Raw genomic sequence first — 72,089 nt, 5'->3', positions numbered from 1 at the left:
AAGACAGGAGTGGATGATGGGGAGAAACAGTTCTGAGCTTCCATCCTTTCCCACTCTAACCTTCATTAGTTTCCCACACAGCCATATTGTTACAGTGTGGTAGCTTGGATGATGGTGGAAGAATTCATTTATTTACTCATTCACAGCATGACAAGATCACGCTCATGTGCTCAGGATATTGCTAATTGACATGATAAAGTACATTTTCAGGCCTTTCCCTGGGAAAAGCTGGCTGGAGCCCAGTTATGCAGGTGCAAAGGTGTCCTGAGAAACAGAACATGCAATGGGACTCCTTAACACAACGCCCAAGGTCAAAACCAGTTCAGTTGCACACACCACAGACCAAGTGAGATTCATCATGTGGTCTAGGAACTTGTGACTCAGTGATAATAGGAAATTGATTCACTTTAATGAGGTGGATGTAAATATCAACTCCTTTGCCCCACTGTGTATCTTACCACAAAAAGATTCCAACAGAGTTGAGTGGAATAATTCCTTTGACAAGCTGCAGGTGTTGGGCCTGGCTTATATTCTCTGACTGCTTGGGGTTGCTTTACTCTAGTTGTCTACAGTAGATCCTACAATATAAATGATTTAATTTTTCAGTGGGAAAAACCCCATCCCAACATGGGGCTGAAATGTCTTCTATCATCCAATGAAAGGAAAGGATAAAACATACAGTACACAGAGCCGCTTTGTATGATTATAGCAACTTGAATTCTGAAAGAAAGGAGGCTCAGAAGAGATTTCTTTTCCTTCCCAGATAGAGCTTTTGTGAAACATTGTCCTAAACAAATAAAAGATTTTTTGCTCAAATGATCTACCTTGCTGTTTTCCTTTCCTTTGAAGAATCCTGTGGTACAATAGACAACCCATCAGGAATAATTAGATTATACGGCAGCATCCATGGAAACAATGCAGCTTTTGAAAAGAACTCCTACGGAAGATCTTGGAAATCACATCTATTATGGATATCTTTTACTATTTCAAAGACATCAGAGCTCCAAATTATGGGAACTAACAGTGGGGCAAAATCTGACTGCTCCATGCTTTGTCCCTTTGTCAATAACTATTACTACAAGGAACAGTCAAGTAGTCATTATGCCAGAGAGAACAACTGGGTGTAAGGAAGAAATTGACCATGTTTTATTCCAAGTTTTGTGAATCACTAATGAAATTTGCATACCATGTGTAGCAAAATCACACCTTCCACATTCTTCAGTCTTTTCTAAAAGGATACTTATGGATGTCTCAAAAAATACGAAGGAAGAGGTATGTGACAAGGGTATCTGCATTTTGGGACCTCATTCATAAAAGCACAAGAAACTACAGACCTTGGCCTTATTGTGGACTAAGTGTACCTCATTTGCTTCAATGTGTTAATGATTTCAAAGCTGGAATTGTCCTAAAGGTGATTAAATTGGAAGGAAGAATATAACGGATTTGTACTATTGAAAACAAAGGAGAAAGATGCTGGTTCTGTTTTTCAGTAATAGATTTTGAAACTTTAGAGTTTTAACCTGATGTTCCTGTGTATCGTGCTACAGATGATCAGTATTTCCATATCTTTCTGCATTGTTACCAGTCTCATTGTCTCTCTGGATTCCCTGCTGTTCCTGGTTTCATTGTGGGGTGTGTTTGTGTGTGTGTCAGGAAAAGAACTTATGCAATGAATCAGGTTCTTTACAACAAACTAAAAAAGCAGCAATAAAAACACCCACACCAGTGATTGTGTCCTGTTGACTAATTACAGTTTGAACTTTCAAAAGGACTTCTGCACCTTAGGAAACAATGTTTTTCTGAACCTCCTTGAGATGTGTGCTCCAACATCACTGGCACACAGCCTCGCGCTTCCCTGCAGAACAGGTCCAGGAGCAGCAGTACAAGAGTCCCTCAAATGCCCTCACAATTGATTCCTGTACCTTAACTGGCCAATTAGAATTTCAAAGGTGAGACAATTAAAAAAGTCATGTACTAGTCTAACTAATTTTCTGTATACTCTGGGATAAGTAATATGTTAAGATTATTGGGAAAGGAAAGGCTTCTGGAGGCTTCTGTGGGATTTTAATGGCAGGTGAACTAAACCCAAAGTCATTCAGGAATTCATAGAACATATTACTGTGAGAAGGTAATAGCACAGAATTCTTAATCAAGGCTGAAGTTGAACTGAAAACCAGACACACAGCAGAGAAATGTGGTCAGATGAAAAAATAAAGGATAAATATTTGCTAGCAAAACTCCTTCCCATATAATTATTATATGCATGAACCTGTAAGAAAAAATATCTTTTCACATGTTGATTCCTTGCCCTACTTATTGTGAAAACTGGAAGGAAGAAATGACTCTCCATTCATACTGAAGACCATTATTATTCTCTTCATCATACTGTAATTATTATTATTTTTACAGGATCCGTCCTCACTACAGTGCAGATATGCACTGTAAGGTGATAAATCACAAACACAAGACTCCACGTGCCTTTCTAGCAGCAGCGGTTTTGGTCAGGAATGGGATTTTTTCCTAATTCAAGTGGTTATTTGGTTTGTGCCTTTCCATTCCATTTCATTAAAAAAAATCTTTGTTTGAACCAGCAGTGAAGAATATGGAGGTTGCAGCCTTGCAAAGCACAGCGTCTGTAGTAGCAGCATAAGCAGACTGTGAGGGCTCACTTCTATTTCCAATAAATTCAAGGCCTGAGACCCGGAAAGGGTATCCATCCACGGTTCCACTGAATTCCTCTGGAGTGTTGGGGACTGGACAGCTCTGAAAAATTAAATCTGTAACTACTATCAGCATTCCAAAGTTAGTGATTGCTTTTGAAAGATTACTGAGTAAAGTGCAGGCTGTGCGGAAAGCCCAGTGTTATTGCCTGAGATATCCTCCTAAAGAGACTCTTCCCAGCGTGTTAAAAAGAAGTCTGTTTACAAATTCCACTCATCATGAGAATGGAGCATTATGGAAACCCTGACAGATTAAAAACAACAACAACAAAACCAAAGCAGAACAAATAGATCAAAACCTTAGTAGCCAGGTAAAATGCACGACTGTGCTAAGGCAACACATTTATTTTGTTAAAAAACGCTGTTCATTGCAGTACATGCAGTTTCCACTGAGGTGTGCTAGCTCTCCAAAGATCACCACCCACACCCTTCTCTTGGGCAACTAAAGTGCTGTTATATCCCCAACAATGTCCACTACTGTGTCTCGGATTGCTAACCCTTTCATGCCACCATTTTAAACACAGCGTGTTTTCAGGCAAGAACAGCAAAACGCCGGGGAGAAAATATGCTGAAACAAAGGGTGATTTCTCTATTTTTAAACAAGACAGTGCAATTAGTTTCTGTCTGAAACTAGCTGTCTTTGTGAGGGACTGACATGGATATTAGCTTTGAATTCTTCAAAATGATTGTGTGTGTTATTCTGGGAGAATTCTGGGCAGTCTTAACAGTGTGCAAGAGGAGTTTTTCATGCTGTTTTGACATTTGTCTGCTTCCAGGAGCCATTGTGTGATGTTGTACCATCATTATTGCTACCACCATAAATGTAAGCTCCTTCTGCTTTTGCATCAGACTGATTTCTCCATTATTCAGACCTATTTAAACACCAAGCACACCTATTGATGTCTGAAAAAAACAGATAACACAGTAGGGCATTTTTAAATAAGCCACATAATCAGGAAAGTAGCTGAGATCCAAAGGTTTAACAAAGGTGAGTCTGGGGAAGAGGGGAGAGGATTTCACTTTGTCAGCTTCTTGTTATTTGCAGATGCTCAAAACCAGATTATCTATGATTTTAAGAACAGTTCATTCTAGTTGAAGAGAATAATGACACAATAATTTTCAACCTACAGGTAATCACTTTAAATGGCCATGAGGTGAATGCTGTGGTGGCTTTCCTTCTCAGCACAAAGCTTATGAGCTCCTAGTGTTGCTAACATGGAATATACATTTATCAGTCCATCATCAACAAGATATGTGTTTCCCTGAGAGACTGTCAGATCTTTAAAAGTGGCTTCAATATGAAATATAAAAAAGGAGAGAGAAAGGGTTTATTAATGTAGCTGGAAGTAATTGATCCTTATAGTAATGTAACTATTAATATGAATGTTGTCTCAAAGAACAACCCTGTACCATCTCAAAGCATTACGTAGACATGCAGGAAGGATTCACCTCTCCTAGTGTCACATACCCACAGTTTAGATAGCTGTGTACTGAATGGACAGAAACCAGCACACTCCCACTAACCCTCCATACGTATTTAGCAAGAATGAGAGAAAGCCTCTTGCTCTTTCTTGACTATCAAAGGAAGCCTAGAGGACCTGCTCACATGTAGGCATCCTGCATTTTATGAAACAAGTGCCTTTCAGACTATGTTTCCCTACACACAGAAAAATCAAATAATGCAAAGGATGACAGCTGAACCATTCCCATCCATTGAGTCAAGCAGAAGCTGCAAAACAGGCTTAGTTGGCCTCAAGAAACCCTCAAGAAGCCTAGAATGGTTCTGCAAATTTATGCTTTTCCCTTCCTCTACTGTACTGCAGCACCAAAGCTCAGCTTAGGAAAAAGGCAGCGTGGTCCAAGTACCCTTTCCATTAATCAGTCATTGCCCATGGTGGTGGGGTGCTGCATTCTGGAGTTGAGAAGCTTCTCAGACCGTATCAACCCTGGCAGTCTAAAAATCTCTAAACAGCACAGCTGTCTGGGGACAACTGAAAGAAACCCCTTCCTCACTAAATGGCAAATCAACAACCCCCTAGGATATAGCCTTAGACAGAGTCAGGACACCACTCTAGCAGGAAATGGGCCTCCCATTAATTTTGCCAGTTTAGGGAACTACATTCAGAGGACTGCTCAGGTATGACGGAACTAGTGAATGTCAGGAGCACAAGGGAAAGATGCCATCTGGAAGGCAGGAGATCCAAAAAGATCACTTTCATATGACAATTTTGATTTGCAGGTTGAAATGCCAAAACAAGCAGATTCAGACACTTGAGCATTTGCATTGCATTTTGATGACTCTACAACAGAGCTTGTCAACATTTTTTTTTAAACTGAAGTCTGCTGGTGCTTTAACTGAGATCTGTTCAGCAAGAACCTCCAGTTTTGGAGCCTCAAAGCTGGAAAATGAAGTGCCACACTCTAGGTGCTCTTCAAGAGGCTTTGGAAATGATGGATCTCCTATTGCAGCCTAAGACACAAGAGGACTTGGGTCTTGGATCTGTTTTTTAAACATCCCTGTCTTCAAATAAAACCCAATAAAAACTATGAAGGATGCATTTGAGGGATGGACAGTGAGTCAAACAGGGGCATCTCAAACCAAAGGATGAGCAAAAGAGTGAGGTTTTGCCAAAACGTTACACAGTTACTAGATGAAATTATAATGTTACAGTAAATATGAGAAAAGACTTCAGAGGAGAAATTATGGGCTCTTAAAGTAATTTTAGAGGGAAAATAGTCACTGCTGGGTTCATAATTTGCATAGATTTTTATGCAGCAATATATTCAGTGTTTCAGCACAACAGTGGTCTTGCAGGACATCCTGCACAACATTTGCCAGCTACAGCTCCAAAGAGCCAGGAGGTTGGGCCACTCTCTTTCAGTGTAGGAGCACAATGGCTTGTTCCAGGGGGTTTTGCTACCAAAAAGGTAAAGCTACGGAGGATGGAAACCATCAAGTTTCCCAGCTCCACCCAAACAAGTGAAGAAATGACTGTGTTGGGAATGCACTGGGCATGTGAGCACACATTTCCCTGTGCCTGCAGACCAATCCCTCTGCAAATCCAGTTCTAGCAGGCCTTTGGCCTACCAGCAAGGCCAGACTTTAGACACAGTGAAGTAGAGCAATTTCTGGGTAACAGGTGCCAAGAGTAGCAGAATGACCAGCCTTTATTGCCACAGACGTGCTGCCAAAGTAGCAGCAGCCATGATGTGGGATGACAATAGTCCTTACTATGAGCAGTAGTGATTTCACAAACTCTCTCACCTCAAAAAGTGATAAATGGGCAGAAAATCTGGCTCTCCAGGGCTCTCCTCAGCATGCTGCTGCATCACTCACTTTTCCTTCATTCATTCTCCTTCAGTAAAGCAATCCTACCTCAGCCTTCCCTGAGCTCCTCATAGCTGGGGCAGCAAAACCTCTATCAGCATTTGCTGTACTCTGAGGAAGTCATGTTCATCCTTTGCAAAAGCAGTCAGAGAATCTTACTGAATTTTTTGGGAGCAATGAGGCACGGTAGAAATAGAAGAATTTTTACAAGGGGGTAAAAGCTGCTGATATTATGAGGGGGGAATTTGAATTTTAGCCATTCACCATTCATCCAGTGTCTAAAATTCAGACACCTTGAAAAACCAAATATTTGACCCAAGTTTCTGTCCTCTTTGAAGAGATTGACACTAAAAGGATTCTCGATAATCAAACAAATATGACCACAAAAAATACCATTTCTGCACTTGTAAAAGAGGCTCCAATAAGTCTACCTGTATGTGCTTGGAGTCTTTCAGAACAGGCAGTAGAGTTAAAAATTAAATGAAATCTAAAATATGGCTTTTTTTATTGTTTGTTTCTTTATGCCTTATAATAAATGCCTAAAATACTTTTTAAAGACAGTGTTCAAGATTGCCTGGAACCAAAACTTTGGCTGAATCTCTTTATGGAGGCAGCAGGAAACCACAAACTTTAAATCTACACTGAACTTTCCCAAAGATGGAGCATCCAGACAGATGATTTTGAGACAGATCCATGTGTAACCATAAGGTCAATGTTCGATTTTGGTGTGTGTGGTTTTTTTATTATATTTTTGTGAGCAATAGGTAACTCAAATAACATTTGTCGTATACGGAATGCATTTTATTGCATCTCAGTCACTGTTGACTATTATCAGATGTCCCTTTTTTCCATTTGATGCTAAAAAAATTGTGCTCTTCTATCCATTTCTGGGTGTGAATGCATAAGAAAAAAAGCCCCTAAACATATGTTCGTGTTTTCCGAGGAATTATAGAAAAAGGGTTACTTTTGCCAATGAACTACACATTCCTTTTCACCTTCCACTTTCACTCCCTGGTCTTTAAACTCCTCCCACCTCCAACAACAAAGAAAATCAGCTGGAGAATTGATTAGGTATAAGTTCTTCATGATAACATGCAAATCTGGTTTTCTGTTGCCAGGCCGGATTCCAATCAGAGATTTTTTACATCACCCAGATTTTTATTCTTTTGCATTATTCAAGTTCTTTTTTTGCAGACCAGTGTGCATCCCTACAGTTATGCTCAGTAGCATATGAAAAGCCAAGGGAATTTGAGATCATTCCTTCACGTTGCTAATAATGTCAGCAGGCTAAGTAGTCACAGACCAGATTTTCCTGGGTCTAGTGTCTTTATTTTAAGAGAATTTGCTACAGTATCAAAACTTATATGTGAGGATAATTGGAAAAGTCATCGTTATGAGACAACCAAGTGAAAACAGATATATAAATAGAAAAAAGAAAGTTCTTAATATCCAGCAGTGATGAGCTCATGCCTAGAACAAGAAAGGAGTCGTGTCTATCCCTGACGCTAAAGTCACTGTAGATTTTCTTAGCTTTCACATGAGCAAGGGTCTGAGTGGTGAGAAGTTATAAATCAGAAGAATGGCTTAGGTGAATACAACTGCTCATCTGAGGCTATGGAGAAAATCAGAGTGTTAAAATATGACTCTGATTTAAGCCTTTTGTGTTTTGTGTTGCACCCTGTGCTGAATGACAAAGAGACTTCGGGATGGAAACTGAAATGAATGTATTGAATATATACATCATTTCCTCTAATTACAGAAAACCTCATCTTAAATCTGAGTGTTAATGGCATTTTTAAGAGATTTGACTATTTATATAGGTGTCTGATCCTGAATGATGCTGAATTCCATTACAACACCTTGGTTTTTGTAAGAGTGCAGGAAAATACATCACCTTTATTGAAGCCTGAAGGCATAGTGAGCCTATTTTTAAATCTTCTAGTCTGTAGAAATTTGTCAGTAACATCCAATCTGAACAACATGAGAGAAGCTGAAGCCTGGCTGGCCTACATCAGAAGAAGCAGTTTCAAAAGGTTGCTCACTGGACAGAGAAAGAAGCAAAAGCTGAACTATTCCCAGAGAAAAAAAATGAGTGCATGATAAAGATGCCTGAAAACATTATTCATTTAAAAAGGATGCAAAACCAAAGGAAAGACATTTAATATCAGAAGAGAGCAAAGAAGATTCAACAGAGCCTCAATAAAACAAGATACAGTCGTCTAAGGAGGAACATCAAGCAAGACCCCAGAGACTTTTGGTTTCCTGAAGAGAATCTCTTGGGTCATTCACCTTTTCATAGATTGGAGCTAGGTAATAGTAGTGCTGTCTTCGAAGAGGAGGGGAATGAAGGGTAATTAAAAGTGAATTCTATTAGAACCATCTCAGACAATTAGGGATCTCTTTTTAAAAGGAAGTTTCTTTTCAAGAAAAACCTCTTTTTTCATGCTAAATGGGAACATCAGTGTTATTCAGAGTGCTAAATTTCCTCCTAGGAATATTTCAAGTGAATAACAGTAATACACATCCTGTAAAACATCAATTGCACATATGGATGTATTTGAGGAAGCCTTGACTTTATATCTTTGACACAAGCAAAATACAGATGAGTACAAGTACTACATTTTCTTTTAAAACTGTAATATATCATGACCTCTATATGTAAAAAGGGGACAACTACAGGATTCCACAAAAATACCTATTTCTTTTACCCCTAGAAAGTCAAATCCACGTCTCATCCAGAATCTGATTCAGATCTCTTATAAATGAACATCCTCATATATGTAAATCATATGACTATTTCTTTTTTATACCCCAGTGTTAAATTTAATTGCTTTGGAAGACATTTGAGAGCATGGTTTGCATTATTACTCTTTCTCTCTTTTTCTGTCCCTCTTCCAGTTTGAAAAACCAAAACATTACTTGAGATTTTTGGTTGTTTCTACATAACGTGTAAACCACTGCACAACTGAAGACAGTTCCTCCTCAGGCTTGCCATTTAGGCCTTCTGGTTTGTATTTGCATCCAGTGGATACTTGTGAGAAGTTCTTACAGACACAGGATGAGTCAATGAGCAGGGAAACTTTTTGTTTCATTTCGCGGTCAGTTTTCCAGAGAGTTAAAATATGCAGAAATGCGAAGCCATAGCAATTTAAGAGCAGAGTGTCGAAGAGGACTCCTTAGGGCCCAAAGTCAGCCAAAGGGGCCCAGAGAAATGAAAAACAAGCAGAAAACCCCAAACCAAACCCAAAAGATACTAAAATGATAGAATCATAGTGTTGGTTGGAAGGGACCTCCAGAGGTCATTTAGTCCCAACCCCTGCTCCAAGCAGGATTATTGCCAGCACTAGATCAAGTCAACCATGGCTTTGTCTGGCTCTGAGGATGGAGACTTCACAGGGTCCCAGTGTAACATGTTCCATGGCAGCACCACCCTTTCAGTGAGGAGGATTTTCCTGATGCTGGTTTTGAACCTTCCAAGCTGGAATTTATATTTTTCTGCTTCTTGTTCCATATTCTGTCACTACCAAAAAGAGTTTGATTTTTTCATTTTTGTAACTGCCTTTAAAGAAGCCAGTGACTGCTGTTAACCACTACTAAACCTTCTTTTTTTCCACCCTGAAGAAGTGTGAGTCTGTCATCCTCCACTTGTATGTCAGGTGTTCCTGTCATAGCAAAGCTACCTCACAAACCCGGGATCATTATCTCCCCTGGCAGATGAAGAGGATGCGCAGCCAAGTAAGAGTTTTCCAGCAATACCAACCTTTTGAAATGTTTGGGATCCAAAATAAGTTGCCAAGGACCTGAGCAGAACAATCAAGGTCCAACTCCAGACAACCTGAAGGCTATACACAACGTGTATTGAGCTTGGACAGTGAGCTGCTAAAACTCCATCAGACCAGGAAGGGAAAATCACATATATGTTTGCACAATGTATTGATTATGAGATTCCCATGTGCAATGCATAAAGAAATGCATTTCTTCCTTTTTTCTTTCAATACTGACATACTTTCCCATGTAAAATGCTATGCAAAATATTTTCCTGCAATTTTTCACTGCTATCAAAAGATTCTTGTGATTTTTTTTCAGATTATTCTACTTTGCACACTTGTTTTGGTTATTGACAAGCACTGTTTCTGAGCAGAATTAGGAAATGTTTAGACTCATGTCTAGACTATTTCAGTTGGAGGGGACCTACAATGATCATCTAGTCCAACTTGCTGACCGATTCAGAGAAGTGCAACGAGGCTGGTGAAGGGCTTGGAACACAAGCCCTGTGAAGAATGGCTGAGGGAATTGGGGTTGTTTAGCCTGGAGAAAAGAAGACTCAAAGGTGACCTTATTTCTCTCTACAACTCCCTGAAAGGTGGTTGTAGCCAGGTGGGGGTCGCTCTCTTCTCCCAGGCAACCACTGACAGAATGAGAGGACACAGTCTTAAGCTGTGCCAAGGGAAGTTTAGGTTAGATGTTAGAAAAAAATTCTTCACTGAAAGAGTGATTGGGCACTGGAATGGGCTGCCCAGGGAGGTGGTGGAGTCACCATCCCTGGATGTGTTTAAAAAAAGACTGGACATGGCACTCAGTGCCATGGTTTAGTTGATGAGGAGGTGTTAGGTCATAGGTTGGACGGGATGACCTTAAAGGTCTTTTCCAGCCTAGTTCATTCTGTGATTCTGTGAAACGTTCAAGCATCTTATTAAGGGCATTGTACAAATTCCTCTTAAACATTGACAAACTCAGGGCATCAACTTCTCTTAGAAACCCATTCCAGGGTTTGACCACCCTCTCAGTAAATAAAGGTTTCCTAATGTCCAGTCTAAAACTCATCAGGTGCATCTTTGAACTATTCCTATCTCTGGATCCTTTGGAGAAGAGCTGAGCACTTCCCTCTCCATTTCCCCTCCCCAGAAAGCAATGAAATGTAGTTTTATGCAAACTACACAAGCCCAAAGTCCTTAGCTGCTTTTCATGGGACATTCCATACAGTCCTTTCATCAGCTTTGCTGTCCTCTGGATGCATTTTCAGAATCATGGCATCCCAGATTGGAAAGCACCTTAAAGATCATTTCGTCCAACCTTTCTTGGCAAAAGCAAAGATGGTGCAGTTGCCTGTCAGTCAAATGCTAAAATCCTCTTATTATTTGACAACCCATGTTGACTGTGCCTAATGATTGCCTGATATATTCCTATTTGGCTATTATTACATTATTATTATTGTTATTATTAGTAACAGACACAGCCCTATGTCATGTAGCAAAATTCTCATGGTGTTAGATACTGTGCAAGGAGAGAATAAAAGGCTGGTGGTGTTTGGGAACTGGTTTCTTGTGTCACGTGGGGTTGTTTCAACTCCACAGTAGGAAAACTGACATAAGACAGAAATCAAATAAATTTCCTGGAGAGCTACAAAACTTGAAAGAATAAGCATTTCTTAGATATTTGCTTTCCATGACCAAAATATGATCGCTGTGAATATTCTTGGAAAATGAACAAAAAGGCCCATGAATTTTTAATACATTTAAGGAAATGCACATGAATGCTTTTTTTTTCAATTCTGTCCATCTGACTTTATTCACATCTACAGTTTTTTATATTGCTTGTGCAGAGCTACTTTCACAATGGGTATAATTCCATTGAATTCAGTGGAGTTACACCGGGCATGAAAGCAGTCCACCCACTGACTTTACATTTTGAAAGCAAATCTGTTCAATTGTAACAGGCACCACATTATGTCTTTGCTAAATTCAGAGTCATTCTTCCACCCAAGGGCTGCCCCTTTTTTTTTATGCACCTTGCTCCTTTCTTCACTTTTTATTACCACATTGCTCCCTCAACATGATTGCATCTGCATTTTATTAGGATTACTGCTACTGTTTAAGAAACACCATATCTCAGTGCATCCTGCTGTGTTTTAATATTTCCTGGTTTATTCCACTTGTATTTCCTTTAATAGATAAGTATATATTTTCACATGCAACAAAATCAAACTGCTTTAGGGAATAAATTGATAAATTGGCATCTAGAACACTACTAAGCATCCTAACTCCGTGCCAGGCTCAGAGGAAATATCAGGGCTGCCAGTTACATTGGCTGAAGAGTCTGGCTGAAGACTATAGCCAGCCAGGAAGAGATTGTCTGTCTGCTGGAAATGATTACTGTCATTATTTAGACTTGAAGTGGTGCTTGCTGCTTCCTCTTCAAACATAGGCAAGGTACAAGAAACCCTGCCCCAAAAATCATACAATACAGCTTGAAGCAGGCAAGCCATCAGAGAGAGACAGTGATTTCTAAGGGGAGCAAGGGGAGGGTGGAAAAGTGAAATAAATGCCCTAAGTAAGGAAAAAACCAGCCAAAGTTCCTTTTGCAAAATACATGTGCACATCCATGTATGTCTATGTATAAATATACACAGACTTCTGTTTTAAAGACTCAGCCTCTCTGTCATATGGAAAAGCACCCTGACCATAGAGTGGTTCCCCCCAGTTGTACTTGGTAACCACACAGAAGCCCCTGGGCAGCTGAGGAAACCTGCAGGGAGGTGCCATGCAGTGACAGTTGCAGTCTCAGGGCTCCACACCTACAAGAGCCTTACGAAAAAGGCAGCATTATCAAACATGAGAGCAGATGCTGCCCATGGGCTGAGACTAAGCTACATCAGGGAGGGACTGCTATTGCTGCCAGTCAAGTGCTATTGCCAATTGAATGTGAGAATACTGTTAAGTAAATATCTGAACACTGCCCACACACATCCCATGCCTTCCTGTCCCAAAATCTGAAGCTTTGGAGGCAGAAAGAGAAGCCCCAGGGACATCCTGGAGGACAGCTGCTAAGATGCTGGAGTCAACTTTGTCATGAGGGTCCTGTAGGATGCATGGGTTTGCTAAGACTGTGTCCAAAGACATGCTTGCAGACTTGTAATGTCAAAGGCTAGAAAATCTGTCCTTGAGGGCATTTTCTGAGCCATCTCTACTGGACAGTAGCCTGCCATTCCATCTTTCCTCCACCTTTTTTCTCTTTTTGTACTGAAATCCTGCACAATATAAATTCACAGCTGCAAATTTCTCTCTGGAACATCTTCATTTATTTAGCTGGTAGTTCCAATATTGCGTAACATGGAGTGAAAAAAAAAATCATACAATTAAAGCAAAATAACAAAGCTAACTCCAAACAACAGCAATAACAACAAACAAAGAACAGCCAACAAAACCAACACCACCAATCCTCCCTTCTGCCCCTGTCAACCCAAGCTTTAACATGTTTTAGTCTGAGGAGAAGCAGGTTTGGTCAATGAAAAGAAGGTGTGGTACAAACTTGACAGATTCTCTGGAAAGCCATTTACTTGATTGGTTGCATCTTCTAATTCTTCATGCATTTCAGACATTAAGAAAATCCCCTACATATTCAGCCTACCAACAGACTGAGAGGATCCAAAGGGTAAAGGAAAAGTGAAGAAATAAGGATGTGCAAACAGAATAGGAGAGGAGTTGGATGACTGCCCTATAATGAAAACTGATATCATTGTAAGCCAATGTAATAATTCATCTCAGCTGATAGATCAGCTAAATGCTAATATATTGTGAATACAATAGACAGTCTGGGCTCCGTAAGATTAATGTTTTTCTGCATGCAAGCTGCAACTAAAAGGGCTATTTCCCCCTTTCATTAATCTAGAATAAATAATGGTTATAATATTGCATATCTCTTGCCTTATCTCTGACAGTTTCTTCGTGCTTAAATAGGAGGTTGCTGCAGTATGCAATGCAGTTTCTTGGTGTGTTCTGTGCGCGAGACAGAAAAGGGCGTCATTCCTGCTGGAAAATATCTGGCAGAATTTCAAAGTTGTTTCCCTTTTTAATCAGTCTTGAATGCAGTTACAATGTGTTCCTGGAATTATAGGTACAGTTAGATATGTGTTTCTGTTTGCTGTTAGTGAGTTATTTCTTTTCTTTGCTGCACAGTTTCCAGGTGTTCACTGTGAGCAAGCCTATGGTGAGATTCGAATGGGAAGTAGGGTAAAGTCTGCTTTCTGGGTTTTGGAGTGTTTCTATAAATCTGTAGGATGAGTAATCTGTTGTGATACGTGACCTTTGAAGCACCATGCAATACATAGAATAGGACCAACTTACCTCTTGATAGTCCTGACATGACAGGCAGGGTAAGATCAAATACAGTAGTTTCTAACACTTGCTTAAATCTATTTGACACTTAAGTGAGAGTAGAAGGTTGAAAGAGACCTCTTTGGTCATTGAATTCTATTCCCTGCTGTAACTGGAAACCAGATCACATGATCCCCTTGGCACCCACCTTCCTCAATGCAAATTTCTTGTCCTCACCTTGCTCTGACTTCTGTGAAAAGCTCAGTGAATTTAACTAAACGTCACCCAGGTCTGTGCACATACTGGCTTTTCACACATTATCACAGGCTGGGACTTCTGTTGGGGAAGTTAGTTGGGGTTAGCACCTTTTTCAGGTGTCTGGATCACAAATCCAGAGGCAAGTTGCTGTTAGGCTGAGAGGACTGAGAGCTGCAAGGTGCCCACTCTTGTGAGCTGCACCATACGTGTGAGAGGCCCTTTGCTTCTGGGCATGGCTTGCACAGAGACCATCTTACTGTTCTCCCTGGAGGAAAGCACAATGTCTGTGCAAGCGAATTTGGAAGGCAACAAGAGGATTATCTCTGTGTGGATTAATCCAGAAAAGTGCAGAGGCGGTTTCATGATACTCGCCCTTGTGTCCCTGCAAGGACTTGCAAACTTGATTCAAGTCTTACACTGGTGGGGTAATGAAAGAAATTGTCCCCATGTTTTTGCTTTCTTTTAAAAGGCTGACACTGAGGCAATTCCTAGGAGCTGATGGACTTTAGCTCCTCCTTCCCGTGTGGGGGAGTGGCTTCAAACTGACAGTAGGTTTAGATGAGATATTAGAAAGAAATTCTTTCCTGTGAGGGTGGAGAAGCACTGGCATAGGTTGCCACGGAAGTTGTGGATTCCCCATCCCTGGCAGTGTCCAAGGCCAGGTTGGATGGGGCTCTGAGCAGCCCGGTCTGGTGGAAGGTGTCCCTGCCCTTGGCAGGGGGTTGAAACTGGATGGTCTTTAATGTCCCTTCCAACTCAGACCATTCCACAGAGATTTGCAACCTTATGTAAAACTTTTAGGCTGAAAAAACCTGAAGGATATAATTATTGCATTCTTTTAATACGTTCATCTCTGGTTTTTTTTTTTTTTTTTTTTTTTTTTTTTGTTGTTGTTGTTGTTGTTGTTGTTGTTGTTGTTGTTGTTTTAAGTCCTTTCTTTACATCTTTACAGCATAAATTCCAGGTCAAATTATCCAGTATATAACCTAAATATAATTGGCTAAAATAACACCTTATCAGCATGAAAATGATAGAAATTATCCACATAAATTGGCAGCGTATAGACAATGATGGATTCCCCTTTTTCTCAAACTAAAAAACACTTTTGCCTTGTTTTTTCTTTTCTGGTGCCTTTTTTTTTGCCTATAAGGAAAATGGATACTTTAGCAGTGCCTGAGTAAAAATATTGCAAAATTTAATAGTGATTTGTTTAAAAGTGTTCAGACTGCACCTTTATTATGTTTACTTTAATCAGTTATCTCATAATTTCTGATAGTTGTTATAAGTTTTGTCCAAATACTCTTTCCCCTCTCCTCAAAAGACTCCTATATATTATGCAGAAATTAGTTTTTGGTAATTTCTGCTGCTACAGTGATTACAAAAGTTGTCTTTCACAGAAAGCAGCTATATTTCTGCATTTGTGATTTTTTCATTTAGCCATCTTATCTTACTGGAAGTAGACAAGCAACTGATTGAATAAAAAAGAAGAAATATATGCTGTATGCTTATTCTTTTAGTTCAGAAAAGGAATACTTTCCATATATGCATTCGCGGTGCTCCAATTTTTCTAAAAGGAAAAAAGCAATAAATTTGCTAAAACAGCCAAAAGAGCTTTCAGAGAAATGAGCACAGGCAGACCTTTGATGGATAGAGGTCAACAGAAATGAGATCAGAGAGCAAATCTGATGACACACATTTTCTGTGATTCAGATAGAATGCATTCATCTTAGTACAGAAATAAAAAATGCTAAGAAAAGGGGATGTTTAAGCCCAACACAAAAGGAAGGAAAAGATAAGGCCACTGGAACCAGGTAGCAGAAAAGTTTCTAGGAGACAGGAAGAAATTATTTTATGCTTTGTTTGTGAAAATAAAGCCAATTCAATTGATACTATGCCACTGAAGAGTTAAATCTGTGTATAAATTATTGCAACAACTTATTGGAATGAAGGAGAAAAAAAAATCCTGGAAGTGGAAATTTAATGCCTTTGGTAGTCTATGGAGAAAATCAGATTGGGACAGTAAACTGCAGTGACATCATTCATTATAGCAGTAGCAGGCAAAAAAATGGTAGGTGGCCAATAAAGTACTTTGATGTTGAGGTTTCTCCATCTGTATCTACAAGTGAATATACTTTTTATTACGTGATGGACAAGAAAGCTGTTTACCAGATTTGCAGTTCTGAGCACATTAAAACATCTTTATATTTAGTTTCAAGCACTAAAATACCTGTTATTCTCCTTTCAGGCTGCCTCAGAAATGTAGTGTTTACTTGCAGCTCTTGAAACCAAAGAAAATGGGTTGTTCTACTTATTTTCATAACTAGTACCAAAGAGTATTCCCATGCTAACAATTCTGGAGATCATTATGTGTAGCTTGTAATTTACTATGTTCAAACACAAGTATTCTCTATGAAACAGACACTGTTGATTCATAGTAGGTTTTGCCCATATTTGAGATATATAGGTGTTTGACTTCTTCATTTGGAGAAAGCAAAGGAGGCTCAAGAGACTTAAAGACTGAAGTTGTTTATCCCTGCTTCAAGGAATAGTTTGTGTCTCCTCAGTGACTGCAGGACTTCTAAACAAATGCAACTTTCCAGTACTGAATTTGGATTTTGATGTATTCCACTACAAATTTGCAAACTTTATGTACTAAGAAAACCATTCTTTGACATATCTACGTGCAGGTAATATCAATATATCTCACCTAGTTGGTGCAGCTGGGTGGCCAGAAAAATAATTTTTTCTTCAGATTACATTGGTATTTTTTCTGGAAAGTAAATGGTCTTTATAGGTCCCCCAAAGACCCATAAATATTTTAAAACACTTTTAAAGTGATCATCTGGGCCTTTTGGCAACTATGTGGAGGTATCCATTTCACAAAGTGTATTCTCCCAGCACCTCACAATGGCTTGCTAATCACACATTCCCTGGCTCACTCACACACATAAAACCACTGCTGTACATTTGATGCATTTATAGCACATACACAGAATCGACATTATTTGTTACATATGGGCAAAGGAAGCCATTTCAGTGTGAAGAGGTAATGCCCACTCAAACCTTGAGACACTTTTGCTGTTGCTGGAATCTGAAAAACTTATTTTTCTGCACTTTAATAGAATGAAACTGATTTATACCCTGTGTAGAACAAAATAGATTTCATACAAATAAGTACTATAGCAGCCTTATAAAGAGCACCTTTACTGCATCAGACAAAAAAGTATTTTGTTTGGATTTGTTCAAAATTTGGTGGCTGTATCTCATTAGACAAAGTTAACTGTACATGTATTTGCAGTAAACTTGGGACCATCTAATTTAAAAATGAATCCCTCAGTCCTGTAATCATTGGATCTGCAAATGTAAATACTAGCAGTTCAGTAATTAAGGGACTTTAAAATACTTCCCTAAAGTTAAAAAGGGGCACTATGCAAGCTGTTAAAAAGGCAATGTATCAGCCAACTCTAACTATTAAAAAAAAAAGGAAAAAAAAAAAGAAAATGTCATAGAATTTTGTGACTCAAATGAGTGAAAGATATTGTGTCTCTGTGTATTACCAAGCCCCAAAGTTGAGAATCTGCCCAAAAACCTTGGGGTTATACAGCTTTTAACAATCATGATTTCGGAGTATTTCCTGATTTTGAAACCCCCTCTTTTCCAGTGCGTGCATGGCTATAGGTTTTATCAGCTCTAAAAACATTACCATGAGTAAATGATTTCAGTCCCAGCTGCAGCAGGGAGGCTCTCCTTCCTGCCAGTATAATCTTGTGAATGCTGCAGCTTCACACACCACAACAAAACTGCTTGCAGGGGAGACAAGGTTTGAAGCCTCCTTGCAAAAATGGACTGTGCTAATCAAGCAATTGCTCTGCTTTCAGTTGTAGGAGTATTTACACCAAAAGGTAAAGACTGATACATTTTGTGTTTGCAGTCTTTGTAATAAAAATCTAGGAGGGGAGAGGAAAGGAAGGATGACCTTAGAGTCAAGGAATTGAATTTAGATGTTTGAGATGAGTTGTGTTCAGTTCTTTCCTGTCCCTGAAAGCTCTTAAAGACTATGGTGAAAATTATTCGATCACCTCATTTCCTAATCTATTAAACCAGGATAAAAGACTGCCTTTGCAGTCTTTGCTAAAAGACTCCTCTATTTAGCAGCTAACTGCTTGAGGAGGTGATAACATCTCATTACCAGTACATTTAGCACAGAGATTTCTGAGATCCTAATCTCACTGAGTACCCTCTGACATAAAAATATTGGGAAATCTTCTTTTGCAAGCCACGCTGAAGGCTGGGTGTCATCTCTTTGCAGATTTCTGCCCATTAGTTTTACAGGTGCAGGGCTGAAGCCTGAGCTTTAGCCAAGTACAACTTGGTGACACCCCCTTCTCCGTGCCACACCTTGGCTGCCTGCTTGGCTTTCCGACAAGTTAGTGCCCTCCCAATTTCTGCATGAAGATACAGCACCAGAACGCTGAAGTGCTCTTCTGTCAGAGACAATTGTTCATTCTTCCTTTCTGACTAGTTCTTATGCACACATAAACTTAAGGAACCAGCAAGCAAATCTACAAACCAAACAAATGTTGCCTTCCCTGGTGGCGGCTTTGACAAACTTCAGCTGCAGCAGCAGATCTTCAAACCACCCAAGTGTCTGTTCTGCAGTGGCACTCCCTGCATGTCAGCCAGAGGGCTTGCAGTAGTCAGAGTAAGCAAGAAGGGAGGCCAAGTTCTCTTTTCTGTCTGTCTGACCTCAATGAGGGCTTTGCTGTAGCTGTGATGAGAGCTGGGGTCTTGCAGGCTTTGGCTGGCAAAACAGTTCAAAGTCATCTCAGTTGTGAAGCAAGATGCTGCTCTGAGCCATGGGCTGCCCTGTCAGATGTGACACTGGGACACCATTCACTTCTGAGTCATTCTAAACCCAAGAAACTTTCTCCTGATGTGCCCTCCTTTATTTATATGTATCTATATAATCCCTGTAGTAGCAACAGGTCTGGAACAGTTTATGTAGAGTGCACCAGACTGACAAACAGAGAGAGAGGAAAGGCAAAGGCAAAGGCAAAGGCAAAGATGCTCTGGTATAACACTTTCTAAATGCATCGATATAATTATTTAACAGATTGTTACCCAGGTTACTGAAAGCTTGCTGAGTAGTTTTTTCTTGCCACATTTCCTTTATCTAGTCACCTGAAAATAAGAATCATCCTTTAGTCGAGGAGTCTGACTAAAAATTTGGCCTGCTTGACCTAAACTCCAAAAGTAAATTCTGTCAGTAAAATTATTTGAATCCTAAACTAAACAATGACAAAGCGTTAAATACAATAAGCCAGAAACTTTTTCCTAATACTGGAGTAGGTATGGAGGGACAAAGCTGTGATACACTTTGGGTACTTTTTCCTACCGACTATAGTAACTTAGTCTTATTAGATGGAGAAGTTTCAATGGTTTCAGCTGGCACGTTACTCACTAAGATGACAAAAGCCTCTTTAGCAGTAATTTCTTCTGTTTTATAAGCAAGTACAAGAGAATACCCTAGGAGCAAATCCTGTCCATAATCCCATAGGTGTTCTCATAGCTGTTATCATCCTGCTAATTAAAAACTCTAATATATACTTGGTTTTGTTGATCTGAAGTATTGAGTCTTCATTAAATTCCTAAGTATTAGAAAGAGATATGATGGAAAGATTGTTCCTGCTCCTAAAGTACTGATCAACTTTTACATGAATACCAATGTGTGTTTATATATGCCATACATAGATATATACACACACGTATATATAGACATTATTAGAACATGTTTGATTAACATTGTATTATCTTTTCTCCCCAGACTTTCTGGGTAAGCAATGAGAAATAAGTCCCTTTTCATACAGATCTGCTTTGACTTTATACCTGGTCTGGATGTGAAAAATATGCTTTGTTTCAAAAGAGCTATTTAAGATTAGAATGCCACATTTTAGTATTTTCACTTCTTATAGCCACTTCCAAATGTGCTTAACACAGGTCTGACCTCCTATTACAGTCAGTATATGATTAACCTCAAAAACTAGCAGGTTGCTGCAAAATGTAATTTAGATTACTAGTGTTTTATGGGTAGAGAAATAACCCAGTTCATAATTTTTACATGAATAATAGTAACAATTAGAACAGGCTTGACTGAAAACATCTGTAATAAACACCTCTAAAGCTTTGGGTGATTCGTCACAGATGAGATGAGATATGCTAATCTGAAAATGTAATGCATTTGGAAAGGAAGCAAACCCTTCCACCACCAACTTTTTGTTCCTATTAAAATTTTCTCTAGCCACTCATCCTTCACACACACCCAGACAAGATCTGTATTAGTTTGACAGCAAAGGGGAATGGTCATTCTTGAAATTTACAGCAAATAAATTTAAGCAAATTGAAGAGGTTAATTAAAAACTATTGTCACTAAATACCAGGGAACCAGCCCTGTTATAAATGTGCCATGCACATGCTCAGTGGCACTGCTTTTCTGAGCAGCATCCTCTGTGGGCACTATCGATGGGCAAGAGGCACTACAAACATTTCCTCACCCAACCCAGGAAAGAAAAGCACAGGAATTCACCTCCCATTATCCCTGTTGGTAACACTAATCAATACCCAGGATGGATAATCCACCAGCTGGCAATGTGGTTGTACATTTTTATTACACAAACTACATGTTCCTGGGACCTGAAAACGTCAGGGTCAGCAGTGTGGTAAAAGAAGTGGGTAAAGGGCACAGCAAGACCTCACCAAGAGCACAATGGGGCCTCTGCTAAGCACATGCCTTGATGGAGCAGCAACGTATGCCACAGCGATACTTTTCGTAAGTACGTCTTCATAATGTATAATCAGGTGCAGAATTTTCCATGATGCTCTCTTTATCCAGAGTTGGATTCTTATTACTTTTATTTTTCTGGAGTTCACAAACACATATAAAAATATGACATTTCTATACCCACATACCTAACAATCTAGATGTACTCAGAAGGAAAAAAACACTCCCAAAGAATAGTTTTGCTCTGTGGGGAACCCTGAAACAAGAATTTTTTCTCAAGTTCTGAAATAGCATCCTATTACAAAAATAAGGCCACAAAAAGTTACCATTCCATCAAGCTTTTTCTTTCTTGCAGGTTCAGAAAATAACCAGAAAGTGTAGTTTGCAGGTATTCCAGAACCACGTGTTTCAGACTCTTAATTTTTTTACATTAAGTGGTCTATGAATCATGCCAAAAAGTTTACAGGATGAAAGTATTTCTAAGCTGATCTTCTTTCCAGATGGCCCCAATCCCCATCTCCAGACCTTTTCAAAAATCAAAAGGTAAAGTTTGATGTAGGTGGCAGGGTGTCCCCACTTGCAGTGATCCTTGCTAAGGAAAGTTAAATGCTGTAGTTTGAATTTTAAGACATGCTCAACGATTTAATGCGTAGCTATATCAACCACAGTCATATTTTCTGCTGTAGGGGATAGAAGATTATGAGGAAATAATCTGACAGGCACAGCATAAAACAACTGCCCCCGCTTACATTTTGGGGTGCAGAAACAGGGAGTACTCATATGCACCTTTCAGGCTCAGGAGAAAATCTGTTCTGAACCAGCAAAGCTGATGTGCTGTAATGTGACTAATTTATGGTCTGAAATAGACAACGGCCAAGAGAACATGGAGTAGTAAGTGGATACCAAATCAAGTGCTAAATTTATTGTGATGGACTGTAAATATACACTGTTATAACTTCACTCAACGTGTCCAATTGCAAACTTGCCAGATTCAAATGTATTGCAGTAGTCAAGAGAAAATGTAAAGATATGTAAAATTATGTAAAGCATCTAGAGCTCCTGCTAAGTTTTCAGCTACAGAGATTCAGCTGGTGAAGTACAACTGCTTTTGAATTCCCACATAAACTCTGTTGCTCAAAATCTAATTTGGAATGAGCTTTAGGTGTAGCTGAGAGACACAGGAAAGATACAGCAGTCATAACACCAGATTATCCCATCATATTGTCCTGTGACCACAGAAGCAAAGGTAAAGTACCATCGCTGATGGAAAACTAAGAACAATTTAACCTGTCTCTTGTGTCTTCTTAGGGTGAACTGGAGAAATGTGGAACAGACCTTTCAGTGGTGGGCAGCTGGCAAACAGAAATAGGCTTATTTTATAATGGAGTGTTTGGAGAAGCATCTATATAAATGTAGCAAATTGTTTTCTCTATTCACAGGGATTAAAGAGCTTGGTATCACTCAGACTCTAGTATCTCATCTGGCTTTCAGGAAACCTTTTGCTTCACACTACATATTTTTCTGATCAGTTTCCTGCTATAAATAAGATAAGATCTGAGTCCAGGTGAGTCAAAGTGGCAGAGTGCTTTCACCTTTTATTTTATTTTTTTTTGTGAAGGTGCAAGTCAGAGAAAAGTAAGAGCTCAAAGAAAAAACTGAAGAAAAATAAAAATGCCTTTTCACAGTGTTTTGACTGTGTTAAGAGGAGACAAAGACTGAAAGGGGCAGTCCAAATGCCAAATGAGATCTTCTGCTTGAGGAGAGGAGGGAAACCTGTAGCCTTTCCAGAGCAGATATTCCCCTTGTCTCAGTGTTCCTCCTCCCTTCAGTTACAGCTGCATAGGTCTCTGTCACCTGATTCCTGGAGATGAGCATGGAGAGAGTCTACCCCAAGCTAGGAGACCAAGAAGGGGAACCAAGCAAACAAATAGTGGGCCCTGATAAATATCTGGTCTGTGAGAAAGGATGAATGGATGGTTCCCCATGGAATTCAATTAATAAAGTCGTGGCCTGCTGCTTAAATACCTGTCTGCCACTCCTGCATGTCCCAATTTAGCTAAGTACAGGCCATGGCTGGGCTTCTACCTATGACTGATTTAATTGGAAATGTGTCAGTTTCTATGGCCTGTTACCCAGGATAGTGATCACAATGAAGATTTAAGAACTTATATCTTAATTAAATTTAACAGGGTGCACTTGCCCAAACAAAACTTGCTTTCCATCTTCATAAATCAAAATAAAGATCCAGTCTATTTCTAGTGACTCGTTTTGATTTCCACTTTTAAAGAAATCTTGCCAATAGGACTGGAACATGAATCATTTGTAAAAATATTTTTCCCAATCAGTTCTAGAAATTTTTGAATACACTATTTTGTAGTTTATTATACATGTTTGCCACTTCCTCAGGGAACAAGAAAAATTGTCTGATTTTCATTGTTTTTAGTAGTCTTTGTATGTGTTCTGAAATATGAAGACTTTCTTCTGTATTTCAATACCAAAGGGCAGTTTTCAAATCACTGTGCTTAATTAATAGTTAAATATTAATCAGAACTTCACTATTTACAGCTCTCCATGTCATGAACTGCAATGTAACTTCAGCATGATCAACTATTCTATGATTTATTTTTCTACTTTATTTAAAGGCTTACAATATAAACCAGAGAAACAAAGTATAAAATATACAGTAAATTAAGTTTCAAAGCATAACATATTAAAGGCAAACTTGAAGAGTCATTAGTCACAGATAAATTAGACTTAATGGATGAAGTATATCGGGATTTTTTCCTAGGTTCCTTTTGTAGTCACATGAGGATTTATCAAAGAATCTTAGCACTTCATTTTCCCCAGAGAATATTTATATTTTCTACACACGTGAATGCTTGACCACAGGTTCAATTCTGTTTCTACTGAACGAAATTCCCATCAACTTAAAAGAAAGTGAAATAGTATCCAACAGAAAGGAGTTATGGGTATCTAGGAACTGGTGGTATTTTATCTTTCAGGACTATTTCTCACTAATAAAAAGATTCTCTGCCCTTCCCGTTTCCAACACACAGAGCTGGGTAAAAGTCTGTACTAAATCAAAGTGGCCACTTCTAAGAGTTAGCTGACATGCAAGATGCTGTAGAACCTGAAGATTGGTCACTCACTTTCTTTTAGTACTGTAATACTCCTTAATACACTATTTCTTAACATTTGTAGCTGTCCAATCTGGAGTTAAGATTGCCAATGATACTCTGAACAAAAGTGTAGAACTTCCATAGGTTTTGTCTAAGAGCTGCCCAAGGGGTGTGTTTACCATTTATCCTAGAGCTTAGACAGGAAATTGTTTTCAGAATCTTTATTTGCTCCTTAATCCACTAGCATTTTTTAATTTCATGTTTAGCAGTAATATGCAGAGCTCTGCTGATCCAATCACATCCCTGTTCTCAAACTAGTGATATGAATTTTTTATGATGCAGTGACCTTGAAATGAGACACTGTGGCTAAAAGTAACAGCCCTGTAATGCTGAAATGCAATTATCAAGACCATTAATGTTATGTATGACATGCATTTGCAAGAGAATAATGCAAAGTGGAACAGGTAGAGTGAAAGGGACACTAGAAAAATTGGGGAATGGAGATCTTTCCTTAGGAGAGGTGTCTGAAAATGCTAGAGATTATGTCTGAGCATACCCGTGTGTGTACCACACTTTTACCTGTCTTTCCTAGATAGCCCCAGCCACCTCTGCCCTCACCAAGCTGACTGGACGCACACCAAACCTTATCCAAAATCCACAGGAGTGCAGCTCCACGTCAGAGCCTTCACAGCAAACCCTGTCTATGCTTAGCTGCCTCTCTGGCAAGGCTGGGAAGGTTAATGAGTGCTGATTATTCTGTAGGCAAGTCTCAGGATGTTTGAAGTATGTCAGAATGATCAGAAAGAGACAGAGCTATTCAAGCCAAAGCAGAACATCAAGATAAAAAAAGTCTTCCCAAATCAAGTTAGCCTGGAAATTAGAAGATTCCTGACCTACTAAAGAAGAAGAATTTCAGATGACCTTTCAAACAGAATAGTGATGAGCAATGAGTTAACTGCTTCTAACAAGTACCTTCTGAGGGAGTTTATGGAGGCTCTCTGTACATGACTAAAGGAACTGCATTAAATAATCCATGCAGTTCTTCCTAGGCATTTGCTCCTAATAATTACACAAAGCAGCAATAAATTATGCAAGGTCTGTAGCACGAGTAATGGGAAATATCTTCACCTTTTGCTGAGAGAACCTCCTGCTTGAGGTTTGAAATGCTTAATGGTGCGAGCATCCCATAAATAGAAATGCAGAGTAGACAACAATTGATGTATTCAGGGCTTTGCTTCAGGGAAGTGTTCACACTAATGAATGTCTCTTTGTATCTTCAGAAGCTCTTTGGTCTCAGAAACTGATCTGGTAGTTTTCCAAGAATACATCCTGAAATTTTTTAGCGCATTCGTTTCAGATCAGATTAATGTTTGTGTTGATACAATTTTCATTTGAACTAGACTTGGGAAATTTCCAACAGATGATTAGAAACAGTATGAGTTTCTGAACTATTTCTCTCCAGGTTTAATTTGACTAAGGTTTACAGAGTTATCAATTATTTCTTATTTTAAAATCTAATTTTAAAAATATGAGCAAGTGTGTTTCCAAAAAAAATCCCAAACAACCCAATGCAAAATGTATTTTAACTTACATTTTCAAAATGCTCTGAATTCTGAGTGGAAAAAGAGTGTCTTCTTTTCACCAGAAGAAAATATTTCCAACAGCTCAGTGATTCATCACATAAAATATACACTTGTCCATAAGCATGGGCAGCAGCTTTCATGTATTGACTTCTGCATTATACTGATTCCAGGGTATGGATTTTGTAAAATTAATTGCTTACTCAATAGTTAGGGAAATACTTATTTGATTCTTACATTTTAGTCCTGAAAAGAACTTTTTAAAAAGTTTTGAGATTAACTCAGTGGAATGGTTTTAATTTGTGGAAATGTTATAGGCTCTAAAGCAACAAGTCCTGCATCCCATCCGAGAATGATTTTGAAAAATGCTGCCATTCTCCTGGCTTTGCATTTGTATGTTCTTCACTCCAGCACTTGGTATTTCAATAATAGCTTAAACCTGGAAAAATAGTGAAAAAAGTTATGCAAATTCGACAGGGACTTGAGAACCGAATATAGTTTCTGTTAGCTTGTGTTTCACTTTGAAAAAATTGCATTTTCCAGATAATGTTCTAAAGTGTAAAGAATCCCAAGTAACTCTGCAGGTGCTTATGTAGGTAATATCGTAAACCCTTTTAAGTGTTACATAAGGGGACAAAAGAACTACTTGTGATTCTGTTTTTAATAGGTGTTAAATCCACAGCACAACTGAGACTGTAAAGTTTCAGCATTCCAAGCAGTTAAAATAACATGCATTTAAAATCCCATATTAAAAGAAAAAGTTAAACAGGAATATCACAACAAATGCTTGGTGGCTTCCTTACAGGCTCCTTCACTCTGTGTTTGTTCCACTGCTGTGGTCGAGATAAATGGAGGCAGGTTTGATCAGTAATACCTGGAATTCTTTCTTTCCTCTTTTGCAAAAGAAACAAAGATTTTGGCATTCACATAATGGCAAAGTGTATAGATATTTATTGAGTTTCTTGGAGAGAGCTATTTCTTTAAAAGTTAATAATAATGAATGATCAAAATAGACTTTGATGCTATTATAAGAAGATCTCTAAATTGTTGGCTATTTTTGAGATGTGATTAGATTGGGATTTAAAAGTAAAAACAGAGATGCCACCTCTGAAAATTATATTAATTACATTTTGGTCTAAGGTTGAATATCTATTTTTCTTCCATTCTGGTTTTCAAAGAATCATAGACTTGCCTGGGTTGGAAATGACCTTAAAGATCATCTTGTTCAGGGACACCTTCCACTAGACCAGATTGTTCAAAGCCCCATCCAAACCGGGCTTGATCACTTCCAGGAATGGGTCATCCACCTCTTCTTTGGGCAGCCTGTGCTGGGGCCTCACCACCTTGACAGTCAAGAATTTTTTCCTAACAACTAAACTAAACCTATTCTCTGTGTCAGTTTGAAGCCATTCCCCCTTGTCCTGTCACTCCAGGCCCTTGTAAATTGTCTCTCTCCATCTTGCAGGCTGCCTGCAGGTACTGGAAGGCCACAATTAGGTCACCCCAGAGCCTTCTCTTTTCCAGCCTGAACAATCTCAATTCTCTCAGCCTTTCCTCATGGCAGAGCTGCTCCAGCCCTCTGATCACCTTGGTGCCTCCTCTGGGCTGGCTCCAACAGGTCCCTGTGCTTCCTGTGCTGGGACCCCAGAGCTGGATGCAGCACTGCAGGTGGGGTCTCAGCAGAGCGGGGCAGAGGGGCAGAATCCCCTCCCTGCCCTGCTGCCCACGGGGCTTTGGGTGCAGCCCAGCACACGGGAGTTTCTGGGCTCCCAGAGCACACGGCCAGGGCATGTCTCACCCACCAGCACCCCCAAATCCTTCTCCCAGGGCTGCTCTGGATCTGTTCATCCCCAGCCTGGAGTACCAGTACCTGGTACCTCTTGGTACCAGGGGTTGCTCCATCTCAAGTGCAGCACCAGCACTTTGTCTTGTTAAACCACATGACATTCCTCTCAAGCTTGTCTGGTTTTGACAATATGCAATGTAATGTACATACTACAGAGTAATTTTCTGCATTCCACTGAAGCTTCAAACTTTCATCTAGACGTGGAAGAGCTTTTCTTCAAATAAGGAGACTTTGTAACCTTTTGATGCACTCTTGAGAGACACAGGAGGAACAATAAAATGTTCATAAGGAAGAATTCCCTATTAGTATCTGTGTTGCTGCTGCTAAGACAGTAAACCCCAGATGTCTAATTTCAGCTCTGGAGAAGCTGTCTTGTCAGCAATGTGGAAAACTGCTTTGCTTTATAACTTTCTCTAGTATGGCCTAGTGTCACCTGCAATTACTGGTGCACCATTGTACAAGAACTGTCAACCACTGTTTACAACACAGTCTTTCATCAGATCCTAAATGATGCAAGCCCAGTAATCACTTCTGTGGGTGAAATTCCAGCTTCACCAAAGACGTGAGAATGGGGCATTCTTTCCACACCTCCCCCCACCTCCTTCCTGAAAGATTCCTTCTGTTGGATACCAAAACTGCAGCATGGGTTTATACAGTTATGGTGACAACACCATACCCCTCTTCCAAGTTCAGTTTGAGCAGGGAAACAGGAAGTGCGCCAGTTTTTGCCATTTGTTTTGTGGAATTTGCCTAGGTCTCTATACCAGCAGGAGTTCTGCACAGGGGAAAAATCATAGTCTGCTTTTTCTTCAGATGACTGAAAACAGACTAAAATCTTTCTCAGAGGTGCACAGTACAGATGAAGTAATGCTCATAGATTGCAGTGAAGAAAGTTCAGCTGGAAATAAGCAAAAAATATTAATAAAGGGTGGAAAATTCTGCGGAGGTTCCCAGAGCGATGGCTCCATCCTCAGAGATTCCTTCACAGAAACCAGAAGGACAAAGACTGGAGCTTACTTGGGTGCTGGCTCTGCTTTGGGCATGAAGCAACTCCAATTTGAATTTTCTGTGATTCTGTGATTCTTGAGCTACCACAAGGCACTTTGTGCTACCTCAGAAGACACGACAGAATTCTTCATTGGTTCCACTTTACTGTCTAGATCTGTCCAAAAACACAGAATGATTTCTCATTTCTAATTAATGTTAAGCATAGACAACTAATCTTTTCTTGCCACCTGGTATTTCCTGCTAAGTAGATACCTACAGACAAAAGTTCACTTGCAAACAGATGTGGCCTCCTATTCTGCTCCAGATCCTCAGCTCGCTGCCAACAGTGAGCAGGCAGGTGTCACTGCCATCTTTCCAGGATTTCCCTCACTTCCCACAGCAAAGCACAGTGTAGATAAGCCCCCCGTGTGCTGGGCTGCATCCAAAGCCCCGTGGGCAGCAGGGCAGGGAGGGGATTCTGCCCCTCTGCCCCGCTCTGCTGAGACCCCACCTGCAGTGCTGCATCCAGCTCTGGGGTCCCAGCACAGGAAGCACAGGGACCTGTTGGAGCCAGCCCAGAGGAGGCACCAAGGTGATCAGAGGGCTGGAGCAGCTCTGCCATGAGGAAAGGCTGAGAGAATTGGGATTGTTCAGGCTGGAAAAGAGAAGGCTCTGGGGTGACCTAATTGTGGCCTTCCAGTACCTGCAGGCAGCCTGTAAGAGAGCTGGAGAGGAACTTTTTGCAAGGGCATGTAGTCACAGGACAAGGGGAATGGCTTCAAACTGACACAGACAATAGGTTTAGATTAGAGATTAGGAAAATATTCTTCCCTGTGAGGTTGATGAGGCCCCAGCACAGGTTGCCCAGGGAAGCTGTGGCTGGCCCATTCCTGGAGGTGTTCCGGGCCAGGTTGGATGGAGCTCTGAGGAACCTGGTCCAGTGGAAGGTGTCCCAGCACAGGGTAGGAATGAAATAATCCTTAAGGTCCCTTCCAACCCAAACCATTCTATGATTTTATGATTCCATATGAGGCAATCGATTACCTTTATTTCCTCTGGTTGTTCAGCTCTCAGGTGGATGGGTTTCTTCAGTTTCCCTCCTACAGTACTATCTATCAGCTCAAGTATTTAACAAGCAAGAACAAGGCTTGAGAGTAATTGTGCCTTCAAAAACCCCCAATGTACTCACAGAAGATAAGGTACTATTAAAAGACCTTATATTACCTTGTATGGGCTCATTGTATTTATACAGGGAATGAAGTTTATCTCTGTCAGAATTTTTGTCCAGGACTGAACTTTGAATGACCAAGCAAAATGAATTAAAGATATGCCCTCAGTGAAAGAACTGAGCAGTTTAAAGTCTCATCAGCATTGTTATCAAAATGCATAAAATTATCAGAAAAAGTTTAATTGTCTTAATGATCTGCATTTTTAAACCAGAAAGTTCAAAAAAAGGAAGACAGAAATAAGCTAACTTAGTTTCAGTCAATGAAATTATTCTTCAATATCAATGTTTTATTTGAATAATAATTTAATAGCTTTCATTTGCCCTGCCAAATGTCCACAGTTAACTATGAAATTATTACAGAATTTGGTACTAAAGCTGCACAAAGAAAAAAAAATATTAGAAAAAGAGAGAGGCACCAAAAATTTCTAATTGATTTGAAGAATCAGTCTTAAAGTTTTAGGTGCCTAAACCCCCCAAATTCCTAGGAGTAGGTTAACTTTTGGAATCTCACACCTCTGGAAGTGAACCTTGTTGAGCAAAAGAAGCCACCTGCTCCACAGAAAAGAAACTTTAGTGCTAGTGGAAAGCTGGACAGGTGACCTCCAGAAGTCCCTTCCAATTAAAATTACGCTGTGATTCACTCAGCCCTCATGATAACCCACTCTGGGAAGTCCCTGCCATGCCAGAGGCTGTAAGGCAGTGTGGTCACGTGGAATGAGCTGTGCTACCTGATGGTTAATGCCAGCACACACCATTGGCACAGAGAAAAACAGCAGCATCACAAGCCAGAGGGACTCTCTGTAAGGCCAGTAGAGAAACCCCTGGCAGAAGATGAATAAGAATCTATTTTATAATTATAAAAGTAAATGAGACAACTCATAAGTAGGACTGGCTGCATCAGTTCCAAAATCAACAAAATTAATGTGAAAAGAAGAAGTACATGAATAAAACTCAGAGCTATAATGTTATCCATATTGAGGGAATATGAGATTTACTGCATCAGTAAAGAAACCGGAAAAACAATATTTAAGAAGACTGATACCTCTTACTTTTAAAAAAATTATGATGGTTCTGAAAAGCATGCTGTGGAAAAACAAAAACATGCATCTCACTTCACATTCAAGGTATACAAAGGCAAAGTAAATAGTATTTGGGTAGATATGAAGTGGAAGAGCTATTACATCTGTAACAACTAATATCAGAGGCCACAAACAGCTTTTTGAGGGCCATAGTTGGCCTAGGCCTACACCATGGAAAATATTAACCATACCTTATAGCATGGCTCAGGCCATCAACAATATTCCTACACTCATGAACCCAGATTCTTGGAAATGGTGAACTAGGTATGAACCCAGTGCACTGCAGCTGCGAGTGGCCTTCAGCCTGTGGGAGCAGACTATCCTGGAAGGCCCTTTCCCACACAGGGAGAGCGATTGTGTGGGGATGTCATGTCCTCAGCACTGACAGGCAGATGCACCCTTGTTGCTCTGCACTGCTCAAAAATGCAGACAACATCCCTGGTGTGTCTGAGAAGGGTCCCAGCACAGCTGCTTTTCACCCGCAGAGCTCTTACTTGTAAGTTGCAGACGCTAATGAAACTAGATGTCAGCGTGCTTGAGTACAGAAAGGGTCTTTGTGTTCATTCTTCACAGACTTCTTTTGGTCATGAACCTATCAGTGCTACTGACAAAAGGAGGATAACAAATATCTGCCAGCCAGGAATGCAGAGATTACATTTTCATTTAAAAATGATGTGGATACTGAGGGACACAATATAGATAGATTATACATATATATATGTGTATATATATATAAATAAAAAGCAGAAAAACTGGTCATAGCTTGCAGAGTTACTGCTGCCTCTGTGGAGGTGTGGAGAAAAAAAGAAAGAAAGAAAGACTGTTAGCTTAGAGCACCTAGGATGGCATGTTTCAAATTCCAGTTATCGTTGTAAAAGTCCTCTCAGTGTTAAATGAGTTTTTATTGTAGAAGCCATAAGAATGTGGCTTGCTGCACTAACAGTAGCGAAGGCACAGAAACACACACCCACACAAAAGTTTATGTACAAATGTCTAGCACAAAGGCTGGAGGCAGTGACAGTGTTGTCAAATGATGAACACTTAAATCTTGCTGTATACACCAGGAAACACAAGCCAAGCAGACACTTTGAAAAGTAGGAAGTAACTTGCTCCCCTCCGGCAAACAATGTCTTTTTTTTTGCTTAGTTCCTCAATATAATATAGTACCAATATAGTAAATATAGTACCAATATTTTTATAGATGACACTCATATCAAAAGCATTTTCACTTGACATGGTAGCACAGAGCAAATAAAAAATATGAATTTAATTTTGTATGAGGCGCAGCTTTAGATATATAGTCACCATTGCCTTTGCTGAGTGTAAAGGAGCTAATAGTGGTTCTATTCCCAGCTTAGCTACTCCAGCTTAGTAAAACAGCTATGTGGACTCAAGCCAGGGAGTTATGCTCACACACTGTGACTCTATACAAATGAAGCACTTGCAAATGTGTGTAACTGTTCTCTTTAGCAGATCTGGTCTCGTGTGACCAATATTTCTTTCCAGAATCTACTATTCTCTTGTATTCTGTTATGTTCAATGTTAATTTTCACTTGATTTTAAAGTATATAGTTGCTTCTTGGATTGTTAGGCAGTACATTAAACTTTCAATAAATGCCACTAATTCTTACACCCACAGAAATATAATTTACTCCAATGTTTTAATCCAATATGAACAGCATTGACAAGGAGGGTTATTTGCCAATGTTTTGAAGGCAGACAGGGTGAGAGGGAAAAGTCTTTACATTTTCCAAGTTTATATCTAGGCCCCAGATGGAAACAATTCTACAACAAAAGAATGAAATCTGGTAGGATATTCTTGAGATCTTGTAAGTTCAGCAGCACGTCACTGGTACTGAGGCCAATTTTCCAGAAGACTGATTTGAATAGCAGAAAAGAGGAGGAGAGGAAGGCCAAGTGGAATTCTAAGTTAACCCACAATGTGCTGCAGTCTAGCATTAAATGGGAATTTTATATAAAGCAACAGAAATTATAGAATTAACTCAGGTTACATGTTTGTCTCAGTTGTTAATATTGACTGATAATATATGCGCCTGTGGTTTTTAAAAGGAAAAGCCTCCAGCACTTTAAAGGAGGCAAGTGAATGATGCAAGTTTCTGTTACTGATTACAGTACTTACAGTACTTTAGAAGATCTGTATTTATAATCCCAACGTTTGTCTCTGACATCGGAGGCTTCAATCTGCAACACTTAAAAGCTTCATATATTTTGTTGCAAAAATCTACCATTGAAGCAAATAAATGATACCCCCTATCAGCCCACATATCTTTCAAAATAGGTTGTTATACTAATCAGTGAATGAAAACAAAAGGCCTTTTAAAGCCTGCCAGCAAAGATGGAATGAATTACTTCTAAGATGCAAGACTGCAGAGCTGGTAGCCTGCTAAGTAATCATTCTTGGAGACTATTTGCCTTTCACAGTTCTTAAAAAAAGTTTCATGGCAAAATTAACTTCCAATTTAACATGTGTTTCCTAGCAGAGGAAAGATAGTCTTGTGGATTAAAGCTGTGGAGTTCTGGACTCAGATTTCCTGGGCAGCCTTGGCCAAATCACTTAATCTCCCTCTACTCCATTCTGCGTGAGTAAAATGGGGGATAAAAATGGGCTGCCTTTATCGCTGGCAATGAAAGCTTTTTTTTGTGGAAGCTGTGTCTTGTGTGGAACATAGAGCTCTCACGTCTAAGGGGTTCTGAACTCAGGTCCTTTGGGCCCTATTGTACAAAAAAACGGAGAAAAGTAATCAGAGATCAGGCTGATGTATCACAAGCTCAGGGAGTTGTATCAGATGCACTAGAGCTGACAGAAAGAAAAGTCGGTAAAATGGGTTTTAATTAATGACTTGGGATTTTTTTCATGAAACTACCATGAGTTTCATGAGTTCTGTGAATATTTGTTGCTGAGAAAAAACATTTTGACAGACAATCATCCTTCGCAAGGACTCAGTGAACTCAGATGAAATTTCCAAAACTAAAACAAGTGAATGTATTTTATTAGGTGTGAGAAGAGCTTTCAGGTCAGATCGCTTGTTTATTTTGAAAAGCCTCAAGCCTAGGTACTTTCTAGAAACAAAGCCCAAAAAACTGATGCTGATGCTGAGTCTAAGCAATTGGAACTTGAAATAATTTTTCAAATTATTGTCGTCTCCTAAAGCAAGGGGATTTTCCCATACTGCTTGTAGCATCAAGCATCTCATTCTTAAAAAATCTCTTATTGGTTTAAATAAGAGCTTTAGATTTTCAGACCTGAAATAATTAGTGGGTAAATAAAGAGATGCATCAATCAACATTAGACTGACATGAAAAGCTAAAATAAATATCCAAAATATCTCAAACATGAAAATAGAAATAGAATAAAGATGGATTTTGAACCTTGCTACAGTAAAGCAGGTATTTTTATTTCTTTTTTATAGAAATTGCTTGGTTTTTTTATACCAGTAGGTAATACTAACTGTCTACAAATGTGCTGAAGGTTGAAATTCTTGGTGGGTTGAAAATTATATTTGATTACCTCCTGTGCATTGCAAATTTCTTCAATCAACCTGCCACTCAGCTTCTTCCACTGTAAATAAATTCACTGAAAAAAACTGAAATCAAAAAGGAACACTGAACAGGGAATTCTGTTCTAAAGATACAGATAAAGATTCTTCTCTGAAGATAATCATTCCTATCTCTCACTCCCTCCTGTGTTCCTAGCAGTCCATGCAAAATGGCATGAAAAGCAGAAGTCAGGGAGAAATGAAGTAAAATGAGGGCAGAGGGGCACAAGGGCACGCTCAAAATGGAGAAGACACAGAGAGTTAAGTGAATGACCATCTCATCTTAGGAATTTTCGTGTTCATGCTGTTCTTCAAAGCTGGTTCAAGCAGAAAACAGTTAAATGGAGCATAACCAGAAAGGAACTAATCAGTTGTTTTGTACTTATTACTGCTCAGGTCAGCATAACCTTTCCATATTTTGATACATTATTAATCTCACTTTTCAAGCAAAAATAATTTTGCTCTTCTGACACAAATCTCACCCTCCTGAAATATTTTTTTTTAAACAAAAGGCAACACATTTTAGAAAAAGAAAACAAGGCTGTAACTAGAACTAAACAGATAGAAAGAGGTATTTAACACAAACATTTACATTTATCTCGTTGTTTAAATTATATTTTTTGAACTTTGATACTGCCAATATGTACATCAGCACATGTGTCATCACCAGGAATGTATTGCAGATATGTTTATAGAAGAGTTAAAAATGCATAGTCATGAAAGCTGCAATTTGAATTTGTGATCAGGAGTGCTTGTGCATAAAAATCTTTGAGTAAGGGTTGGGACCAAGTGACCTACAGAGTTTTCTTCCAAACCAAAATGTTCTATGATCCTATTAAGATAAATTTTTATGAATTATTTGTATCTAATCAGTATGGAGTAACATCTCATGTGACTCATTTTAAATCAAAATGTCTTAGCAAATTGTGTAAGCTACCCACAATCAGACCACAAACAAAGAATTCTTCGAAATAAGTTTTCTCACTGACCTACAAGGCAATGAAATTATTGGTGGAAAATTGTAAAAACAACAAACAGGATAGAGAGAAAAAAAACACCAAAAAACCCCAAAACAAAAGAAAAAACCTCCAAACAAAAACAAAAACAAAGAACCCCCCAAAAACCCCCCAACCCCAAATAGATAAATCACCAGCAACAAATTATATGACACAGCCTGTGAATAAATGGAGAAATCCTAATATCACAGAGCCAAATTTCCCTTTCTTGAAAAGATATCTGCATTTCTGTGAAATGTCAAATTATTTAGCTTCATTATTTACACATTTTGCTGATTTATGGAAAGTTAAGTTCAAAATAATAAACTTTGTTGGAACAGGTTCAGATTTTGCAACTTTTAAACATGTTGAGTAGTGTCTATTAATTTAAAGTTGTCTCAGTGAAATAGGTAAATGGTTGTCTCAGTACTTGTTTGCAAAATGAAGTCAAGCCCTAATAATAGAAGCCCATTATTTCTCCAGACTTTTCCCTTGTATTTGCGTCGTGTGTTTCATCACGATTTAAGTTGTAAAGCAGGCTGTGCACAGGAAAATGTGGGCATCGGGTGGGAATAAGCAGAAGCCTATATAGCATCTTGCATAATGTGTTTGCAATGTAGTTATCTTCTTTTATCTCCTCACTTTGTTAAGTATAAAGAAAAATAATAGTCAGATCAGAAAAGATAAGACCCTGAAAGACAGAGTGGGCACAATGTCTGTTAGACAGCTTTCATGTATATAGTTAAAGCTGTTGGCTGAAACCTGCCATGAGTCATGTTCCATTATAGCAATGAAGTGTCAGCCAACAAAATTTGAAATACAACCCAGATTTCTCCTCCTTCAAACAGACTGTGACCTAATGAAATTAAAATATATATAGAGAAGCTGGGTCAAAAGGACAAAATAACTGAATCATGATCTGAGTTTTCCACTCTGAACAGCTGAGGAAGATGTAGGGTCCAATGGTCTGGATCCTCTTGAACCCAAGAGACAAAGGGTTCACAAAACTGAGGCTGGACTCAGAATTCAGGAGCTTTTGCACTTGGAATGCTCCCTGGTGTATGGAAATTTTTGCTCTTTACAGAGCAGTAAGGGCTGGCTTTTAGGCAGAGTCCTTCCCATTTCAAAATGCTTCACTTAAATGCTTAATCCTCAACATTAGTTCAACTGAACGTGCCCCATGACCTTGCTGAATATTAGTACTTGCCTACATATATCAAAGTGCATTTTGCCTCAGGTCTAAATGAAGGGTAGGAAAAAATGACAGTAAGATGATGAGGTGGGAAGTTAGCCAATGGGAGGAGTACATAGTTCACAGAGATGATGAATTCGATGCCTAAACAAAAAGTGAGGTGCAACAAGTCTCCTAAGGTATGGTCTACATTTTTAAAATCTGAAAACACACTCCTGTATATATTCTTGAATGAAGCAGTTCCTTCCCATAAGATAAGAGAGAATATTGGTGTTGTGGATCCATCTACAGCTCAAAATTTCCTCCCTTTTCAAAATCTCTTTATTTATAGCTGCTTTTACAGTTTAGGGTTCTTTATTGAATTCTTTTAAAATACTGAACTTCAGACAAGCCCTAGGAAGGTAGAAGAAACCACAGTTTTCCTTATCTTTTAACGACTCTATTATTTTTTTTCAACAAAAAATTAATTACTATTAGCTTTCTTTCTATATCCAAACTCCTAATATTTTAATCCCTGTTTAGTTCATGCTCACTCATATTTAAAAATTATCGAGTATTTTCTTTAGCTATAAATATTTTTCCTTAACAGGCTCTTCATTTATGATTCTATCTTGCAGAAAGTCTTTATTTCTGGGCTAACAGGCAGTTCTTGCTTGCTTGCTTGCTTTTTTTCTTCCTTGCTTTATTGATTTCCTGCTTTCTCTCTCATTCTCTGTCTGTCTCTCTCTCTTTTTTTAATTTTAGGAACGTCGGATCACAGAAACATCTCCTTTAATAATTCTCTTTTTTAGCCCAAAATGAAACACAGCAATTGAGATTCATTTGAAGTGCTATTTTATTTTTTTACAGTTAGCATTGTATAATGCATATTAAAGAAAGTGCTTAAGCACAGGCTTCCTAAGACCCTTCCATTATCTACATTGACCATACAATAAAGGCAGTGTACATCAAACACAATCACACCCCTTGGCCATATTTTCTTGCAAATATTAGGAGACAACACATGAAACTTAACAAGAGTTTGTTTCCCAAACCATAAAGATAAGTTTAAAACAGGCACAGAAACTTTGAGGCTGGTACCCTTCTGTGTAGGATTGATTTTAGCTAACTCTAGTAATTTGAAGTGTATTCATCTAAATTTACCTAGTGTGACAAGGGAACACTTCATTGGAAGGTCTTTCTCAGAAGAGGAGGATTTCTTCATAGAATTTACATATTATTTATACTGCAGTAGTCCCTGGAGATTCAGTAATGGATGGGGAACTGGTTGCATCCGGCAGAAGAGGACAGTGTGCAGTCGTCCTATGGAACAATAGAGCAGTGAACCTTTTCCTGCAAAACTATAAGAAGACATCCTATTATATGCTTTCCCAAGGGACAATAATGAATAAACATGGCCAAAGCATTCAATTCCAGAGACATGAGGAGAAGCCAAGGCAACATTTTCAAAATAATGGTGTATATTCTGCTGAAGGCAGACCAAAAGGAGACCTGTGTAGCTTTTCATACTGAGAATTCTCTACAATAGACTGCAGCCACTATCCTCAAAAGGGAAACTTGCAATGGATAGAATGCATAGGGGCTGTTGGGAAATCTGCAGACTGCATCAGTTTCACTGAGAAATTTCTGATGGACTTCCCAGAAGAACGGGAAGTCATTCCCATTCAGTTCAATAGATGAGATGGGAAAGAGCTTTTGTGTTGGGCACAGAAAAAACCTTAAATAATAAATCAAAGAAAGACCTTTAAGAGCTGGCAAATTCCTGTATAGCCACAGTTGTCAAGCACAGTAATTAATTTCTCAGGAAGGAATAAAAAATTAGATTTGAATGCTCAGAGTTAAAAAGGGAGAAGAGATGTCATCTACATATTCAAATGCTCATGTGAGATACAACACTGTAGAATCATAGACTGTCTTGAATTGAAATGGACCTATAAGAATCATCAAGTGCAGCTCCCTGCTCCTTGCAGGACTGCCTGTCACTAAACAGAGTCTCATCCAGATGCTCCTTGAACTCAGCCAGGCTTGATGCTATTGCCCCTTCCCTGGAGAGCCTGTTCCAGTGACCAAATGCCCTCTCAGTGAAGAATTTTTCCAGATATCTAATCTGAAGTTCCCCTGACACAACTTCATTCCATTTCCTTGTGTCCTATTGCTGGTCACTGGAGGGAGGAGAACCTTCTAAGTCATTCAGAGATTCAATGCAAAAGATTGCCTGCCCATCTTTTCCAGGAGATTTAGGTAGACAGGTTGAATTTTTAAAGAATCATATATATCTACTCAGGCATTCCAGAGGTTATTGCTTAGATGACCCACCGTTGTCTTTACTCTGACATACAGACTCACACATGTCCTTGCCCCATGTTTTTGTAGTTAACTCCTTTTTTAATCTTTAATTTCTGGATTCCTTAGAGTTTGTTCAACTAACAGTAGCTAAAACTGAGCCACTATTTTTGCTTGTTAACTATCTTTGTTTTTTCTGTCACTAACAACAACATACTATGCTAGATGTTAAATATTATCATACTTTGTCAGACCTATTAGGATTATAACCACGGTGTTTTTGATTGTTGAAAAGATCTTCGTCTTTCTCATCCAGCTTCAGCCATTAAGTGTGTGGGAAATAAGTGCCCATTTCTCCTTTCAAGCCCTGCAGAAGGAAAATGAAGGGTCTTCTCTTTATGTCCATTCTTTTATTTGCGGAAGTCTATCACTTGCTTCCATTGTAATTCTGTAGCACTGAACAGAGAAATGCTCTGACTACATCAGGTTCATCACTTACTAGAGCAGACTAGAATATAGACTTTACAACATAAGCAGTTTTGACTGAATAAAAATAGTTTATCTAAAAGCTTTCTGCTTTTCTGTGATTTTTTTTTTTTAGTTGAAAGCTGAATAAAGAAAACATTATTTTGAAAACTTTAAAATAGACCTGAAAGTGTCCTCAAGGAACTCCAGTTCTAAGGACTCTCTTTCCTCTATGGGATAAATTCCCTAGCTGAATTTTATCCCCTATGGTACATTTTCCTTTTAAACTTTTACTAAGCTACTCTAGTGCATGATGAGATGTCCAAATCTGCAGCATATCCAGGGAGATGCTGGAAGTTTATTGGGAATTTAAGCAGCCTTGTTGATTTTGCAAACAGTTATAGATATTTGTGAGATATTTGATACAGATGCTTTTCTAAAACTGTTATTTCAAGCACCCACATGGGTACTCTATTCCCAAGCAGTTGTCTGAATTGACCTATGGCAGACCCCCAGAAATTTCATAGAATAATGAATAACTTCTATATGTCAAGCTTCTTGAGTTAGAGAAGCAGATTTCACAGAATCACAGGATGGTTTGGTTTGGAAGGGCCTTCTGGAAATAATCCAGTCCAACCCCCTGCCAAGGCAGGGTCACCTGGAGCAGGTGACACAGGAAGCTGTCCAAGTGGGTTTGGAGTGTCTCCAGAGAGGGAGACTCTGCGCCCTCCCTGAGTAGCTGTTCCAGTGCTCTGCCACCCTCAGTGCAAAGTTCTTCCTCATGATGAGGTGGAGTTTCTTGTGTTTTAGTTACAGCCATTGCTCCTTGTCCTGTCACTGGGCACCACTGAAAAGAGTCTGGCACCATCCTCTTGGCACCCACCTTGGAGGTCTTTGTAAGCATTGATGAGGTCCCCTCTCAGCCTTCTCCACTCCAACCATGCTCAGCTCCTACAGTCTCTCCTCATAACAGAGATGCTCCACACCCCTCATCACCTTTGTAGCTTTTGCTGAGCCCTCTCCAGTAGCTTCTTGACTTCCTAATCCCGTTTTGAAACATCCTCAGGATACTTTTATAACATGAGGACTGAAAAAAATTTTTTAAAAAGCCCTCATACTTTGAAGGATATATTTTCAGTTGCTTTTACAGCAAATTCTGAATTTATTCTTTAGCAATCTTCTTCATCCTGGGGCAATCTGCCTCTTTGATCACATTTTCTGCTTAGAGACATCCAACAGTGAAATGCCTCATTTTAAAGGTGGTTTGGGATAAACATTTTAGAGTTTTAGAAGTCATAGATGTCCACAATTCTTTCTCACTATTTTGTACTCCCTCGAAACATCTTATTACTCAGAGCTTCATCTACTACTTTGATTGACCTTGTCTGGCAAGATTTGTTCACTTTTTTCCCTTTCTAGTATTGATCAATGTATAACCTCTGTTTCAATTGTCTATAGGTATTTTAAGAACACAGAGAGAATGCAATATTAGCAGGAAGAGAGGAAATACACATTTAACCCTGAATTAAATCCCTGGCTGAAATGTTGTGAAGAAAATCAATATTAGACAAGATCCTCACCTGGTGTAGATTTGTGTAGCTCTGTGAAAGTGAATGAGCTCTGAAAACATATCCCCACTGAGAATCTGGAACAATATGTTTTATACAAAGGAGAAACATAGATCCTTTCAGACTGAGCTGCTGTAATGTAATTTTATCATAAATTTTGTATCTACAGCATGTTTCAGTTTGTATCCTAATCATATTTCGTATGCTTGGTTTCTTAAATGGGTTGAGGCAATCTCATCACAACCCCTCTTATTCTAAATAAAATCTTGCAGCATCATCTTTCTGGCAGAACTGTTGGAGATTAATAGAAGGTAATGAAAACATGAGAGGCTGCCTCAGCTCAGAGACTAGTTAAGCTTGCTGCTTTCTTGATCTCCTTAAGTGTGTTTGGTCTTTTTCTCTTGTGCTTGGGATGATTCTCCCACTTCCACCTCTCCATTCAAACTGGTTTAGGTGGTTCCCAGAAGGGAACAGCAGAGCCACAAAGAGTGAGTGCTTGATCTTGGTATTCAATGCCTTACAGTGGAGTGGGTACTTATTATGAAAGGATCAGGCCTCTCAAGTGGCATAAGATGAAGCTGCTGCCCTCTCAAGTGAAAAATCAAGTGTACAGATCAAAATGGTCTATTAATACAGACATATGTGGCTCTATTTTTTATTATTAAAGAATACCCCATTCATAATTTACATTATATCCACAAAGCCAAATCATACCAAGAGGACTAGAAAATGAGAGAATAATAGTTTATTGCATGGTACCTTCTATTTGGATGTTACAGTGAATCCCATTACCTTCTAAAAAGCTTTCTTTGTCATAAATTATTAAAGAACAACATTTATGTTGCAATTCACAATGAGTTTGTAGGGTTTTTTTTTTATTTGGTATGCTCTACTGCTGAATATTCTATCTGTGTAGGAAATTTTGATACAACTGAGCCCCTGAAGACTGCTCTTATACATCTAATCACTTTAATTTCTTCCTTGCAAATTTACACACATTTATATTGCTGTAGAGATGCAGTGCTCATACATACTTATATCACGAAATAAAATGGTCTGGTTTAGAAGGAACTTAATTGTTACAACCTCATGATTTGTAGACTGAGGCATAACTTTAAATTTAATTAATAGGCACTTGGGTGTTTGGCACTTTGGAGGAAAGGAATCTTCGATAAGCTGAAACTTGAGCACGTTTAATTATACCATGACTTATCAGTCGTGTTTGCCATTTCACACCGGGCCTCTGTCACAAGTATTCCAGATAGTCCCACTTTACTCCACATGTTGTCATTTAACTGCTTTATACTTTCTTTCTGATTCACTTTGCCACAAACTGCAGTGTCAGCACAGACCTGACTGTGCACTTAGTGTTATGATGCATTTTAAAAGTATGGGATTTTAAGTAGCATATTGCAAATTTTGTTCAGACTGGAGTGATGCAAACCATGATCCTGAACAGGATGAATTATATCACGGTCCTATGGCCTACAGTTTGAAAGAGGGTATGATTTTATGATAAACACATTTCTGCCATTACAAACAAAATAAAAACAGATTTACAATGCCATGGCATTTTATTAGGAAAATGTGAAAACAACGGTTTTACGATGCTCAGTTTGTGGTCTAGTACATTCTTCAGTGTTATTACAACTCAGAGTACACATTCTCATTCTCTGGGCCAATGTTATTAAAAACACATCCGGGAACACTTTTCAAATGCTGCCAGCATCCCTTTAACAGTATTTCATCAATAGGTGTTCTGGTAGTAATTTTTTTTTTTTTTTTTTTTTTTTGTAACTACCAGTCTCTTTGTATTACAGTTTCACCTCCCAGCAGGCTCAGCTCCTCAAGGAACTCCAGAGCAGCTCTGTCAGTCCAAGGTCAAGGATCTACAGTGTTTCTGCAGCTGCAGTTTTGGCAAAGCAGCTTCATGGCCCCGTGGCCCTCCCTAAGTAGTGGCTGAAAGGCAGGACTGTCAGTGGCTGGTGCTGACTTCTGCTCAACTGATAATTTCATAGAATCACAAAATGGTTTGGGCTGGAAGGGGCCTTAAAAACACTCATTCCCACCCCCTTGCTGTGGGCAGGGACACCTTCCACTAGTCCAGGTTGCTCAGAGCTCCATCCAACCTGGCCTTAAACACTTCCAGGGGTGAGGCATCTACAATTTCTCTGGGCAACCTGTGCCAGTGCTTCACCACTCTCACAGGGAAGAATTTTTTCCTAATATCTAATCTAACCCTACTCGCGTTCAGTTTGAACCCATTACCCCTTTTCTTGTCCCTACATCCTCTCATAAAAAGTCCCTCTACATCTTTCTTGTAGGGTCAAAATCCAACTCTTAAATCAAAGCCCTGTACTGGAGCCTGGTCCAAAGCTTGCCCTGGAAGGCTGCTTGGCACTTCTGCAAATGGAGCCACCTGGATGTGTAAGCAGACCTTAGGGTCCCAACTTCTGATATTCAAGGAAGGTAGCTCAGGTCTGCCACTCTGTTTTTCTTAACTGGAGAGGTCTTGGGTCAAATGCTGATGGCTTTGGAAAGACATAGCTCTAAATTTTGAGATCTTAAATCAGAGTTTCCAATGGTGGAATAAGTCACTACCTGCACTTTATACAACAAATTAAAGTGAGTTGTGACAGCACTTACATGATATTTTTGACTTACTAGGTCCTTTGGCTTCATTTTATAGTTCCTTGGGCAGCTATACAGCTAAGCAAACCCAAAAGGTAATGGATATCCCAAGGAACAAAAAATAATCCCCTGCTCTCAGAGGGCTGTTTGAATTGCCTGTGGTTTTTGAAATCTAACACTAAGGATCCAGAGAGCTACAATAACTTTTTTTTTTACATATCTTGGCATCCCATCAGTAAGGATAACATCTACGAGCCACTCCTTTGTGTCTCTTATGACAAAGAGATCTACGTGTCAGTCAGACAGCTTATGATAAGGACAGTCACCCTATTACTGACAATTGTACTGAATTAGCTGTGCCAATTTAATGCTAATTAACTGCCCAAATAAAAAAGTCAGCAAATATCCTACCATTTGCCAAAAATGCCCAGCCTTCATTCAGTTGGTTTGTTTTAACAGCAGACTGAGACACCTATACAGAATTCTGAAGCCACAGTCAATCTGCAGCACTTATTAGAGGCCCAAAAGCCTACAGGATAAAAGAAACTAACAACTGAGACTGAGCACAAGGATTTTTAATGCACTCAATACGGCTCACACTCATTGGGCCACCTATGTGACTTGAGTGTTTTCCAAATATATTAGTACAAAATGCTCCAGGCATCCATTCAGACCCCAGAAGCCTGTGGAAACTCTTGGATCTTTTGCCGGATCCCAGAAACCTGTAGTTACCCTGGCTGTTTTGTTTTGATGCATGGATTATCCTTTCTACATTGTTTTCCTGCTGTTTAAAAAAGCATATTAATATTCAGAGGAAAAGGGAAGACAAACAAGGAAGCAGAATTTATCTCTTACTGACTTCTGATGGGTCCATCAGCTTGATTTCCTTCAGTTGTGTCTGTCACTTTCCACTCTTTAAGGAATTCAATCATTCATACTTTTTCCATATGGTAGATGTCGATTTAGGCAGCCCACTGACTAAGAAAGTCTTAGCCAAAAGGAAAGAGGATGTCTCCTAACTAGATGACAAAAAAAGCTAGAGCACTTCAGACCTGAAGGACAGGATGCCCTCCACGGGGACCTGGACAAGGTCCAGTCTCCTTATAGGGGAGTCAAAGGATGAGCTGTCAAAGCTGAGGCTAAAGAAGAAGATGAGAGGGAGAGATGAAGATTTGCTAAGAAATGTTGCTACAATAGACTGGAAATTGAGGACACAGTTATGATCACAGTCCTACTCATATCTCATAGCCTTGAACCACTGAGGCAGAGCGAAGGGGGCCCATACCATGTCAAATGGTTCAATCAGAAATAAGAGAAATGGTTGCAGGAGTAAAATCAATAAGTTACACTAGTTGTTTTCCAATTTTATACAGCCTAACTTAGGTTTTTGTTATTAAATAAAAATAATTTGTATTTTTTCTGAATGCAACTACAACACAACCAATCAGATCTATGTTTTGTAGTATTTTCTCTTCTCCAGAAGCTTCCAGCCAGACAAAAAAGATTCATAGTTTTGCCAGTTTCATCTCTCTGTGCAGTTTCTTTCATATACATTCAAGCCAAAGAAATGAAAACAACCAAGTTTCCTTTTGCCCCATAGAGAAAGCAAAGATGGGAGGGATTTTACCTACTTTTTTCAGGAGCTATTTGTGAAAATTGAAGAATTTAAGTGATAACAGACAAATATTTTTTAAGGCATTAAGTGGCAAGTAGGAGAATATTATTTGAACCCCTGGGAATGTATTAGTATTGTGTGTTGTGAAAAACAAAAGAAGAATCTTAAGACAGTAACTAAAATAGATCCTCCACACCAGAGATGAGAACTGTTCTGACAATCTGGCCCAAGGCATACAAAGAAAACTTATAAGGCTTTTGATTCTCTAATATCAGAAAGCTCTAATTTAAGGATTTTTCTCAGAACAATCAAAATGTCATATTTACCAACTAATCATCTGATGCAGCCAAACTAAAAGTAACATAACCTGTAATTGCAGCTTGGAAGATTAATTTAGACACTGTGCACAAAACCTAGGAATGAACTTGTGCTGCAGCAGGTCATTTGTGGTTTGGGAAGGTTCATGTAGAGGTCACTGAATATAGGTAACATGAATAATTTACATTTTTTATAGGTAGAGGGAGAAATAGCTTATGCTATGTTTAAACCAAATGCTAAACAAAGGGGTCTTTGAAAATTAAATTGGATTTATTACATGTGGTACAAATTTTAAAGCTAAATTGCTCTCCACATACAAGGGCATAAATTTGATTGAATTCCTAAAGGCACTTTCAGTCTCTGCTACCTAATTCTAAGCCAGTTATTTTTCATAGTTACCATTCAGCTAATCAGATTTGATACATGACTCCACTTGTAAACATTTCCTGAAAAAATTAGTGATAGATACAGAACAAACAGAATCAGCTGCACCAGGGAAATGCTGGTTCTCAGCTAATAGAATTTAAAAATACTTTATAGCATATTTGGTTGTGTTAAGGCCAAAGGCCCCAAACGCTCTCTCCAATACCCAAGTGCAGCTCCCATTGACTTCTCTGGGAATGGTGCCCGTTCATCTGAAGTCAGAGTTGAGCCATAAGCATTTGTGTCAGATAAAGTAATCCAAACCTAGCAGTGGGACAAAAAACCAGAAGTGATCAATTACATGAGAAAAATAATTTTAAGAAATTCAAATATTAGGTAAAACTATGCTTCTGTGCATAAGAAACCAGAGATAATGAAACTGAAGTGAAACCACTACTGGTTTTTTTTTCAAATAGAACAAATACTGTGACTCCTTGTCATTCATAACTCCCTTAAAATAGTACATACACCACGATTTAGATCCCAGGATAATTTCCTTCCACATCACCCACATATCTTCAGAAGATACTAACACTCCAATCATCTGTTTTAAAGCTCTTAGAGTTATATATTCCAGTAGCTTGCTGCTTTTATGAGAGTCTTTTTTCAAAATTTGGGGAGAGGAGAGCACAGGAGAACTCCGAATAACTGATAAGGAGAATATATAAAGATTATAGTTGGTTACATACTGTTATGACATTGGAAATGATAATTCTCTGACTATTTGTCTACAGGAGATGAAAAGAGTGATATCAACCTGTGTAAATCTATAAGAAAAAAGTCAGCTTGCCTGTTGTCACTGGGGTTAATGGAAGTGGCAAACATTAAGGAAATCTATGGAATTGTTACTCCAGTAGAGTAAAAAGTAGATTCAGCAGGATTCAGTGAGTTATCAAAGTGAATATACTGCAGCCCAGGTAATCATAACATAGTTGCAAATAGTCCAGGGACATACTTTTTCCTTTCCAGCAGTTATACACAATTAGTGAGGTTTATCCTTTCAGTGTCTATGTAAAACTTCGTAAAGCACCTAATAAAAACAGGACCTGCTCTGGGTCTTTAGCATCTATGGAAATCTTCTGTATTATAATAACAAGCAGCAATTGAAATTGCTTCCATCTTTGGCTTGATTAGTCAAGTACTTCGCCAAACCACAGATGCTCTTCTTTCACCTGTTCTTCACTTTGACACATCTCTCAGTGGCTGTGTCAGTGATACTGCTTTTGAGACTGACAGCTGTGAAAAACTGCTTATGTTTCTAGCATCTCTTCCTCTTTGTAAATTTTACAGTGTAAAACTTCAGGAAGTTTGTCAGTCTTAACTGAGGAAGTGTTTTATAGCATAGCTTTAAATGCCAGACCTGGATTTTTTCCTCTGGAGAAAAATCCTGACCTGTTTTGTTCTTACCCTACTCTTGCCTTTTTCTGTTGAAACTAGTGAGGGTGCAAGAGATTTAAATTACTGTGGAAAGTGGCCTAGCATTTCTGTATAAACAATTTAAAAAGTTGTGATTAGCAGCTCTGATTAAGGATTCTCATCATCTTTTTCCTGTTTATAAAGCAATGTATGTGTGCTTAATACTGTAATTAAACAAGAGGCAAGGACATGGCCCAAAAATCTTACAGTCAGGGTTCTGAGCCTGCAGCTGGATCCTTGTGAACACACTGATGAAAGGACAGGTAGCAGTCAGAAAAAAAGGGAAGCCCAGTATATGGAAAGCATTGTCTCTGTGGATTTCAAGGCATACTTCATAAATCAGAGAACTGAGAAGGCTTACCTTTTCAATGACTCTTGAGCTTTGCTGGTGATCACCACATGGCAAAGTTTTCATGTATTACATGAGACAGAACTGATCACGTTCTCCACCCAAATGCCATCATTCAAGTGTTATTTCTTTGCATTTTGCTAAGAAGTGTCATGTCACTTCTTCTCCTTTGCTTGGTTCCTCTCTTTTCAGTGCAGCCTTTTACAGTAGAAAACAAAAAAAGAAAGAAATAGAAAAGAAAAGAAAAGAAAAGAAAAGAAAAGAAAAGAAAAGAAAAGAAAAGAAAAGAAAAGAAAAGAAAAGAAAAGAAAAGAAAAGAAAAGAAAAGAAAAGAAAAGAAAAGAAAAGAAAAGAGCCCTGTAAGCGTTAGAGAGTGCCCACTTCACAGAATCATACAATAGCCAGGTTGGAAGGGACTTTAAAAATCATCCAGTTTCAAGACCCCTGCTGTAGACAGAACATCTTTCACTAGGCAACTTAATTAACCCATATGCAGAAAATAAGGCTTTGTCTTTCCATATTTCTCTCCATTAAAAGCAAAAACTCACATTTTTTAATTCAGTAATGAATTAGTTATGCATGGAATTACATGATACATTGTGCATTTTTATACGAATTTTGCAGACATTCAATTTGTTATTACTTTTTACACATAAGAAATCCAAAATCATACATATTTTTAGTTTAAAATTAGGGTAGCTTTTCACAGCTTCTTATAAAGGAACAAAATGCCTTTCATATGAGAGTTGCAGTGGATGGTGGCTGAAAGCAAACCGAAAGGACAGATTAATGAATAGTTACCACATTTACATGATTTATAAGGGATGAATGAAAAAACTCTATGAAAGTGTAAGTCATGCCCATTCTTCTACAGTGGTTAAATTGGTTACTGAATCCTGAACCCAGCTGCATTAATTTTTGGAACATGCAAAAGGCCTTTGAACAAACAGATGTCTGAGAAAACTTGAGCCATCTTTCAAGGAACAGGTCTCTGCACATGTCACTTGAGAGTGAAGCACATTGTATAACAGAAAATAAATTATTGATGAATTAATATGGTCTCTTCTTACCTCTCATGGCCTGACAAAGACCATGGAAGGGTCCCCATGTGGAATTGGCTGCACACCATGAACAAATAATTAAGTGAGGAGGGAGCATTTTAGTTCCAGGTAGAAACAAAGTTTTATTCATTGTTTTAATGTCTCTTGCAACAGAAAATTAAAGGCACTTGAAATGTGACATCATGAAATGTAAAATAATAAATGGCATTTTATTTTTAATAATAACCCTTATTTCTGCCAACAGCGTAGAATATTTTGCAAGCAAAATGCCAACCTGTCTCAGTCTTTCAGGACATATTAGAAAAATGTCTTAACAATCTCCTTCAGTAGGAAGGAGAAAAGTTGATACAACTAATCAGAAATACACATTGCTGTAACTTAAATCTGATGCTAGTCCCTTTCAGGTGAAAGGATAAAAGATCAAAAATGGGAAGGAAAAGAACCAGAATATCAAAGAAAGTCAATGAACCGGCAAAGCAATGAAAATAACTGCAGAAACTAACCTGTAAAAGTAGTGAAAAAAGAAATGTTCTAAACCCGGGTGTGCTACCTAAGCTCAGTGATGACCAGAAGGAAAGAGAGTGTGCTCTGGTCACCTACAAATAACTGAAGACTAGAAAATTAGCAAGAAAGATGTGCTGGTTGTGGTGACCCAGTAGCATGTCAGTAAAATTAATGGATTAAGACTGACTGAAGGAACATTTAGCAAAATTTCCTAACAATGTGATCTATTATAGTGTAGAAATATCTCCCAAGAGAAGTGGTGGAAACCCATTGTTTGAGTCAGTTAAGCTTGGACAAAACAGTGGAGAATGAACTGGCAGGGGTTTGAGGAATGGACTAAATGATTTTACAAGGCTTTTCCAGCACTTTTTGATGGTTTTGGCCAGAGTGTTATAAAAACAAAACAGAAAAAGTTATTCATGGACCTATCTCTTTGCAAAATCTCCTTGCAAAATCCCCTAGCATTTTTTTTCTGCATCAATACTATTTTAGCATCATTTTTATATGCCCCACTTAAAATTTTGCTTTCTGTTCTCAAGAATATATTTCTGATTTGAAATATAACTTTTATTCTAAGTGGAAAATTACTTGTTAATGTGTTATAAAGAACCTGCTACATAAACCAAAACCAAGACTTTTAACATAAATTCTTACATCTACAAATGAATTATTGTAGTACTTCAAGTACTACTAAGTATACCAAGGCTTTTCAATAGCATGTAAATGGAAAGTAAACTGCACCTTTCCTGCAGGTCTCTGTTCGTCTTGTCAGAAGAGCAGTCCTGCTGTAACCAAATCTCCATCAAAATTAGTTCAGATATTCCTCAGATGGTTCTGTCTCTAAGCTGCTAAAAATTGAAATAAAAGAACAGAAAGTTTTGTATAGACTTGTCAGTGGCTGCATCTTACTTGACCTCAGTCTGGGAAAAGGCAAGACTGCAGAGGCCACTGTTTTCCTATTTGTCTTGTCCTAATCCTGTGTTCTCCTGTTACACTCATTGGGAATCTGGTTTTTGTGAACTAAATGAGAGAATGGGTGGGAACTACCTGTAACTGGGATGATTTCTTCCCTGTGAGGACCGTGGAGAGCAGAGAGCTGGCCCACCCAGGACCTGGTCTGCGGTTTGGCCTTCACACACAGATTTCTTATGGCTCCCCTATGACTTCTCTGAAACCATTTCCTCCCCATTTGCCCTCACCTTCTGCCCTGAAATAATTTATAAAAAGCAAATTCCAGAAGCACTGTAACATTGGCCCTAAAGGATTAATTCTCATAGTTTTAAAAGACCAAACACCCCATCACAATTATTTTCAAAAAACTTACACATATTCTGTCACAGAGATAGGTCAGGTTTGTGTCTTACTTTCCTACTTAATGGACCAGAGGGTGGTGGTTTCTCACAGAGACAACATCTGCTTCAGTGACCATGAGAGGCCTGAGTTTCGGATCCTGAGAGGAGGGAGAATGGCAAAACTTAGTATTGCAAGCCCAGATCTCAGGAGGGAAGACACTGGGACTGACTTCGAAGTATGCCATGGGATATGGAGAGAAGGAGAAGTTGTTGATTTCCAAGTACCACTTTCTCCAAGCTCAAGAATGGTCCATCTGCACATGCAGGAGAAAGCCAAGCCAAATTGGCAGGAGGTCTGTTTGGATGAACAAGGAGCTGCTGACAAAACCCAAGCGTAAAAAGAACGGATTAAGGTGGAAAGAAGGTCAAGTGACCTGGGAGGAATAAAGAGACACTATGGACCTTGCTGGGGTTTAGCAAAGTCACAATCCACCTGGACTGGAACTTGGCAAGGAATGTGAATGGCAACAAGAAGGACTGCCCCAGGTACTTCATCAGCAAAAAGAAGACAAGGGAGACTGTGGACTCACTGCTGAATGGGGCAGGAAAAGGCATGACAGGGGCCATGAAGATGGCTGAATTAAAAACTGGCAAGGTCAGTGTGATCACCTCAGTCTCAACAGGTAAAATTTGGCCTGCCAAAAGTCTGTGAAAGGTTGTGGCAATTGGGGGAATTTCCTGAGGACTAAACAAAGCAAATGTCGCCCCTACTTTCAAGAAGAGCCAGATGGAGCATCCAGAGAACTACAGACAGAAGAGGTCAGCCTCCTCTTGATTCCTGGGAAAGTGAGGGGGCAAACAATCCTGGAAGCCATTTCTAAACACATGAAAGTCAAGAATGTGACTGGGAAGAGTCAGAATGGATATAGACAGAGCTGGGACTCTCCAGCCTGGAGCAGAGAAGGCTCAGGGGAATCTTATCAATGTGTATAAATAATTGATGGGGGGTGTAAAGAAGATGGAGCCAGAATCCTGTCCTGTCACTAAGCTCCCTAGAGAAGAGGCAATTGGAACAAATTTAAATACAGGAAACTAAAGAAAACATTTTTACAGAGGGTGTGTAGTGGGTTGACCTTGGCTGGATGTCAGGTACCCACCAATTCACTCTATCATTTCCCTCCTCAACAGGATAGGGGGAAGAAAATCACATGAAAAAGAACTTGTCAGTCAAGTGAAAGGCAGTTTAATGGAGTAAAAGCAAAGGCCACACATGGAAACAAAGGCAAACAAAAGATTCATTCTCTGCTTCCAATCAGCAGGCAAGGTCTGATGGCCTTGATGCTGTGGGAGCACTGCCCAGCAGTACCCAAACTCTGGCAGGTTCTCAACACCTTTCTGGCTGCCAGTGCAAAGCCCAGCACTGTGAGGGTTGCTATGGGAAAATTAACTCCATCTCAGCCAGACCCAGCTCAAGGGTGGTCAAACACTGGTAGAGATTGCCCAGAGGAGCTGTGGAGTCTCCACCCCTGGAGTTACTCAAAACTCGACTGGACACATCCCCAAGCAACCTGGTTTGTCTGACCCTGCTCTGAGCAGGGAGCTGGACCAGGTCATCTCCTGATGTGTGTTCCTGCCTCAACTGCGTTTGTGTCTTAGATAGAAAATCCTATTGAGAAATGGTGAATAGATAATCAAGCTGAGTATAATGTTAGCACATACTTCAGCAAAAGAGAAGCAGTAGCTGGAGAGTACGGTAAAACATTTCCTCCCTGCTAAAGAAGCAAAGTATTTGCTAAATGTTTTTCTTTTAATAGAAAACCTCTACAGAATGCCACAGAGGAACTGTTGACTCTATCAAAATGCTTGATTGGTAGAGAAAATACAAAAAGCTGAGTCAGATTCTGTTCCACTTCCATCTTTTTCATGCTCTCAAAAGCTTTGGGACAACACTCATTTAGATTTAACTTTCATGAGACAAGTCTAAATAATTAGATGAGCCATAATATCCAGAAATCTCTTGCAAAGTTTGGTTTCAGATATAGCTTTTTTGGCTGAAGTCAATGCCTCAACCCACTCCTCATATTAAGCAATTTTCCATCCTTTAAATAATATTCTTTAGCTATTCAGCAAATAGGAAATCTCAGTTTGAAAACTTCAGACATATTTTAGTTTGAATGTTTGTAGATACTGAATTACCTTTGGCAACAGTTTTTTTTGCAAATGAAGAAAATGGGACTTTAATGACTAAATTTCATAAAGTTTTGACCTTTTCCTAGTATTAATTATAACTATTAGATAAACCCCAAATTATTTGTCTGTTATTCAATTCTAAATCAAAGACATTTTCACCAAACACCCCAAGGTCACAGGAAATCCAAGCTAACTTTGTTCTACACTTTGGTTTCTTTTCTTTATCCACATTAGCTCTCTGAAAATAAAAACACAATATGGCAGGCTAAGCACATTTTAAAGCCTGCCTTAACCTTTCAGACAAAGAACTGTCATGCAGCACAACAAAGTTGTTTAACTTATAGTTTGCTGGATCAGAGAATATTAGGGCTTGCAGTTTTGAGAAATCTTTGGCCTATACAGAAATCTACATTTTTTTGAAAAATATTGATTCCTTTGTTTTTACTTTTGAAAACCACATTCACAGATTGGTATGTATTTTGGAAGTACTCAAAACCTAGGTGAAATGAAGCAATGGAAGAAAAGTCATCGCTTGGCACAGTTCCCTTGAAGTCAAAGAAGACATGGCATTTTCCACCTGTTGAGGGTATGACCCAATATTAACAAATACAAGGTATGCAAATGCTAATCCTCAGATGCAAATAGGTTTAGATGAGCATATGATTCTGCCAGAAATATGGCAATATAAACATAGATCCATATTAAAGTATAAAACACTAGAAGAAAAGACATTTATTGAAACAATGGAGAAGGAAAAAGGAAAATCTCAGAACACAAACACGGTTAATAAGGCAACTTCATAATATAATGGTCAGATTTATTTTTCCTATGAATTTATCCTCCAGTTGCTGGCTGACTTAATTTTTCCTAGTGGAGAGCTTTTCCTTCATGACTGCTTTCTTTTGGAACTGATTTGAAGTTCACTAATTTGAAAAACAAACTCTAACTTGAAAATTCATAAATATTCCCTCAGTTATTTCTAGTTCAATAAGTGCTGAACTTTACAAAGTTTATCAGATGTTAAAATTAATAAAAAAAACAATGATTAAAGCAATGATGGCATTACACATGCAATGAATGTGCTTTCTGAATAAATAAACTTACTATACATTCACCTAAATGCATATGGGTGTGTATGTAGGTTACTTTATATAGTATTCCATGTGCAGTTAAGAACGCAGTGTTCAGCATAACCTATTTCTGAGGCTGTCAATCAACAGCCACCAGTTTGAACATAGTGCACTTGAATTCTGTGGAACGATATTTAAAAGAAACCATTCCCTCCGACAGTCTGGCTGCTCTTTGTGTCACTGCCGCTCTCCTGAAATGTGCTTTATTTGAAACAGGAAAAGGAGGAAGGAGAAACCCCCTCCAAACATTTTGATTTACAGCGAGGAACTTGACTGTCGTGCTGGAGTCTCCGAGAGCTCCATGGAAGGCACACGGTTGGGGATGTGAAGAGTCTCATTAGTTTACGGCACAAGCCCAAGACATAAAAAGGGAGGGTCCAGAACAGATCGGAGTATTTCATGACTAGCTCTGTCTTGTGCACACTTTTTCACTACATAGAGCCTTAAATGATACACTTAAAAACCACAAGACAAGAAATACTGAAGAGGAAAGCGTAATGCTTTGACACACCAATGAATTAGCTGCTTATCTGCACAATAGCTGCACCACTTCCAGCAAGGAATGTAAATTCCAGCAAGGCAGCAGCAGGATCCTGTGCCTCGACAAGGTAGTACAGCTACAGATGAAAATGCCGAGGAAGTTCAAAGCCACCTGAGGAAGGGTTTCTTAGCAACCGACCTGATCATGAACCAAAGGAAGAGAATGTGATATAGCTATTTTTAATGTTACAAACCAAACTGAGATATTAAGGCCTTTAAAACCTGCATTTTTGCTATGTAACCATCTTAAATGAAATGCTAGTGCTTTATTACATTTAAAGATTTTATTGTGTCTGTCTTGTAATCATGTAATCATCCCCAGCATGTAGATGTGTAAGCAAGAATAAACCTCAAGAATAACTATTGTGCTACAAATAAATCATTTTACTCTATTGTTTAGTCTTCTCAGAAGAAGCTGTGGGGAGAGAATTCAAATCACTGGCGATTATAAAAGTCCAAATAAAACCTGATTCATAAGGGAGAAATCTCTTAGCAACTTCTCCAGAGAAAACTCCTGAATTGTACAGGTTTGGCTTGTAACGCTGCGAGACAAAGGGGCACAGGGGTAATTAATTTTCATTGGTGACAACCCAAATATTGAACAGTTCTGCAACAACTTTTTCTAGCATTTGGGAAATTAGTGCAACCTGCCAGTGGGGGTGTGCATGTAGGTGTGTGTGTCTGTTGAATTAGTCTGGTACTGAAGTACTCAGGGGATGTTTATATTATCCATTCCACTAGTTAATCTGAGGGGGTAGGAAATAAAAACTGAATAAAAAAGATGTGGATGGAGCACAGTGAATGCCTATTTGCTGAGATCACCAGAATTAAAGGGACTGAAAATAACAGATTGAAAAGCAGGTTAAAAATACTCAAATAACTGGTTTTTTTCTTTCTTTTTTAAGAGGAGATATTTTAATGCAAATTGTTCTGTAAAATACAAAAAGCCTTTTAAAATGAGCTTTTGTGTTTCAGGTTTTATGTGATTTTTTCCAGCAGTGTACTTTTTCATTGCTTCTGAAGTATCTTCTGTTTCTGAAAACTGAGGAGAAGCCTTCAAAGTTGGTTTTCTCGCAGAAATCACAGTTTCTTTGCCTCACCCCTCAAGGCTTGCTGCCCTTGAATCATGGTATTACACTGACCCAGGCTGCTGGCACTGTGTGTCCTGCAAAGAGTTTGTTGGACCACAGACACCTGGGGAATGAAGAACTGAAAAGCTCCATAGTCCTGCCTTCCTCTGAGGAGAGACCCACTCCCTGAGTAAGAGAAAATAAAGTTGGAGCAAAAAAGAGTTGCTTAGGGAGTCCTGAGTGCCACTGACCTCTCATGAGACCCTTGGGATAATGAGTGAAGGCAGACCCAGGCCCCCAGCAGCAACTGCTCCATGACACTGAGCTGGTTTTGGCTCCAAATGCAGCTTCTTCAGCATCTGGGAAAGTAAAGCAGGACATTTATAACAGGATCACAAATGCCTTTTCTCTCTAGCGGTCCAAACAAAAATCCTGGCTAAATACATCAACATTTTTGCTTACTGAAGTCCATTCTAGATCCAGTTTCTCTAATTTAAACCATCTCTCATTAATCTAGAAATAATTCTGGCATGGATGCAAGGCAATTAATGCTACTGTTCAAAATTAACATTCAGTGATTTGCTGAGTAATATGGGTCAAAGGGGATTGAACTGGCAGCATATTTGCTTTAAAATTTTGTCTTCTGTCACCACTGGGATTACAAAATTTTGTTCCTCATAAAAAAATTTATATCTATCAGTTCTACAAAAACTTTTTTTGTGCTCACATAAAACCTGCAAGTTTTTATCTTACTGACTTCTAGTAGCATGGACAATTTCACATTCTTGAGGTCCAAATCTGTCAGAGCCAATGCACAAAAGTGGAAGGTGACTTTGGAAGCTCACACAGTTTGCAGTTGCTGCGGTGATTTTGACATCAGAGAAATTCCAAGCATCAAGAAAGCAAAGATTCTCAGAAACCTACAGTTTTGATAAATCTGCATGATAACTGACAGGAACACTAGTGACAGAAAGTTATCCCAGAAAGTAAACCTGCATTGATGCTACAGCAGAAAATTCCATATAGAAAGAACATTGCATGGCATACAAAATTTCAAAGCTCAGTAAACATAAGTTATTGCTGATTGTAAACATTCATTGTCTGGAAAGAGACACACTCAAGGTGCCAATGGGTGTTTGAACAAGGAAAAAGGCCTTTACTAAAAAGCTAGGAAAAAAATCTGTGAGAAAGGGTTGAACTTTTAACAGTGAACAAAGTTTTTGTTAAAGTCTTGGATTTAATTCACAGCCAGCTTATGTTAAAGAGAACAAACTGACTTGTAGAGACATACTTGCAAAAGTAAAACAAATTCTTAAAAAGGGAAAACCAAGAGAGAAAGAAGATTGGAAGGATTTTCTTCCTTTCTCACAGGAAACTATGTTGGGAATCTCTTAGTTCTTCCCTTTTCCTAAAAAGAACAAGCAGAAGGCATTTTTTCCTCTCAGACTGCCTCTGAACAGTTTCTCTCAAGCAAATATCTCTGCATATTTGTCTTTGAAGGTGAGCAACCAGTTCCTTGCAGTGTTTAGTGTGTGATCTGAAAAACCTCAGTGTTCCTCAAAGTGGATTTTAAAATACTTTGGATGAATGTCACTTTGAGGTAAAAAAAAGAGGGTGTGCAAGCATGATCACTATGTTTAAGGTTATAAGCATTTAGTCAGCAAGTAGGACAGGCACAGAATTGACTTGAACAGAACTTGATATGGGAAGTCAGAAGATGTAGGTTTAAGTATAATCCTCACAACTGAAACACTGAATCAGCTGGGTTTCAGTCACAGGTGCTCATCAAGCCCTGTTTTAGTTTCTAGAGCTTATTTTCCACGACAAACCCACGTTTTCAAATTAGAGCCTATTAAGAAAACTGTCAAAATAGCTTTTCTAAGACTTTGCATGCATGATGTCAGTCTGTGCAGTAAGAATTAAGAAAGTTAAAAGCAACTGAAAAAGGATGGGGACAAATTCTTGGTTTAGTCTGTAGATACCAAGTGCATCACGTTTAACATGAAATTAAATGCAACTGAATGTGAAAGCAAGAGAAGGCAATGAATCCTCAGACTTTGTGTGTTGATATAAGTGAAAGAAAAGTTTTATATCCTAATTCTGCAAAATACATTAATGATTTGCTTTTGGTCCCACAGGCTCCTCCTTCTTTGTATCCGCTGTATTTTAAAATACAGTGGTTTTATAATGCAGGAATTAGGATCTTAAATTTGCTTTAAGTGCTTAAACCATGCTTTCACTCTCAAAACTTTCAGTCTACTGAGCAGCACTTGGGAGGTTAATTTTTAGAACACTTTCCTTCACTATTTTGTTTTGCTTTTTGCATTAAGTGTATTTCTTGGCTTGAGAAGCTTTTCTGTTTAGGATGCATTAAAAATGTTGCAGCACTGGAAAGAAGAGAAATGGAGAGAGGAAAATACTGAAGAGAATGAAGAAGGTGAAGCAAAACCTGTGCAAAATACATTATAGAGCTTTTCCACCTTTCAGACTAGGATTTCTTAGAGGAGAAAGGTTACAAAAAGAACGTTTAGCATAAATATCTCACCTCACTAGTTGGTAAGACAGAAAATTCATCTTGATAATATTTAGAAGAAGTAATTTTTATGTCTCATGTTCAATGGGGAAGTACACTAAAATCAAAAAGCCACAATGAGAATGATAAAATCGAAATAACCTAGCTATTTATTGCACAAAAGAAGAAAAATTAGGTCCTCTGCTGTTCTGAAAACTGCAGGTATACACAGTGAGGGCTGAACTTTGAACAATGAGTCTTGTTCATCAGTTATTGTATTGTATTTCTTTATTTTTAAACTCAGAGAAAATGAAAACTTCCCCAAGGCTTCTTTCAGGATTTGTGCCCTCAGTGAGAATCAGAGGGTCTGCTCTTTCTCTCTGTGCAGGTCCCTGTGCCCTAGGACAGAACCAATAATTTTAGAGCTCTTTGCAGGGCTCAGTTAACATTTTTGGCAGATGATGTGGCTGCTGGATACAGCCCTTTGCTATTCATTTGACTATCTGCAATTTATATGGCTCTGAAATTCAGAGAGGGAGAAATGAGTACTTCTGAAGCTCTGTAGGTTCAAGACATACTTGCACAGAAGACAAACTTCTTCAGAATCAATGATATTTGAGAATGGCTTTTATACTTCAGAGATTCATTTCATACCTGTTTTGAACTATCTAAAACTTTGACGTCAAGATACATTCCTAGAAACATTTCAAAATGGAGGCAGCAAAGTACCTGGGGGAAATTCACCCCACATTAGCATAATTTTAGGGAGGCCCTTGAGAAACTTTGTTCACCTTTGGTGGACCTTGTGGAGCAGCCATGGGCTGATGAGGCAGAGCTGGAACCTGCCTTCCAGGTGTGCATCTAAAGCACCCAGCACCAAAGGGTTCTTGTTTAGACTCAGGCTAGTCCAAAACCTCTTCCCCATTCCAAAAGGAACACACCAAGTCCTCAGGACAAGCTGCTCTTGCACTGCTCTAAAGAATTGTCCAGGAGATGCTCTTCTTTCTTTGCTATTGTGAGAGCACACCCAAAGCATTTCTACATGCCTAAAGTCAGATGAAATTAATGCTGTTTTGCACTGGAATAGCCTCCATTTGCTAACATCTGTCTGTATTGCAAGACCATCTTTTTCCTTCCCTTTAGCCTGTAGGAAGCTTGGAAATGGAATGATTGGAATAAAATTAACATGCAGAAAACTGGGAAGCCTTTTACAGTTGTTGCTTTCTCTTCTAAGAAAGAAAATAAAATCTTCCATTCAAACCACAATGAAAGTATGAGAGGAACAATTTTCAAAAAAACCAAATATCACTGAGTTTCACTAAAAGCTGAATATATGTTCTTTAGATATTTTAAACTCCTTATTTAAACACATTATCGGTCAAGCTAAAAGGTGTGTGTGAACTGCTGAAGAAAGTGGTAATAGTGTTACCTGCTATTTGCTTCATTTTTAGATGAAGAAATCCATACCCTGTACTGACAAATAAAGAAACTAAACAAAACCAAAACCAACCCATCAGACTTCAGTCTGGCACCCTATGAGACTGAAAGTGAATCTCTATTACACTACCTATGATATTGATAATAAGCACACCAAACAACACAAAATGTAGACTTCTGATTTGCTTCAAAATGGAATTTCTTGTATGAACATTTTCAGACTGGCTGATAAAACTTTCAACCATATTGCACTCTAGAAGGAAATAATTCCTTCCTATGGAAAACACTTTTCTTAATGCATGACACTCTGAAGGTGGAAACAGTAGATAAATTCCTTAATGGAAAACTGAAGTAGAATCTCTTCAATTTTGTTAAGTGCATAAAGTTTTTTGACCTGGTCCATTATGGGCTTATAAAACACTGTTTAAAACTTGGATATCTTAAAGTAAAATTAACAAGTTTATTTGAATCTCTTAATTTTAGTAATAATAACCATAAGTCACTTGCTACATAATTTATGTGAAAATTTGTCAACCCACACAGTAGAATTTTTAAATAGTCTTGAGGGGAAAAACAAAAGCCAACATTTTTGTGGAGTGTACCAGAAAAGTCCTGATGGGATCTGGATCCCTGAAGAGACTGGATAGAGGGAAGACCCACTCTTCCCTTGCTGCACTCGGGTACAGGCCCTGCCTGCCCAGGCAGCAGAAATCCTCCATCACAGAACAGACTAGGAAATGAAGGAAATCCCCAGCCAGCAAAGGTGTTCTTGCCTGCCTTCCTTGCTGCTTTCCTCGCGGCTTTGATACCTTTCTTCAAACTCACATGTCCTGTTCTCCTTTTCTATCAAAAGCTTATGGATTAGGGTTTTTTACTTCTGTTTCCCTACATTTTGGGGCAAGTATATGGAGAAATGTATCACTCTGCTTTAACATATATCTGTATAAAGAAATTAGGAGAAACATCAGTGAAGTTAATGACTGCAAAAACCTGAAAAAAAATAGAGCATTTGAGGTCTGTCAACAAGAAGCCGAGTGCATTGACATTTCTTCATAATGACCTCTTTGCCTTAGTGTTGACTTACCATTTTTTGTCAGGAGATGGAGAAGGGAAGGAGAAGGTAAAGTACCTGGAACACTACAACCAGGGTAAAATCCATTGTTCTTCTTCTATTCAATCAACCCAGCAGTGAGGAAGAGCTGGGGGAAGCACATAAACTATCATTACAGACCAAGTGTCATTGTGCTGTCATCAGCCTCTCTGGAGCCTATTAATCAGTAAGCCAGATAAAAATTTCTGTGTTTACAATAAAACACAAAATACTGCTTAGTTATTTCTAGTATTCTTATGTAGCTACAAGGAACAACTGTGTGCCCTAATTAATTTTTCTCTTTGTCATGTATTTATGTAAAAAATAATCCATTGAGATTTTCTTGATTCCATATCAACTCCGCTTTCTGTGCAGACTGTCATTCTCTGGAGAGAGAGAACATTTTCTGCCCCTCAACTTGCACAGTGAATTTTAGTTATTGTGGTAATAAATAATACTATTTTCTTAAAGGGATGTAGTGATGTAGGGTACGTGCATGGGTAGTGCACAATGACACAAAGGAATACCCAGGCAGGCCTGAAGTGAGGTGTTATCATCAGGAGTAATTCCATGAGCAAACAAAACCCCCATGGGAAGCACAGGCTACAGTGCAGAAACCACCAGCCCTGCATGCAAAATGAAATTAAAGAGACAAGTGCAGAACAGCCTTCCCAAAACAATGAACTAGAGAGGAGCCCGCTATGCCTGACAAACAGAATGAAGTTACAATAATTCTGACAAATTCATACTACCCATCATTTGCATACACTTCAGGAGCAGATATAATAATGGTTAATGAAAACAGGAGTTAAAATGACCCTAACGTTGTAGCCTGCCCAGAGTCTAACCAAACACTGAATTAATATAGAACAACAGTGACTAAATGGATTATTTAAATCTTCATGTCTTAGAAAGAAATTACAAATTCAAAGTAATCACAGACCAGTGTAATAATTCATTTAGTGAATTTTGAATGCACTCATCTTTGCAAGCTACAGAAGCCAAAAAATTATGGTCAATTGATTCACCATGGTATTAGCCATGGTTGTTGTGATAGGACCTAGTGAACAACCAGCTGTATGTGTGACTGTCTCTGTGCAAGGCAGGATGCAAACAACTAGCTGGATATCTGCTTCTCCAGCAGGACACCAATCCATGTTAACTCCGTGGATGCAAGGTTGGATTCTGCCTGTCCCTTTGTCCAGAACACCTAGGAATGAATTAAAGCAAATATAATTGTAGTTCCCAGGGTATGTGAGGTATTCCTAGGCATTTCCCCCATTTTAATCTTGGCAGAGGGGCAGAAATGGATAGGGAAGAAGCAGAATAATTATCAGAGAAATGTTAAATAAAATGCAAGGGAGAAGACTGGTAAGAAAGACAAGAAAGTGAGGAAGAGAACAAAAAGTCAGATACAGAATGTGTCTCAGGTGGTGGAGATAAGAGAAAGGCTGGAAAGAAGAGATCAGAATGATGGTCATGGAAACCATCAGGTCCAGTCAGACACTGATGAAGTAGTAGAAATTTAGCATCTGGGCTGTCTCTTTTCTCATCTATTTCCTTTCTTTTCCAAGAAAAGCCCCATGCAAAGCGGCCTGTGGACTCAGATAAGTATCTCTTTTATGATCAGGTCCTTCAGCTAATGATCACAGGCCTCATTCTTAACAGCATGGAGTCCCCAAGGCTTCTATTTAAAGTCAGCAGGAGAAGCAAATGCTCAGTAGTTCCAAAAAAAAAAACCAACCTAATAAAAGGAGAGGTCAGACTCTGTTCTTTGAGAGTGTCCACAGCAGAAATGAATCTGAATTCTCTTGCTGATAGTTTAATATCAGAATTTTTAATGGACTTTGAAAATAATCTTTCTTGGTATTATTTCTTCCCTTCTAACTGCTTTGTAGCACATGGTCCCACTCAAGTTTTTAGGCTGTCGTATTTTTAATTTTTTTTTGCTTCAGCACTGTATCACTGTCATTACAGCAGAATTGCCAGATACCTGCAATAAAACATTTCAAGCCAGGAGGAGAAACAACCCTCCGAAGAGTGCATCTGAACTAAATATTTTCTTTGGTCAGTAACTCCATTATTCCTGGAGAAACCTTTCGTGACTTCTGGAATAAATTTGTCATTTCGTTGCTGAGTGCCTGCTGTCAGACTGTCCAAGTAACTCTGCAGACAACTCCAGCATTGACGGCTTCTAGGATTTCCCACTAGCAGCTTTCACTGTGGTCTGCCATCTAATGCAGCAAATTTTCTTAGCTGTGCAAGTCCAAAGAGAGTGTCAGCAATGGAGTCCCATTTTTTCTCCTTTTTAATTAAATAACTTCATGCCTTTGCACCTGTATTCCCAGGGGTTTCATAACTTGTAATATTGTTCCATGTCCTTCTCATTTATGAAATCATCAAATAATTCGAATAAAGGATCACTTAATTGGTTTGCGTTAGGACCTGAGTATGTGAAATGCCCAAAGCTAGTGACCACTGAAATCAAAAGAAGGTTCTCAGTGTTTTGTAGATTACTTTGGTGTAAAATAATTTGTTTAACAAAATTGAACTTGTCAGGTTTTGTTTGAGGAGCTTCCTAGCTACAATGATCTGTCAACAAAGCCTAGGCTTGCTTGATCTAAAATGTTTAGATTTTTGATTCTAACATGTTGACACTTGTTCATTGTTCATCTGTGACTGTCTCCTTAGATACCTCTGACACCAGGTTTTTAATTAGTTACTTCAGTTTCTAAACCCAACATTTATGTATCAAGTAGTAACTTATCTGGAGAATGGAACCACACATCAATATCCAATTTCCATTGGTATCAGGGGGACCATGATTCCACCCAGCATCTTCATCAGCTCCTCTACAATAGATAAATGCATAGTTATATGCTGAACAGTTTCTTCCACTATTGCCAAGGAAACCAGACATTTCTCATTGCCAGATGTTTACAACTATCAATTTTTAAACAATCAGGATGATACTTCCCATGCTGGCATTCTGTCGTAAGATTTTTATTTGCTTGTTTTGTGGTAAAGACAGGGGAGCAAACTCCAGGGAAAAAAGCCCAAACAAACAGGAGACCATGCACAACTTCCTCTTTTGAGAAGATTAGTGGTTACATAATTTCATTTTACTCATATTAAAATTTCTGGCAGCTTTTCCTTTGGTAACTTCTGATTGCCAGGTTCAAATTTCTGCCCTGAAAGAAAAGGGATTAGGGGGAATGCCTCTGGTATTCCCCCTGGCCCCATGTTTGCCTCAGACAGCATAAAGGAGCAAAATATTTTATTCAGACTCAACTGAAAGGAACAGAAGATCAGAACAAAACAGATAAACAGTGGATTAGTTCTGTAAGTTGGAAAATACTGGTCCTGAGAAAAAATTAGGAAAAATACAAATGGACATCAACATGGAGGAAATATTTAATAACTATATCAAGCCTAAAATGATTATTTTATCACATCTAAAACCAATGCAAGATTATCCTGTTAATGCTCACAGGGCCAAAACAACACCGGAAAAACTATCTGCTTTCTGGACCAATGAAATGAAGTAATATTTCTCAGCAAAAGTGCTCAAAGGCCCAAGTAAAAGTAGCACAATGTTCAGAAGAGTTGATCAAACCTAACTTTACCTCATATGAGCATCATCAAAGCTAAAGTCATATCAAACTTACTTAAATATGTATATTGCATGATGACAGGCATCAATCTTAAAAGAGCACTCTTCGTACCACATCTGCATCTCTTCAGGTTGCTCATGATATAAGCTTTGGATTTCACCTATAATGCTCTCAGAATTGTTACCCGAAGTTGCTGATTTCATACACCCCTCTTTGGAAATACATCTGGGATGCAAATTCTGAGAGCTTTTGTGTGGCCTAAGAAAACAGTCAAGGTAAGCGGACATGTGTTAGAAAACACTAAATTAATGAACCTCACTCTCTAAACCAGGACAGAAACACAATTTTCTCAAACCCATGAAGAAATGAAAAAAAAAAAATACCAGACCTGTCAGCATCACAAAACTACTGAAATCTTACAAATAGTGAATGCTTCTTACATCCAGAGCTTTTAAATCTCTGTATTCACATAATTAAACTGGAGCATATGGTCATTCCATGTGATTATGGAATAAAACACGATCATGTGAATATAAGCCCCAAAATCAGGGAAGCCAAATAGGAAATACTTCTTCCCCCTCTCAACATTTCATAGGACCTCATGACTTCAAGACACTTCTGTGCTTGGGAAGAGGAATTTATGGTTAGTTAATATTAGAGATTGACAGCCCTCATACACAGTTCTCCTTTTTAAATGGATGATGGCTGCTACTGAATTACAATAACAAGAGATGAAAAGAAGGTTTGGACCAATTTATTAAAATAATTTCTCTTTCTTTATGGTAAACTATGGCAGCTGGTGTGGGGCCAGTAGCTCTGACCGAGGAAGTTGTGACGGGTCCGAAGAGATGGTCCCGTGGAGGATCGTCTTCCCGAGGCCCAGTGTCTTCCCTCAGCTGCTGGCAGGAGGGCCCGGGCAGAAGCTGTCAGCTCTTTAGTGATATCAGCTCGTGATTCCAGCTCAGCTCTGCAGGGCAGCCTCCAGGCCAGACCAGGGAGAGACGAGAGGCCCGTGTAGCTGTTCCGCACGAAGGTAGCTTTACTGGTCCGTACCCGGTGAAGGGGAGCCAGGGACGACCTTCTCTCTGCCCTCGCAGGGGCAGAGGGCTGGCTTTATAGGGATACAGGGGGTGGGTATCAGAGGGTAAAGGCCAATGGGTTACAAAGGATCTGCATAGGGTCTCCCAGAGGATTCTGGGTCTGTCTTCTTTTCGCTGTAACTGAAGTGGTTGCCTTTCCAGGGGAGTTCTGCTGGGACATTGAGCAATCTCCTTATCTCAGCAGTCGTCCCTCCAGGGCAGTGGCTGGGCATACCCTACAGTAAACATTCTACTTCTTGATGCCATAGAGAAGAGCCATTTATTTCCTTTGTCCGAGCTGAACCTGAATGTTCTGATCTCTCACTGCAAAAGCACTGCCCCGTAGATTGCAATGAAATGTTCTTGAAAGACCCTCAGTAACATCTGTGAAGCTGTTTAATTGCTCATTTGCCAGCATGGAAAAAGCCTAGTATCAAAATATTCCATCTAATATGCAAATGTCAAAATACTCTAAATCAGATGATAAATGTCTTTACTGATGCTTGAAGTGCAATAATTTTTATCCAGACAGCAATGACATTATGCAAAATAACATGAACTTGGGAGTACTTGAAAGAAAGAATTACATGAATGTGAAAAGCTACAAGAGCTGTTAGAAATGCACACAGACCATCATCTCACACCACAAATAGGAGCCAGAATGACAATACCATAAATTAAAACAACCCTCGAGCAAAAACTAACATCCAGGAAATGAGAAACAGACTTAAAACAGAGAACAGAAACCAGAAAGCATGACCACTAATGAGATTCTGCACAACACTTACAGTAACAGTAACAAAGGAGGTGACAAATGATAGCAGAGATACAGTATTAATAAGGAATTACAAATTATATTTCCTGTTTATGATGTCTTTCGCCTTGCATAGGCACCTAGAAATTGGAAAGGGGGCATACATTCAATAATCTCTTGCTTTAGAGGGGTGGAAAGCTGGGAATGGCATGAAAATCCAATTGCAACACATCTCACAGCTGGAAAGTGGAGAAAAAAAGCAAGCTGATATAACCTGCAGAATTAAAATGACATTATAATGCATAAAGTGATGCCCAGCCTGTATAGGGATAATGACTTCAACTCAGATTACAACAGCCAATTTAGTGTAAATATACAGCATGCTAATGTAGTGTCATACTCATTTCCTCTTCCCCTAGTGCTGCTCGTATTAGAGGCAGGATTCCCATATTTCTGTCCAGGATTTCTGCCCAGATAATTCAAACGAAGGGAAATTGATGCATCTGGGATACCTCAGAGCAACTGCACACATGAAATACAGATAACCTGTTTGTGAGAAAAGTCAGGCCTGCTGCACATGTTCCATTAAGCCCAGGGCTTGTGGAGCCCAGGAGATTTTGAGTGCATGCAGAGAGCTCCATTTCAGGTCGTGTGCTGTGGGGCCAATGTGCCCTGAGCTCCCTGTGTACGTGCTCCTTTGGTGGTCTGCACAAGAGCCGTGGATGCATCCAGAGTTGTGACATCTCTGCAGCCTCCCCAGAGCAGTCAGGCTTTGGAGATCCACAAATCCTGGGCAAGGAGTCAAAGCCCTCAAAGAGCCCATATACAGGGAAATTTGAGCGTAGACAGGGCAAGTTATGGGCTGCCGGTCCCCAGACTGGGGGAGTCGGAATGCAATTTTGCAAAAGTCACATCTAGACAATACTGGTGAAGCAACTAAATGAGTAAAACATGAGAAATTAGCAGTCCACTAAATATTTAGAAAAAAATACAACCACAGGATGTGAACAGAAGTCTTGAATGACATGATTTCTATGCAATCTATCAACACTAGGGGCATAACTTAATATTGCTCAGTCTGACTTGAGTCTTTTAATCTGTGAGCTAAGAAAAAAGAATACATGTTCTCGCAACATAAGTTTTCTTATTTCAAACCACTGCACACGGTCTCCCCAAATGCAACCATTTATGCTCCTAATTTCTTTTCTTCTGCTATCCTAGTGTCTCAATACTCTTGCTGCAGCTTGATAATGGATAATGAAGATGCACTTCATGTACAGCATGAAAAAACACATATATGGGTGATTCCACTCAATGTGGAATAAACCCAGTAAAAAAAAAAAATCTCATAAATATACAACAAATACATAAAATGAAATTGATAAGTATTATGCTTTATTGAACGTATGTAATAGAGAGAGTCTGCAAAATAGGAAGTCATAAATAGGACCAAAATACTTATTATTCTTTAGGAAAAAGAAAGATATTTATGCAGTCAGGTGCTAATAACAACTCACATACTCAGAAGCTTTTTCTCTAGGTCAGTTAAAACAAATTCATCCCAGTGCAATACTACCTTGACTTCAGTTGTATTGGGGCTTAACGAACGTAATTGGAATATATCATTAATTGGTATAAATGATAACAGACCCTTTTTTGGAGTACCTTTTCTTTCTCTTTGCCTTTATGTCTTTGCATATACTTCACAGAAATCAAAAGGCCAGGAGTCCTGAGTGAGAAAAAGACTTAAGTATATGCTCAGCTTGATTCATGTGTATAAACTCATGATAACAGTGGAATTTTTTTCCCTCTTTCTTCCCAGATCAGATATTTTCCTAGAGAGAATCTTTCTTTTACAATTTACAAAACCTTTTCAGAACAGAAAGACCATACTTAATGCCATAAATCTGTGTTTCCTCAATCCTATACTCTACTGAACTTTAGTTTCAAATTAGCAACCCCACAACTGACCTTCTGGCACAAAACAATGTTTTTGCTATCCCGAACTTCTGTCTCTACCTTTAAAAGGGCTTTGCTGTGTGTTTTAATATAAACACCCTCGCATTTTGTTAAAAGTTGATCTTTAGGACTAACGTCTAACTGGAATTATTTTACTGCAATATATAATCCTAACTCAAAAATAGATAGCCACAGATGTTTAGCAGGCACAGAAATCTTCCTAAAAAGTGAAAAGCACGGACTATATGTGTACGGTTCTGCTAGTTCAGGATTCTTGCTTGCAATATGGCCAATGTCCTTGGCCAGGAATGTGATCCTCTCGATGTCCTGCAGGCTGGCTTTTGTCAGAGCAAGGTCTGGCTCCTCTCCTTGGAGAAACTTGGTGGCTGAGTAAGTGCTTGCTTGGGCTATTGCTGCTCCTGCAGGGATGTAGCCATCCTAAGATTTGAGATGCTCCCAACTACCCTACCATGCCTCCTTCACCTCCAGAATGTCCTCAGCTCTGATTCCAAAAGTCTGATGGAACAGCTTTAGCAGTGTTACAGCCAAACCATGACAGAGAAGAATATATAGAAACACAGTTCATGCTTGGAGCAACAGGTTAATTCTATATAATATTTACTGCCATCACAAAAGCCGAATTATATGTCAAACAGTGCAGTATGCATGAGTTTGGGTAGAATTAGAGATACTGGGGAACACTTTCAAACTCCTCTTGTAGTATAGTGACTGGACTTTACGCATTTAGTTGGATGCCATTTCGGTCCCAGCAGAGGAACTGTCTAGGGACTCTTGAGTTCTCTGAGTGTTATTTTAAACTAAAACCCAAATAAAACAATTTAATATAATTAGCATTATAAAAGAAAATATTACTGAAGTGCTGTCCTGAGCAAAGCTTCTTTATGCCGTTCAACACTTGGTTTGGAACTGACATCTCAAAGAACACTTCATATTTTATCCTCACTCTTCACCCCCATCTATGAATAATAAAATTCTTACAGGCGTACGTATTTCAAAAGAAGTTTGCAGCTGAATTCAGGCTCTGTGCTTCACACCTAGCCAGTGAAATTGAAGTCAGGAGCAGGAAAAAGTCTCTGAGAGGTTACCACTCGCACTCTGAGAAGGAATGTCCCATGGCTGCTGGGGAATGTGTGCTGATGCTGCTCGCAAGCACCAGCAGCAGTGAGGATCCCACAGCCACCCCAGCAGCCACTTTGTTACTCTCTCTGTTGCAACTTCAACCCATTATTCTTTGCCCTTTCCCTGGCAGGTCATGACAACAATTTATTCTTTCCCTATTTACAGCAGTCTTTTTAGACATTCGAGAGCTGTCTTCGCATCTTTCTTAACCCTGTTTTCTTCCAGACTGCACTAGTCTCAGAACTGACACTGAGCACCCGGGGAGGCTTCAAGCGGCATCCACTGAAGTCACAGACTATTTTGCTTGCCAGTATTGCTCCTATTTTCACGAAACACCCTGTGCTATTTGCTTTTCAAAGGAAAAGTCTATAAACTGGCAGTAGATGACAGAAAATGAAGTTCTCTGTAGTGCTATGATTACTCCCATATTTTGTCTGAGCTGATCCTTGCAGTAATACCTTGCTTGTGTTTTGGGTTTGCATGTTTGAAAACAACAGCATAAGCAGAGGTATATTCCCTGCATGGATTGTCTCCTACTTGCAAGAAATGAGAAGAATTTGCCTGACTCTGCAGATGTTGAGTTCTGCTTCTCTATTATACATCAAAAATCTTTTGTTTCTGTCATACTGCTGAAAAGTGAGCAGAGCTACAGCCATTCTGCCTAGGTTAATGTATGTTATATTCCTCTTCCACCACAGCAGGGTGCCTCTAAGAGACACTGACTGCTCTCTGGTCTGTCCCTAGAGAGAAAAACAATGTGTCTATGTGGATTAGCATGTGGAAATTCACAGTATATGAGTTTCCAGACGTGCAGCAACTTGTGCAGCTCCAAAAGCCTCCAAAGATGGAAAAGCTGCCTGAATTAAATTATCTTCTGTTGTCTGTCCTTAGCTAGGGGGACTTCTGCCCTCTCACTCTTCCTTGTCTTTCCAAAGTGCAAACTTAGATGGCAAGTAGTGAATAGTCCAGGCCGTATGCTGTGACCTCAGCACCAGCACAGGAGTCACTCCAAAGGGATGCACTGTACCACATGCTCCATCTGGCATAGCACCCTCCTCACTGGAAGACCTTCAGCAATTATCTTAGAGCTTGTATTTCATCCCAAAGGCAGCATTTTGAGGTCTTTGGAGGGCCATCACTTGGCAGGGTCTCTGACTTGTCATGGACTGCAGCAGGGCTGAATGTGGCCCAAAATGAAGGTGGGTACAGAGAGGCTTAGAGCATCACACTAACGGAAGTATCTTCTCTGGAATTCTGAGCTGGTCAAATACATCCTACATCCAGTCCTTTGGTGATGTTCACAAGGAGAAACAGAGGGTTGCAGAGTCACTATCAAGTGAAAGAATGGAATTTTCTGCATTCAATCTTGTTTCTTTGGATAGGAAGCAAACAAGCAAAAAAACAAACCAAACAACAAACAAACAAAAACAAACAAAAATTATTTTATTTGGTTAAAAAATATATTTAAACTGGTTCCTGGATTCAAAGAGAATTACTGCAAACCAGTTCCTCTCATGGCACTTTTCAACATTCTCAAGCCCGTAACCAAGAGTGTGTATTACATTTCATCTGATGAGATCTTTTAAAGAGATAGAGGGTTGCTGAACAGTTTGAGGTTATTAATCTGTCAAGTACAGAACATCAAAGCCTGCAAATATTTGTAGAAGCAACTTTTAAACCCCAAAGGATATTAAATATACAAGAGATGTGGAAAATAGTGGCAACAGGAAACTGAGAAGGCAATGGAAGGGGAGAAATCCATCTAATGGTGTATGCAAGGATTTTTACCATACTTGGAAGATTCAGGTGGACTACTTCTCCAAGTTACAATTAAGTCAGTTCTAATTACTTTAATTTTTAGTTTTTAATTTTAAATTTCCCATTTATACAAGATCCCAAATTTCAGATGCAATAGAGTGAGCTCCTGCATAGTTTAAAAACTGCCTTCTTACAGAGAAAATGGACAACATGCCCGCACATATTAGTGCACCACACCTGTATTCATAAAGTTTTCTCCACATCTTCTATTTCTCTACAGTCATAACATGCAGGAGATGGAAGGAAATATTGGAAAGAGCTGGAACACAGAATTGTAAGTAACCGATAGAAGAGAGAGCCAAAGAACATGGAAAGGGACAAGGACAATGGGTAAAAAAGCAGATATTTCCATGCACAAGTTTCTCATCTTGACTTCACTCCTACACCTAAGAATCACCACATCTAGTTGCCTTTGGAAGCTTCAGGTTGCTGGGTTTTTAATTTATTACATCCAGAATGGATACCTAGATTTGAGACTTCTGGTGTAGGTAGTATGAAATCTCCAGTACATCTCCAGTATGAAATTGTCTTTATGAATTGAATTTTCACATATATTATCCTATTCTTCGTTATGTCCCAAACAGAACAAAATACATAACAGAATCACCCATATTCCCAGTTACATGTCTGTGTTACACAAGTGTCAGACCGTCAGGTTTTGGTGTATGAGCTGGTTTATTACTGGCCTCCTGTAATTACACTCTAAGTCATAGTAAATTCCCCTTAATCCTAAGAGCGAGGATTGCTATACAGACCTATGCCGTAGTGTTTGCAGAAGAAAAATAAAATTCTGAAACATCTGAATCAAAAACACTAGAGGTCTCAAACCCAGCACCTTGAGAAATCCTGAATCTAGCACTGTGGGAAGGGCAGTATAGATTGCAAGGACTGATGGCAATGTGGGAGAGGACCTAGTCAGGAGGAGGTTGACCAAGTGATTGATGCTGCTCAAGTTCTCCAGAGTTCTTAAAGCAGCAATTGTTGAATGTATCTTGGTCAAATTTGCATAGTGCTTTCTGTTTATTCCCAGCAAAACATATTGCAGACAAAGCACTTGAAGTAAATTTAATC

Source organism: Corvus hawaiiensis, chromosome 2 (genome assembly GCF_020740725.1).
Source record: "Corvus hawaiiensis isolate bCorHaw1 chromosome 2, bCorHaw1.pri.cur, whole genome shotgun sequence".
Classification (NCBI taxonomy): Eukaryota; Metazoa; Chordata; class Aves; order Passeriformes; family Corvidae; genus Corvus; species Corvus hawaiiensis.
Note: the sequence above shows the minus strand (reverse complement) of the source record.